This window comes from Acomys russatus, chromosome 20, assembly GCF_903995435.1.
Source record: "Acomys russatus chromosome 20, mAcoRus1.1, whole genome shotgun sequence".
Classification (NCBI taxonomy): domain Eukaryota; kingdom Metazoa; phylum Chordata; class Mammalia; order Rodentia; family Muridae; genus Acomys; species Acomys russatus.
In genome coordinates this window covers 13847882-13898348 of record NC_067156.1, presented here as the reverse complement: position 1 = coordinate 13898348, position 50467 = coordinate 13847882, and the positions used below count along the sequence as shown (strand labels likewise).

General features: G+C 47.0%; 1 protein-coding gene across 1 annotated transcript; it reads right to left on the bottom strand.

The window, feature by feature from the left end:
* Positions 1 to 2166: 2166 nt before the first annotated feature.
* Mocos (molybdenum cofactor sulfurase) lies at positions 2167 to 50003 on the bottom strand. Its single transcript, XM_051163140.1, has 15 exons — positions 49768 to 50003; positions 45215 to 45304; positions 39543 to 39609; positions 37205 to 37846; positions 34881 to 34957; positions 31668 to 31867; positions 29411 to 29527; positions 26023 to 26448; positions 22626 to 22788; positions 19626 to 19704; positions 16318 to 16442; positions 12590 to 12695; positions 9207 to 9345; positions 3469 to 3573; positions 2167 to 2277 (listed from the first exon to the last, which is right to left on the bottom strand). Exons 1-15 carry the CDS (start codon positions 49907 to 49909, stop codon positions 2167 to 2169), a joined length of 2589 nt encoding a protein of 862 aa, XP_051019097.1. The 5' UTR covers positions 49910 to 50003.
* Positions 50004 to 50467: the final 464 nt, after the last annotated feature.

Here is a 50467-nt window from a genome sequence, read left to right as displayed (position 1 = left end):
GCTCTTCCTCTTCCTTTTCTTCTTCTCTTCTTTCTTCTTCTTCTTCTTCTTCTTCTTCTTCTTCTTCTTCTTCTCTTCTCTCTCTCTCTCTCTCTCTCTCTCTCTCTCTCTCTCTCTCTCTCTCTCTCTCTCTCTCGCAGATATAGGCCAGATGAAACCATATTAAAAGCAGATAAATGTAGGTTTAATTAGGTGCTACGCCAAGGTGGGTTCACTGGTCCCAAAGAACAGGGTCGGGGAGTCGCACCAGGGCTAGGGCAGGGGAGTTTTATAGACTGGAGGCGACATGTCAGCCATAAGCTGGGTTTGTGCCCAAGTATGGTCAAGAGCTGAGCACTTAGGCAGGGATTTGGGTGGCTGGCAGCACCAGGGGAGGAGGACTCAAGGGCTCCCCAGGATGCAGAACTGGGCTCTTAGGCCTTTCCTTTGTTTGGAGGTTTCCCGGTGTGGGCAGGGTTGGGGGAAGAAGGGCAGATGGGGTCTCCCATCTTGTATAGGGGCAAGCAGGTGTCCCAGCCAAACGCTCACAATCACTTTCAGTAAGATCACATGATGTCATCCACCTGAGGTGCTTAGAATGTCACCCGCAACCATGGCCCAGCAGTTGACCACAACAGTGAAGAGCGAGGCCAGGGCCTCTGGTTGATCTGCTAAGCACGGCTCCTCCCTTCTTCCCTGCGTCCTCAGTCAGTTCACCTCGCTGATTACCAAGGCCTGCTCCACAGGGGGGTTGAGAGAAAGGCCTGCTCCACAGGGGGGTTGAGAGAACTAAAGTTCGATGTGTGAGACGTGTAGCAGATTGCTTGCTCATGTTATTCATTCACAAACATGAGCAAGTGTGACAACATGGAGAAGAAGGTGCACACCTGGAAGTGCAAAGGCATACTCTCCAGCCAGGCAGCCTGTGAAACGTATATACTCACTCCACTTTATAAAAGTTAAACACCGTAGTGCACCTGAAGTAAACCCAACATAGCCATGACATATAATCTTTTTGGAAATTGTCAGACTAAATTTGATACTTTTTCAAGAATTTGAGAATTTATATTTATTCATGAGAGGAGGCTCATAATTCTCAGAAGTAGCTACATCAACATGACATATTAGACTGTTGAAAAAATACTAGGGACAAAAAGATATTAAATATCAAAAAAGACTCAGTTCATTAAAAAGACACAGGAGACAGGTGTGGTGCATACCTATAATTCTAACACTTGGGAGCCAGAGGCAGTAAGATATCCATGAGTTCAAGACCAGCCTGCTCTACATAGTGAGTTCTAGGCCAGCCAGGGGTACACAGTGAAACACTTTAAAAACAAAAGTTGAAAAACAAAGACATAGAAATCCTAAGTGTGAGCATGCACACACACACACACACACACACACACACACACAAACAAACAAACAAACAAAACAAAGCAAAACAAATAAAAAACCTCACACCTTCAAAATATGCAAGTCAAGCTGGATCTGGTGGCACATTTCAGCATGTGGGAGGTGAAAGCAGGAAGATCAAGCCAGCCCGAGTGACAGGAGACACAGCCTCAACCATTGCCGCTGAAAATACATAGACTGAAAATTAGACAGTGTACTCTAGCTATTGCCGGCCAGCTGGCCTCTTGCAATGTCGCAATGTACTCAGTAACTAAACAACAAACAAAAAAACAAACAAAATCCCTGGGCCATGAAGAGATGCCTCAGCAGGTAAAGGTAATTGTCACCAAGCCTGACACTTGAGTTTGATCTCTGGGACCCTTATGGTAGAGAGAACCAACTCTCACACAAGTTTAAAAAAAAATTAATCTCCTGAGTCTCATGAAAATTTTAATTTGACTACAAATGATCATTCTTTGGATGTGTGAGAGAATTTTTTTAGGTGTGGGCTCCGCAGCACTCTTCTGAGTGGGGGTCAGTGCAGGTGACCAGAGAGGTCAGATGGCACAGGATAATAGTGGGATTGAGTAGTGAGGTCATAGGGCATTGGGTAAGAGTGGGCTTGACTCCAAAGGCAAAAGGCAGCATTCATTCTAGACTAAGTTCTACTTAATCAAGTTGCAGTTCTCAATAAGGGCAGACAGTGTTGTAAAGAGAAACTTTAATACTTGAGGGGGGCGGTTGGGGGGATGTTCAGAGATAACACCCTGGTGTTCCTGGGAGCCAAGTGAATCAGTGCACTCCACAGTCTTTCAACACAGGCAGCACCTCGGATCCCACTGACAGGAAACGTGGAGAAGATAAATCCAAGGATGAGTGCATCAGGTACACGCCAAAGTTCACCTGTGATGGAGGTGACAGTTACAATACAAATTAAAGTCATTTGTAACGTGCCTTTAACCCCAGCATTCAGAAAACAGAGGCATGTGCTTATGTGTGTGTACAGGTGCACACACGTGCAGACAGAGGCCAGAGGACACCGTGGCTGCACTTTCTCAGATGCCACCCACCCTGTTTATTGAGACAGGGTCTCTCAAAAGTCTGTTGCTCACCAGGTAGGGCAGGCTGGCTGGAGAGCCCCAGAGATCTGCCTGTCTCTACCTTCGCAGCTCTGGGATTACAGGCGTCTGTCCTAGAGTCCAGTTATTTCTTTTTGTGTATGAGAGAAAGAGCTCTGACGATGAAACCCAGGTTCTTGAGCTTGCAAGGCATTCACTTTATAGACTGAGCTGTCTCCCCAGCCTAGTTATTTATTGTTTATATGAGTCAGGGCTTCACTGTAATACAGGGTGGCCCCAAACTCTCCGTGTAACCACGGATGCCCTTGAGCTCTTTGGGGGGATCTAGGTATTGTGGTCCTCATACCCTGCTTCAAGAATGCTTTGATGCAGCCTGAGTGGAACTCTTCACAAAGTTCCAACAGAAAATGCAAAGCTAAAAATAAATACTTCTAATGAGTCAATATATTAAATGTTCATCTTTTATAATGGAGAACATATAACAGCAACGCTGAGTCATTTTAACCCCCAGGAAGATGAACCACCAGGGTTAGTATCATGAGCCTTACTGAGCCTTCTTGGCAGATTCTTTATCCACACAGAGCTAGCGTAGATCTCTATAGTAGATCATTATAGTAGATCTCTATAATGAATAAAATAGTGGCCAGGATAATCAAATTCTGTCTTTTTTTTTTTTTTTTTTTTCTTCAGGTGGTAGAGGATGGAAACTAGACCCCGGTGCATGCTAGGTGAATGAGCACTCTACTATTTAGCCACATGCCCAGCCCCGTTACTTTTATATTTATTCTATCTGCCATAAGACCTGAGAGCCTTCAACAACTGACATTGGATGAGACATTGGATGCCAAGGAAAATAATAAGGGACCACACGCAAGTTTGGGACACTGATGAGCGCTTTGGCTTTGGAAAGTGTAATAACAACCCCTCCATTGCTGAAAACTGCTTTGCACCCCCATCAGCCTAGGTCTGCGCCGAGATTTTAACATGGGGTGCCACATTTTGCACACATACCCACCTTCCTCCCCCGCCTCTCGGAAAGCTTCTGGAAAACATCCTGGTTCCGCTGCCCAGTTTGCTGGTCGATACAAATCATCTGGCACCTGTGACAAGGCCCCAGAACCTGGCATGGAGAGGGGGCATGTGATGAGTCCGTCAAGCTTTACATGGTGGAACCACATACATATGGCCAACCCCTAACAGTGAAAGTGGCCCCGGAGGATGGCCCATGTGGGTTTGCTGGCTCACAGGCTACTACGTGATGGCTGTGGAAAAGGGGAAAGGAGGGGAAGACAACCTGGATGGTTCCTACAGGTGGGAGGAGTCTCAGAACTGCAAAGACAAACAGAAAACATCACTGAGCCACACCCAGGGTACCATGAACTAGAAGTACAAACATAGAATCATGAGCAGGGATTTGTCCTCACATTGCTAAGAGTATGGAAGGCTTGTATCTGAGACATTGCGTGGTACTGAAGATAGCACATCTGTGTGATGCGTACCACAAGGATTCAAATTAATCTACAAGGAGCTGGGGGTGGTGGTGGGAGGTTCAGAGAGCTGGGTGCTTGCCTAGCATGTGAGAAGCCCTGGGCTCCACCCTAACACCGCATAAAACAGGCATGATGACACACACCAGTAATCCTAGCACTCAGAAGGTGGAGACAGAAGGATGAGAAATTCAAGTTCCTCTTCAGATACACAGCAAGTCTCAGGCTGGCCTGAGCTACATAAGACTGTTTTAAAAACAACAACAACACAAAAGTCTTTAAATAAAATATAAGATAATAAAATATGGAGAAATACTTGTGTTTTATAAGTGAAACAAAAATCAAGTTATGTGTATATTTTATGTGTCTACAGATAACACATATTTACAGATAAGCATACCCCACATAACAATATGTAAAACAAGCCCAGTGTGTAATCTTGTAATCCCAGCAGGAGAAGCAAAAGCATTCGGATCTCTGTGAGTTTGAGGCCAGCCTGGTGTACAAAGTGAGTCCAGGACAGCCAAGACTACATAGGGAAACCCTGTCTTGAAAAAACAACAACAAAACAAAAATAAAAAATACAAAACATAAGAGCCCATTCAGCTGCTTGGCACAGGTCATATGGTATGAGAGAACTTCAGAAGTCATTGGCCATGTGCCTGTGTCACTTTTATAACAAAAAGGAAAAAATATAAATACTAATAGAAAGTTTACATCTCTACACAGAAGATGCAAAAGTGTTGCCCAGGCTGGCTTTGAAACAGAACCCGAGACATTCCCTCAGCCTCCCAGGCAGCTGGGATACCGTGTTAGCTACTGGGTCTCCTCATGGCCACTCGTGTCTCTGCTTGTTTGTGGGTACATATTGTTCACCAAAATTAGAAACTAGAAGCACTGACTGATGTAGCTGAGCTTGTGCTATAGTGTGCACGCTAGCTGGTGAGCACACATCTAGTGGGAAATAACATCCGTGTGGTTCTGAGCTCCAGGGTCGCAGGCCCTGTGAGCAGCAGAGAGTGCTAGAACAACCAGCAGATGCTCACTGAAAGACCCAGCTAAGATGAATTTCCTCATCCAGCCACTCAGCTGGGTTCGTCCAGGAGTCCAGACACTATTTGAAGGATGCCAAGCCCAGGCACGCACGCCTTCATGTTCACATGGAAGAACTCATTAGGGATGAGGACCCTGAGACTAGGAGCCAGCTCAGCCTCTTAGCTTCTCCTGGGAAATGGCATCTCCCAGGGCACTGGCAGAAGGGATGCCAGAGACCAACAGCAGCCTCTAGACCCAGGCCCAGGACAGCGTCTCTTCAAAGACAACACTTTAGGCCAAAATCTGATCATTTTACTGAAAAGATCCTCAGAAAACAGTTCCTCGAATGTCAGGAGGGACATTTTCCAGATATTCGTTTATAAACACACATGTTTACACATTTCCTCTTAAAGCCCCCCCCCCTCTCTTTTTTAATTTGTATTTTTTAAGACAGGGTTTCACTGTGTAGCTCTGGCTGTCTTGGGGCTCGCTTTGTAGACCAGGCTGGCCTCGAACTCACAGAGATCTTCCTGCCTCTGCCTCCTGAGTGCTGGGATTAAAGGCATGTCCAGCTTTAAGCCTTTCCTAGTTTTTTTTTTTTTAACTAGTACCTTTATAACGTCATTTACTGTCATAAATTCTCATTGAAAATAAGTCAAATACAGACATGTGCAGAATTAAAAGGGAAACTCAGCAGTCATGGTCTCTAGTCATGGCAAATAGGCAATGGCTTGACAGGGTGTAGGCTCTCCTAGGAGACTCACCTCTGCACACGTCTATGAGAGCGTTTATAGATTGAGCTAGTAGGTGTGGGATGGCCTACCCTAAATGTGGTCACCAGCACATCTGTGGGTTGGAGTCCCAGAGTGATTTAAAAGTAGAAACACTGCTGCATGCCAGCATTGATCGCTCTCCACTTCCTGACAGTGGACTCAGTGTGGCCAGCTGCCCCACTCCTGCTGTCATGTCTCCCTTACCCTGATGGCCTGTGCCCTTAAATAAATAACGCCTCCTCACTTAACTACAGAAATCCAAAAAGGAGCCAATGCAACCTCCCCATTCTCAGAGATGAAGGCTGCTACAGGGCTGAGGGCTACACCCAGCCATACTTCTATGCCTTTTGGGGAAGGACACTGACATCTGAGAGGCCACCTGGGTCTCCTTCCATCAGCCTGGCATACAGTAGGTCTCCTTCTATCAGCCTGGCATACAGTGGGTCTCCTTCCATCAACCTGGCACACAATGGGTCTCCTTCCATCACCCTGGCACAAAGTGAGTGTCCTTCTATCATCCTGGCACACAGTAGGTCTCCTTCCATCACTCCAGCACACAGTGGGTCTCCTTTCCATGTCAGTACATGGAGAGCTCCCTCTTCCTCACACCTTGCAACTTTCAGGATGAAAGCTTGGCCTTTCTGGGTGAATGTTCTTAGGTCTTTAAAGCAGTGAAACAGTTCCTGGTGGCTTACTTCCTGTTGTCCTATGAATGTAAAATCCCCTCCCCCACAGGCTCACATGTACTTGGTTCCCACCTAGGGTACTATTCTGGCAAGCTGTGGGCCCTGTGGGACGTGGAGCCTCTCTAAGGAAGTGGCTCAGTCGGGGTGGGCCTGTAGCTGGTCCTAGCTCTTTGTAAAGTTTCTTGATTGGCCCAGATGTCAACAAGCAGCCACCACATCTGAGAACCATTCCCACCACTGTGCCTTCCCCCCATGATGGACACCTTGAACTTCAGTAATTCCTTCCTCCCTCAAGCTGCTTCTTGTTCAGTGGTATTCAGTCGTAACAACAACAAAATAGCCAAGGTGTTGATAATTTTTAGTGAAGGTCTTAGTTCATACCACCCTCCTACTTAGATTTATGTTTTTAGATGGGAGTTACACCTGGTCCTCTGCAAGAGCAGTCAGTGCTCTGAACCACTGAGCCATCTCTTGGGGCCCTTCTTGGAATTTTTAAGATCAGTCTCTGCAAGTGAAGACATAACTAACGGAGCTAACAGATATAAAAGTAGTGAAGATTTAGTGAGCGCCATTAAAAACTGCTTTCTCAAACAGATGCTCCAGTCTCACAGCCCCCAGTGCCAGCAACAGATTTCTTTAAGTGCTTATTTTTGTTTTTTGTTTTTTGTTTTTTTCAAGACAAGGTTTCTCTGTGTAGCTCTAGCTGTCCTGGAAGGCACTCTGTAAACTAGGCTGGCCTTGAACTCACAGAAGATCCACCTGCCTCTACCTCCCAAGTGCTGGGATTAAAGGTGTGCACCACCACCACCCTGCTAAGTGCTTATTTTTGAAAGACGCAGAATTAGCTGGATCTTGCCTATTTACTGTTTACCCAGGACTGTGTTGTATAGATGGGATGTGATTCATTTAACCAATCTCTTCCCTCCTTATTAGGCATAGTTAGAATGTTCCCACACTTCTCACAATACAGTAACACTTCAATAAGTAATCTAACCATATATCTTTGCACACTTGCCTCAGTATTGCTGGTAATAGCAGTGGTTTTTACTCACACTAGGCAAGTGCTCTGTCACTGAGCTACATGCCCAGCCCATGTGTGAGCATTTCTATGCTAGAGTTTTCTTCAAAAAAAAAAAAAAATTACTGGGCCAAGGAGCATGCATAGTTTAATTTTAATTTGTTTCCACACACTAGGAACGTTGCCTAAAGAAAGCAAAGCATGCCGAAGTGTCACACAGAGAGGTTCTTTGTGCCTTTTCTATTTATGGTCTCAGGCCCCCTGGGGAGGGACAGGTGACATGGGTGTTGCTGTTGTCAGATGTGTTGCTGATAGCAATCCTGGCATACTTTAGTTTTCCCTTCCTCTTTCCTCCTTCTTCCCTCTGTTCCTCCCTCCATCTCTCCAAATATCTCACAGGGCATATTGAGTGCCTACCTTGGTGCCCGGCGGGTTGTGTCAAGGCAGGTGGTTTTTAAACAGCAGATTTGGTAGTGGAGAATAAGAGTGGAGGAGGAGGTCAGCATACAGGAAGATGACAGGGGAGACGCCGCCAGAACCAGGCTTACAGGAGAGAAAAGAAAATGACTTTCAAGACAGTAGCTGCCCTAGTAAGAACTTACAGAGTTCAAAGAGAAGAAAGATCATCAGGTCCTTTTGTGGTATCCCCCCAGCCCAGATCTGAGATCCACTGATAGCAATTTAGATCGTTGGTACTGCTTTTCTGGGTGCTAGACTAGTGTTCCACTGAAGAGCAGAACCTGGACACAAGGAAGTCATGTGATGGCCAGGTTATACCCCTGCAATTACTAAAATCAGCACGTACACACTGAACAGCCGAACACATTGCAGTGAGCCATCCTCTACAGCTGGCAGCTTGTCCTTATCTTTCCTGTCTCCCTCCTCCAACAATTACTTACTGGACACGACTTAGCCAGGATGCTCTGGGTCCCAGAGGCATGATGGAGGGAAAAAAAAAAAGGAGACATGGTCCAGACCCTGTGGGCTCTGAGGGGATAATGCAGGCAGCATGCCAACTGAAGTCATATTATTGGGCAGCTTCTAACAAAGTGACCTCTAAGCCAAGTTCCAATAGCAACATAAGAAGGGACAACAGAGCAAAGGGCTGCGGCAGGAGACTGGCTTGTCCCTGGGTGAAGGAAGGCCAGACTTAGAAGCAGGGAAACCAGCAAGCCCAAAGGCAGACCGCATGAGTTTGCTAATCACGTGAGGAATAACGATTTAGCCTGGGGCTTCTCTGCTACTTCCCACATATCTGAGGCTACTGCAAAGGCTTGGGGACGATGAAGAAGAGATGACAGTGGCTCTGCCTCTAACTATAATCTCTTCCCTAGCTGACATTAAGAGCAGAAGGGGAGGGAGTAGGGGTGAGGAGGGAGAGGAAAGAGGGGAGGAGGGAAGAGAGAAAGAGGAAGGAGAGAGGAGGGGGGAAGAATAGAGGAGGAAGGAGAAGGAAGGAGGTGGGAGAGAAAGTGAGCGCAGATATGGAAGGAGAATGACAGAAAGGAGGGAAAGGGATAAAAGAGGGAAGTAGGGGTGGCAACGGGTCTCCCCCTACAAGCTCTACAGTACTGGAAGGCCCAGCATCATTAAGGAGGATGCGTTCCCATACACATAAGCATCCCCAGAAAACAGACTTAAGCCCAAACATGATCCATAGCAGTTGGGAAGTGGAGAGAGGGTACCAGTTCTGGAGCTGAGATCAAACAGTCACTGGCAGCCTATGAGGAATACTGCCACCTCCTAAAACTTACCTGGAAATGCAGGGAACCTATTGAGATCTCATCCCATTTCTCTTCTTCAAAAGCCCTAGCTCCCTTCGTAATGATATTGGCACGGAAACGGGAGATGAGATCTTTCACGGAGAACGACTCCTCTTTGCCATGTTTATCACTGTAGATAGAACAAAAGGGTAAGTGGAGAGAGGTGGAAGGTGCCCGCACTGTTGCAAGAATTCTACACACTTGGCCCTCTGTGCCTGGCTATGCCAATGCTCCTCTGGCCTGAGACCTGGATGATCAGAGCACACTTTTCTCCTGAGTGTAACAGCAACACATACCCATCTGCAAGATACAGCCGCAGCCCCTCCCTAGGATATAGCCCCATCTCCTGGGAGAAGCACGCAGGAGGCAAAAGGTAGATAAGTCTTGGATGAAGAAATTGCATGAACAGAGTAAAGGAAGGAGCATTCAAAAAACACCAGTTCTATAACATGGGACAGGACATGGACAGGAAAGGAGTCGTCAGCAGGCTAAACTATAAAGACCTGCTTAGCACAAAGACTGCACTCACTCATGCAGGCCAGAACATGGGGGGGGTGGGCAGGGCATAGAGATGAAGATTCTTTAGTTGTTTAATGAAATAGGATCTTCCTATGTTACCCAGGTTGGCCTCAAATAAGCCACCCCCCTGCCTCAGCATTCCAAATGGTGTGATTGTAGCCACGCAACTACCAGGCCCAATTTATATCATTCCTGCCTGAAAGCTTTGTTTATTGCCAGGAGCTTCTACAAAATAATTGTCTGTGTTCCCATATGCCCCAGTCCATTCAGAAGAATACACTGAAACCAACTCGTAAAGCTTCCCCAAGACAGGAGGCACACTGTTAGGTCAAAGAATGAGCGACACTATCGACGGTGGAAGAAATCTAAATGAGGGTGACTTCAACTGGGTTGGCTCAATGAGATAGAAGTAAAGTGTGGTACCTGCTTGATCTGGGGTCCCTTGGATGCACACACCTGCACATGTGCCTGTAAACGCACTTAGACGCACTCACTGTGCCGTGGGCTTAGGGCTGTTTGTACTCTGCTTACTTCAACCCATTTCTAGAATGTCTACGTTGGTATATTCTTGGAAGTGGCAGAAGATGTTCCCTGAGCATGGCGGAATGTGCTCTGGGGACAGAGCTGAAAACCTAGAAGAGTTGCCAAGGGTTGCAAATGGCAGGAGTCACGTATGAGCCAGGGACAGAGAGGCCCCAGGCCAGCTTCACAGCAAGCTATGCACACCTTCAGCAACCTGTGGGGACTCCAGCTTCTAGTCCTTTGATTCTGGACTTACTCTCAAAATTGTTACAAGTTTCTTCACATTTTGTGAAAAGGAAGGTTTCCTGTCTGAAAACTATTGTGTTAATGGGGGAGCCTGTCAATATGCATAAAGAACCCTGAGAAACACCAAGCCTTGTTCAGAGTCTCTTACCCATGACATATCGGGGGCCAGCCAGCCTAATCCTAAACCAGCTGGTAGGAAGTGTATCTCCTGCTGGTAGGAAGCTGGCTTACAGCAAGCCTGTCTTCTCTAATCTTGCACATTAAGGACCCAGGAAGTTCAAAGCCATTCTATCTTGTTCTGGGTGTCTGAGAGAAGGCTCCCTTGGTGTTGGGGAAATTCAGCACACCAGGATCTCCAAAGCTATGGCACAATTCTGCATTTGAGGAAGACAAACTGATCTGTGGTTAGGGGACCCTACAGTGTGTCCTCTCCAGAGACTAGAAACTCCCAACAGCCAGTCTCAAGTAAAAGTCAAGCAGAGTCTCCTGTGGCCTCCTTTCAGCTGTGTTTGTAGGTGTTCACGGTGTGACCACAGATGCACAAGACTACATGGCACATGAACACAACAGGACCCCTAGAAGCATGTGTCTACCTCCCTGGCCTGAGAACTAAGAAGGAGGAACCTGCGGCCATCATGGCTGGACAGCACACCTGGATGATGTGTCCTCGGGTTTTTTTGTTGTTGTTTGTTTGTTTGTTTTGTTTTGTTTTTTTGTTTTTGGGGTTTTTTTGTTGTTGTTGTTATTGTTGGTTGGTTGGTTGGTGTTTTTTTTTTTTTTTTAATTAATTCCCTGGTTAGCAGATTTGAGTTTCCTCTAAGGAAAAATGAGGAACTGGTATAGACAGAACTTCCTAGAGTTGAGATGGTCTCTTAAGAGCATCTGTACCCTCATGAGCGCATTAGGTGGGTGTGCGGGGCCAGGGGCACTCTCCCCGTGTCTGAAGGTCTATCTTATAGACAAAACCTGCCTGTAATCACACACAAAATCCTTTTATAACCACAACTTGTGAAGTAGGGCAGGGAATCCTAAGAGACAGGATGCAGTAGGAGGGTAGGCAATGAAATTAGGTCAAGCTGGCAACAAATTAAAACAAGGTGTAGAAATAGAATAATTAAAACCCAGAGCTGGCAGTTCTCCATGTGTTATGACAGTGTCAAGAGAGACCATGGCGGATACTTTAGTCTCGACCTGAAATACCTTCAAAGGCCCATGGTGGAGGCTGGATCTCCATCATGGTTCTGTTAGAAATGGTGGCAGCTTTGAGAGGTGGCACCACTGGGAGGTGTTTAGGTCACTGGAGACATGTCCTCAAAGAGAACTGTAGGTGTCCCCATCTCCTCACCATTCTCTCACCATGTACCATGTACTCTACAACAGGCCCAAAGCAACAGGATGCCAAAGCAACTGGCATCCCGGAAGGCACGCATTCTCTTTCCAAGTTGATTGCCCCGAGCATTTGCTGCAGCAACAGCAGGCAGGTTGGCACAGTCAGTAAATGAGAGCACTCAGAATTATTGACAGGAACTGAGGAAATGGCTCACATGGAAAAATGCTGTGAACATATGAGGACCTGAGTCAGTTCCCGGAACTCACATAAAAAGCCTTGCTTGGTGGAACCCACTTATAATCCGAGTGCTGGAGAGGTGGAGCCAGGGGGAATCCCCGGGGCTTGAGAGTCCACAGGCCTAATCTGTGAGCTCTAGGTTCAGTGAGAGACGCTGTCTCAAAAAAAAAAAAAAAACAAAGTGGAGAGTGAGTAAGAAAGAAACCTAGGATTGCTATCCAGCTGCCACGCCTACTTGTATACATGTGAAGCTTCATGCGTATATATGAGCATGTGTTCACACGTACATACATACGCTCAGTTTAGGAAGGAAGGAAGGAAGGAAGAAAGGAAGGAAGGGAAGAAGGAAGACAAACAAGAATTGGCCCAAGGGTTCGCTGACTTCACTAGGCCTCATTTCTCACTTGCCCTGAATGGTCTGGCCTTACCACCTTCTAGATCTTTCCCTTCTAGGTGGGTATCAAGCCCCCCAGGGTAAAATAGTTATACGTGTCCCCTGGCCCCAGGGAAAGGGTCTGACCTGGTATTTAGCTGTTGCTGAAGCTCCAGAACACTTGCTGTGTTCACCAGCAGATACTGCGCCTCATTCACCAGGGACAGGGCAACACCAGGTCCTGGAGACTGACCTGGAAAGGAATCGGGGAAGAAGGGTCGCTTCCCAGGAAATGCTGGTGATTCTCACTCTCAAGCCCTGAGGTTTCTAAAGGCAACGCCTATCACACGGGTAAAATGTGAGCGCTGGGAAAGTAGGGATGTTCTAAGCATGGCCTGGACCTCTCCAAAGACAGAATGAAAAAGAAAAACAAGGCCCTAGCATATTCTGTATTGAAAAATCCAGAGAAGAGGATAATAAAAGATTGACATGAACTCATTCTGACAGAGAATTTTGTTTCTGCAGCAGGCTATTTTTGCACAGTCAGGGTCCCAATCCTCCTGCCTCTACTGCCCCAGGTTATGGGCGTGTGTCACCACACTCAGCCTCAGAGGCAGTTCTTGGAAGAAACACTGCAGGGCTAAAGCAAGCCCTGCTTGCCTGCCCTGGGCAAGACAGAGAGGCTTGCAGTGTATGCAGGCTTACAAACAGCTTCCATCAGGTATTTTCATGTATACATACATACATACATACATACATACATACATACATACGTGTGTGTGTGTTTAAGTGTGTGTGAATTCATATGGGTATTTGTCTGCATATCCATAGAGGCCAGAAGAATTAGATCACCTGAGACTAGTGACAGTTGTAAGCCACCATGTGGGAGCTGGGAATCGAACCTGGGTCCTCAGGAAGAGCAGCCAGTGCTTCTCACCACTGAGTCATCTCTGCAGCCCCACAGAAACCTTTTATATCTAACCAGAGACAGACAGACAGACAGACTTTGGCAATAAACACAGGAGGATACTTCAGCAGCCAGTGGATTTACAGATGGTACTTATGCAAAAATCAACAGAAGATTCAAAGCTATTGAAAAAGTAGGAGTGGGGAGGAACTATTGAAAGAAATGGTGAGGGTTTTTTTTTTTCTTCTATTTTTATTCAAGCTGGTGATAAAAGAGCTGACTGGGTCAGGGCCTATGAAGCGGCTTCAAACAGAGACAGCGGTCTGCAGAGTATATGGTGCCACTCCATCTGTCCTCTTTGGTCTGCCTAAGAAAGGAGGTGCCATCTCATCCTCTACAAAGGGACTGCTCCCTGTCACAGAGGAAAGGCCACACATCTCCCAAGGCACACTGCCCCTGGGGGCTGACCACCTCCAGCGTAACAAACAAAAGTCCCATTCAAAGCCTGGAGCCAGGACTGGGGAAAGAAAAAGTCTCCATAGCCCGGGCAAAAGCTCCTCCCACAGGTTAGGTGCAGCCCAGCCCTCTGCTGGCTAGGGAACTGCAGGACCTAATTAAGCTGTCCCAGCGACAGACATGAAAGGCATGTCATGTTAGATCCTTGTGATCCCAGTCACCGACCCCAGAAGAAAGGCCTGAGTGACAGAGTGCTAACCACCATCCCCCTTTCTCCATCTCTTCTCCATTCATGCCAGTTCCCAGAAGTGCATGGTGCTGAGCACCACCAGGTCTGTCTGTAAGTGACAGACACTCTCCAATGTGGCAACCAATGAGAGAAAGCCCAGCAAGAGTTACACATTCAATAATTATTTTTCAAGATATACTATAAATTTATGTTGCTTTGATTGGCTACACACTGTTAAAATTATAAAAAAAAAAAAAAAACTTAGGAGAAATTTCCTAACCCAGATGGTCTAAGCAAACTTCAGAGTCTTTTTATAAGCTTCAATGTGTATATATAAAATATATATATTTAATAGAGATGTGATAGGGTAGCCCAGAAGAGAGATCTATGTATAAAGTAACTCTAAGACAAAATTCCACTGAATAAGAAATGAAATACAAGCTTGAAAGGAAAAAGAAAGCTCCAGGTCACTGTCTTCCAGGCTCCGGCCGCCGGTCAGTATGGCCCATGGAAATCAAAGAGGACTTGCCAGAAAAACATGAAAAAGACCCAGGAAATTAGCAAAGGAGAAATAAAAGAGGATAGCTTGATTACCTCTCAGAGAAAGCAGAGAGACTCAGAGATCACACAGCAGAAGCAGAAGGCAGCCAATGAGAAGAAATCTATGCAGACAAGAGAAAATGAAAACAGGCTTTTTGGAAAGCCTGGGTGCTATGGCCAATGTGTCATAGGCTCTAAGATCAAAATTTCTCAGAGTGACTATCTTTACATGTGTTATAACTTACCACTATAAAACTATCTATTCGAAACTCTTCAAACTTTTCAGCCTTACTTAATGTGATGCTTTAAGATCAACTTCAAGCCGGGCGTGGTGGCACACACCTTTAATCCCAGCACTTGGGAGGCAGAGGCAGGCGGATCGGTGTGAGTTCGAGGCCAGCCTAGTCTACAAAGTGAGTCCAGGGTGGCCAAGGCTACACAGAGAAACCCTGTCTCGAAAAACAAAAAAAAAAAAAAAAAAAAGATCAACTTCAATAAAGTGCTGACCATGCATGAAGAAGAAGAGGAGGAAGAGAAGGAAGAGGAGGAGGAGGAGGAGGAAGAAGAAGAAGAAGAAGAAGAAAGAAAGAAAGAAAGGAAAAGAAAAAGGAAAGAGTTAAAATGCTGGGTATGGTGGCACACCTGTAATCCCAGCACCTGGGGAACAGAGAGACAGAGGCAGGCAAATCTCTTAGTTCAAGGCTAGCCTGATCTACAGAGCTAGTTCTAGGACAGCCAGGGCCACACAGAGAAGCCCTGCCTTAAAAAAATAAAAAGACATATATACATGGGCTGGGGAGATGGCTCAGTAGATACAGTGCTTGCCGCGCAAGCATGAAAGCAGAAGTTCAGAATGACAGGACCCATGCAATACTCAATGCGGTGGTGTGCAATTGCAATTCCTGCACACATAAGATGAAATAGGAGCCAGAACCAGGAGAATCCCTAGGATCTCGAGGTCCGTCTAGTCTAGTATATGTAGCAGTGAGCCAGAGACTCTGCAGTAGCAAGGCACACATGCATGCATGCACGCGCGCGCACACACACACACACACCTTACATCGTACACACTATACATACACACACCATACATACACATACCATATACACACAAACCACACACATACACACCATGCACACACATGCTATACACACACATACACAAACAATACACACATTAAAAAGACACATATATGTATATATATGAGCTACATATACAGTCAGATATAAGCTCACATGTATTTTAATTAGAATGCATGAGATTTCAATTGCTATGGCTCTAGGATGATTATCACAGCACTGAAATAGCTATGCCATGTTGGAAAGACTCCTGCACATGTTTTTAACTCAAAATAACACTAAGTAAAATGTGCTACAGGGCTGGAAGGACGGCTCAGCAGTTAAGAGCACTACTTGTTCATCCAGAGAAGCCAGGTTCAGTTCCCAGCACTCAAACAGGAGCTAGCAAGTGCCTATACTTTCAGTTCCAGAGGATCTGATTCACGTCCGGCCTCCAAGGGCGCCCCATGCACAGGGTTCACAGACATGCATGCAAGCAAAAACACCCATGCACCCCAAGCCTCAAGAGAGGTCATGAAATTCGCAGCTTAGGACCCTGCAGTGTGTCCTGCAGCCATGAGCTGAAGTCAGCAGCCAGTTTGCCCTGGGAATCCACTTCCAGGGCTGGGTGTGACACAGGTAACCAGGGCTCCGGCCCTTTAATACTCCACCCCAGTGCAATACCTTTTCCAGCGACCTTCCTTGCATTTCGCTGGAAGTGCGGGCTTTGCTTGATTAAATGACATGGACGGCCGAAAAACTTTGACAGCCATCTTGAAACATTTTCTCCACAATCATAAGTGTTTACCCTGGCCAAAAAAAAAAAAAAGTGAATTTTTATGTAGCAATTCTTTGAACAAATACTCAAATAGTAAATAGCCAAATTAAAATAAGATAACACAAAATAAAACATTGCAAAGTCCCTACTATCAGGCAGCCTTGAGGCACAGCTTAGAAAGCTATAAGGATCTCTCCCAAGTCCAAGAAGATCTGAGATGTGGGGCCCATGGGAGGCTTTCAGATCTGATCCAAAGCTTTATAAACACTCCTGAAAGATCCTTGTGTTAATTCCTGACACTGGGAGCACAAAGCGCAGAGTTTAAGACTTCCAGGGTGATATTTTGCTATAATAAGGCCTTAAGCTCAGACTCATGTCCTGACTTTCACAATGGGTGTGACAGAATGTTTTCTCTCATAGTCAGATCATATGGGCCAATGTGTTTCACTCACAAAAATTAATGCTGTGTCTATGCGGTATTGAAGTGTAAGTAAATCTATTGACCTGGTGTTTTAAAACTGTAGAATCTCGGGCTGGAAAAATAGCTAAGTGCACTTGCTGCTCTTTGCGGAGGACCCAAGTTCAGTTCCCAGAGGTCCCATAGCAGCTCACAACTCTCTGTAGCTCCAGCTTGGGGGTGGGGGTGGGGATGTCTGACCCGTCTTCTGACTTCCAAGGGCACCAGGAACACACAATGTGCACATACATACATGGCGGCAAAACGCTCATACACATAAAATAAGATAAAACTCTAGACTACTCCAGAATCTTTTGGAATGTATATGGTAAAGATTTAAGGTCAAATCTTACCTTGGGGGTCACAATATCTTAGGGTTACAAAGCAGATATTGTTGAAAACCTACATTTTCCTGGGGAAAATAGCTGCCTCCCTTACTGGAAGGACCTGGGACCAAGAAACCAGTTTGTGGTGCTCACCCCTGTGTTTTCAGAGACCACACCAAGAGCACAGCCATCCCAGTGACCCACGGCTCTGAGCAGAAGTGCCTCTGACCTCCAGATGGCTGGAAAGCATTACTAACCAGGACGCTGTGTCCGTCCCAGATGCAGCCAAGTGAAACGGATGACCTCGTAAATAACTGCACATATTCTAGCCAAGCAAGACCTCTCAAGGGGTTAAGACCTTTGCTGCTAAGTTTGATGACCTGAGTCCCAGAACCTACATGGTGGAGGAAGAAGACCAGTTCCTATTAGTTCTCCTCTGACCTCCAAGCACATGCCATGGCACATACGCCCACACAAACGCATACAAACAAATAGATAATGAAATTACTGCACATATCCCTATGTGAACATATTTCTGTCAGAAGATTTGCTTAGAGCAAATCTGGGGAAATGTGTCCCCAAAATTCATTGTCCTGGTGGAAAATGTACTGGAACGAATGTTTAAATTATTGAAATTGTAAAAACTGATACAAATACTATGACCAAGAAGATGTAGCTGGGTTCAACACTTCAGCCTTCAAGATGAAAGGTACTCAGTTGGGCATCAACATCACATTAGCATTTTGCTCTTCTTTCCTAGTGGGGGAAAGTCCCAGAGAGACCCTGCCTGTCATGTAGGGGCTCTGTGGTTGAATCTGATTGACAATATTGATTAACAACGCTAGGACATCAGTGAGATACCCCTTTGGGCATGCCTGTGAGAGTATTTTCATGAGGATGCTTCCATAGAAAATCAACTGAGGGAAGGAAGGGGAAGGAGGACATACCCTGACCCATGGGCAGGTATCCCAGACTGTCTAAGGGGAAGAAAACTACCCCAACAGCTACATTCCCCTTCCTCTGGCTCCTGTCTGTCAAGATATGATCACGGACCATTGAACTCTGGTGTCACAGGCAGCAGCCTTTCTTGACACTCTTGCTTCCCAACCGTGGGGAAGTGAACCTTCAAACATGAGCCCAAATAAATCTCTGTCCCCAACCTGGCTGAGTAGCTCTTCCTAAGTGTTTGGGCACAGCACTGGAAAACGTAACTGGCCCAGTCACCTGGGCTCAGTACTGGTGTAGCTTTAGCAAGTCTCGCCATGACTTGGGTGACAGACGCCACAGCAGTTGCAGAGGGAAACACATCTGCTGTTCATGCAGTGCCACCATCTCCTGAACATGTCTGCACTTCTTCCTACCAGAATGTTTGCATTAATAGACAATTTGTGGTCTAGAAGTTACGGGCTGGGGATGTACTCGTGTTTGCATACGGGGATGCACATGTGTGTGCAGGTACATGATAACGTGTGTATGTGTAAAGGCCAGAGGTCAAACTTGGGTATCACTCCTCAGGAGCTGTCCACCTTTATTCCTTTAAAAATGTCAATCAGTTAACTGCATGTCTCTTTTTAAGACTTATTTATTCTTATTTTATAAATATGAGCATTTTGCCTGAATGCATGTATGTGAGCCACCTGCATCCCTGGTGTCTGCCAAACTCAAAAGAGGATGTCAGATCCCCTGGAACTGGAGTTGTAGACAGTTGTAAACCATCAGGTCCTCTGGAAGAGCAGCACGTTTCTTAACCACTGAGCCATCCTCCAACCTCATGCTTTTCATAATGGAGTCTCTCCTGAAGCTCGTCAATTTGTTCAGGCTGGCTGGCCAGCAAACCCTGGGCATCACCTGTCTCCTCCTCCCCTATGCTGAGATTTTCAGCTTTTCTCTAATGCTTGAATAGCAAGCACTTCATTGACCTAGCTGTCTCCCAAGCTCCTGTTTATTATATATAAATCTATAGTGAACTATTTATAGTTATATATTTTATTGAGGGAGAAGGTTGGATGGTATTAACACGGACAGATTTTATTATTTTTATTATTATTATTATTATTATTATTATTATTATTATTATTATTATTATTAGAAATTTTGCTATTCCATGTTTTTAGAAATAGGTCATATTTAGGTCACAAGAGATACGAATGCTAAAGCTTTCCTGCTGAGAGTGAGGCTGCTGAGGGCAGGGAATCACCCTTGGGAGTCATAAATAGGGAAGAACACAACAGGCAGAGAGAACAGCAAATACAGACTTGAAAATGGAGCATGCTTGTTAGGCGCGAAGGATCCGAAGAAGCCCTAGTCTTAGGGGAGGAGCGTGCGGGCGGACAGAGTAGAAGGTGTAAGGAGAGCCACTGTATAGGGCAAAGCTCTCTGCTCCCTCTGGGCTGCTGTGTCGATGGACCTGTTACCTGCTTCTGAGCCTCACCTGTCCGCACACACTCTGCTTTGGCAAATCTGAGTTCGTTCACTGTCTTCCTCAAGAGGCACCTCGATAGGCTCCATTCCTAGTGAACAGAAGGCAGAAGCCAATTGAGCACCACACAAAGGGTCGTGCACGTGAGTGTTCATTGTTATGAGACATTGGTTTTAATGGCATCGGGATTTGGCCAGCTCTCAGAAGCTGATAGGACAGATTTTCTTCCTCCCTGTCAGCACCACAGTGCCTCAGGGTGCTCCGTGGTGAGACGCCTATACCAGGCTATCACACCTGGTGGACCGTCTACACTGGGCCATCATACCTGCAGTCCCCAGGACCCTTTACAAATTGCTTTGATAGATCCCTCCACTCTAGGAGTCTCTGCCTTCTGAAGTTACTGTTCTCTGAGCTATCTTGGATGGGAGAAATAGAGAGGCAGGATGATACTGTAAAGATACTGGCAGAGACTGTGTACTTCTAGAATCAGATTAGCCATGCATTAGCAATCATTGTTGCTTTAAAGAAAAAAAGGTGCAGGGCTGGAGAGATGGCTCAGCAGTTAAGAGCACTGGCTGCTCTTCCAGAGGTCCTAAGTTCAATTCCCAGCAACCATGTGGTGGCTCAAAGCCATCTGCAATGGAATCTGATTTCTTCCTCTGATGTGCATGAAAACAGAGCACTCGTATACATGAAATAAATAAATAACTCTTTTCTAAAAGTTGCATTTATGGGGTTGGAAAAGGATTCTGATGTTCTTCGGTTGTTATATATGCCAACACATACAGGACTAACATAGGCATGTTAAATAACTGCATATTAGTATCCTACATACATGAACTTGAACAAAAAAGTGTACAAAAGAGGCCATATATAATTCAACATCGCTAATAAAAAGATATGAAAATATTCAACATACTATATAGTGAAAACTAGCAAAGCAGTAAGACATATTGCCACACAGAATTTCCGCCCCCTCAGGGGAGCAAGGATAATTCTGGACAGTATAGTCCACTAGCATATCACATTAACAGATGATGAGACCCTAGCACGTCTGTGTCAAGGGCCCTCAAAGGCCACTTATCCAAAGAAGAGCTGAGATAGAGGGGAAAGGACAACAGAACAGCAAAAGCACCGTGACCTTGAGAAGAGGCAGAAGGTGAGCGGTTTCCAACAGGGCTTACAGCTGTTTACGCTGTGAAAACACCTGGGTGGGAGCGGGAAGGCTCAGCTACAGGAAGCTCTTCTGTGGCAGAACAGACCTCTGAGGCCAGCTACAGCCCTCAGAGCTTTTCAGTCCGTTGGTAGCTGCAGATCTCATCAGGCTACTGGGTCATTATGTCTAATAGAAGCTAAGATGTATCTGGAGAGACACTCAAGTCACTGGGAAGCATGAGGCTCCAACAAGGCTCTAAATGTGTCATTCTTCTATTCAAAAATACTAAATGAATACATGAAAATAAAAAATTTAAATCATCCCAAATCAAAAGTAACTCAGATTCTCTTCAGTGAACAAATGGACAAATGCACCTTATGACATTCACACTCAGGCACACTTCTCAGTAACATGCACTTATGGGTCATGTTACATGCAGGACTTAGGTGGATCTCAAAACTATCACACCGAGCAAAAGAAGATGTCTCTAATGCCCTCATCCTACCCAATGCCCTTGAGTCCACGATCTCTTTGGTAATCAGGTATTTAGTCTATGACTGTGGTACCACAATGTACTTCCTCCTGGATGATGGGCTGTTTTGTACTTGAGCTGTGGGGGTGGTTACCCCAAACTTGTAGATGTATTAAAATTCTTGCAGTAGAAGAAAAGATCAATATCAGTATTCACTTTGGGACGATAGAAATATTGACCTGGTGGTTTAAGGAAAACTCCACCTTGGGACTAGGAAAAAAAAAAAAAAAAAAAAAAAACACACAGGCAAGAAACAAAGTCGTTAGGACACGGATGTAGGGCATCATGAAAGTTCAGCCACAGTTGGGTGGAAAGTCAGGATATTCTACAAGTGGGGAGGGGTAAGACCCAGGAGAATTACACACACACACACACATACACGACTATGGCTATAATTACCATTGGTTGGCTTGGTGGATAAAAAAAAAAAAAAAAAAAGCGCCTAAAACACAAGTCTGATGACCTGAGTTTGGTCCCAAGAACACACAGGAAAAGGCTTCTGTGCTCTCAACACACTTACAGTGAGATGGGATTCAGAGACAGGAAAAGCTCAAGGTCCAGTTAGCCTGGAGTACACAGCACAGCAGCAGAAACAAGGGAGACCCTGTCTCAAAAAAGCGGAGAGAGAAAGCTAACTCCCTAAAAGTGGTTCTACAATGCCCACACACACCCCGCAGCACATGAGCACTCCTACTCTCACACACATACAATAATTTTTAAAAGGGAAAGGAAAGTAGAGGAAAGGGAGAGAATCTTGAGAAATTAAGCCAAATGTTAAAATTTGTTAAAAAACTGGCTGGCATGGTTGTGTATTATGTTAATTTTACCTCTATGCTGGCAAACACTGTAGCCATGAGCCACTTGTAGATGTTTAGATGAGTTAAACTGTGATATGTTTTGAAACTCACTTCTCCTGTCTGCCGGCCACATTCTGAGGCTTCCGTGGCCACATACGCCCAGCAGCTGCCAGCTGTACAGGGCAGATGCTGAACACTCCCATCACCATAGAAAGTGCCCTGGACAGAGCTCTCCCATACATGCATGGCTCACAATAAAAGACCAAGAGGACAGAAGCAACACCTAAAATGCAAAGCATGATGGGTAAAAAGAAGGAATGCAAGCTCTGAGGTCCCAGGCTTTGTTGTCTCTCCTGAACATCGTTGCATTTCCATGAAGATAATGGAAACTAACACTTGATAGAAGAGAGGCCATGGGGTTGTTTGTTTTGGTTTTTTTAGCCTGAGAATGAAAGCTGCTCCCCCCCACCCCACCACACCCTACACCCCCTCCCCCCCCACTCTGTGGAAATGTGGAAACTTCACACCTTTGGCTTTGATGACCATGATCCCCTGCTGCAGGTCGATGAAGGGTCGGATCAGGCAGAGCCGCTGCTCCTGCTTCTGACTCAGGCAAATGCCATTGTGGTTCACAACCATCCAGCTTCGGTCATAGAGCAGCCCTTGGCTCCCTATAGGCCACTCGGTCACCTACGCAAAGTAGAGGATTTTAGGCCAGGGCTCCTCAACGTTACTCATATTGTGCCGTCAAAGACCTACCTATCATACAAACGCAGATGGCCTTCACGAGTTCAGTGCGTACTCTCGGAGGATGAGAGGAGCAAGGCACACAACAGAGAGAGCTTTGCACAGGAGATGTGGGGGTGGGAGACCTTCCCTCCAGTCTCCACATCCAGTGGCCACCCTTCTCCGCTGATCAGGCAAGGCACGCACAGGCAAACCATTCAGAGTGCAGGAGTCTTCAGCAGCACTACCGTCTCACCCCAAGCCTAGCCTCCCTCCCCACAGGTGCCCACAGATCCCGCTTTCTGTACAGCCTTTCACCGCAGTGGACCCTGGTCCAGGTGGATCCTCACACCACAGACATGTGGCTATACTAAAATGGTCACTGAATTGGCCCACGTCAACTGTGTAAGTTTTCTAGGTGTCCTGATTTCAACTGCTGTGACAAACACCCTGACCTTTGCCTTGGGGCAGAAAGGGCTTCTCCGGCTTACAATTCTATGTCCCAGCCCATCATTTTGGGGAAGTCACAGAAGCAGTCATAGAGCTTGGAGAGATTGCATTGCATACAGTCAGAGCAGAGAGAAAGAAATGCGCCTCTGCGACCTGCTTGTTTACTGTTTATCCTCAGCTAGCTTCCTTTAACTCTTACACAGTTCCGGGCCCAGGCCATGAAATGGTTCTGCCCATATTCAGAGTGGATCTCCTCACCCCAATTAACAATCAAGAAAGCAGGACTCCACAGAGATGTTCTCGGGCCAACCCGGTCTACATGATTCCTCACTGACATTTCCTCCCCCTGGGTGACCCCAGTTCACAGCAAGCTGGTGATAAAAAGTAATAGCAAATCTCTACTGATCACAGCTGTACAGGATGTAAATACAAAGCATCTCTATATGCCCGGATCCTACATCCCAACACCAGTCACAGCCAAAATGCTTGGGATCCCTTAAAGAAAGGACTGAAGGCAGGACAGCCACCAGGAGTCTCCGCGAGGAACCTGTATTGATGGTGTAGCAGGAGCCAGAGGCCTTGAACCACACCAGTGACTCACTGCATTGATCATCTGCAAGAAAAGCCATTTGGGCAAAACAGTATGCTTGTGGCACACTGTGACACACTAAAGATTTCACTGAGATGTTTGTTGGTTGGTTGGTTTTCCTTTGGGGGGCTTATAAGGGCAGATATCGAGGGATGGGGAGATGAGTGGGATTGGGGTGCATGATGGGAAATTCACAAAGAATCAACAAAAAGGATTTTTGGGGGGCTTTGGGGGGCTTGGTTGGTTGGTTGGTTGCTTGATTTTGGTTGGTTGGTTTGGGGTTTTTGTTTTGTTTTGTTTTGTTTTGTTCTTTTGGTTTTTCAAGACGGTGTTTCAATGTGTAACCTTGGCTGTCCTGGAACTCACAGAGATCTGCCTGCCTCAGCCTTCTGAGTGCTGGGATTAAAGGTGTGTACCACTATTGCCCAGATCGATAAAACGTTTTTTTTTTTTAAAAGTACAGATTGAAGAGAAAATCAACTCTCATTGAGCCTCAGAGTCCTGCTGTGTCCCTCCTGTGGTTGACCTATGAATGCAACGCAGCTGTGAAAACAGAAGGGAGGGCGGAGTCCTGCCTGCTCAGGTGGTGTGAGCTGGCGTGCTCACTGTATTACTCACCTTGTTGTCGTGACCAAATACCTGACATTATAGAAGTAATGACAGTAAGGAAGCAGCGCAGAGGAGGAACTGTTTATTTTGGCTCACGATGTGAGGGTGATATGACCCATCACAGTGGTGTGAACAGCTTGAGCCTGTGATGGCAGAAGCTTGAGGCTGCTCACTCGCACCTCCACAGACCAGGAGGCAGTGAAGGCACGGAAGCAGTGTTGAGCTGTAAATCTCAAAGCCTACTTCCCCCAGCTTGAATATACCTCCCAAGGATCCTACAACAGCGCTACCCTCTGGGGATGAAGTGTTCACACACGTGAGCCTGTGAGAGACATTTACACCCAGGCTCCTGTGGAACTACCCAGAGAGCAGGCCAATTAACCACAGTGATCTGTATTTGCCTTCAGAAGAGCCAGTCACTGTGCCATCCCATGGACTCAGGAGTCTGGTATCTTGGGAGCCTCAGGTTATCCACAAACAAGGAAGACCGTCTTTTAGGTAACTAAGGCTGGCTGCCAGCCAAGGCAAGCCTCCTGTCCCCCAACGCCAGGATCACCCAATCAGCATGCTTGTAGGTGTGTGACATCGTAATTCAGAATCTGCAAGAAATTACTTCCAGGATCCCTGAAAAGGATCCAGGTCTGTGGATGCTGAAATACTTCTTACTAAGCCGCAGTGTTTGCACATAGCCTAGGTACATGCCCCTGTAAAATGCTTCATCTGTAAGTTACCTACATTACCTAGCACAATGTAAGTGCTAGACAATGTGTTTAAGCTCAGTCCCCTCGGCTTCCAGGTGATGCACTAAGGATAACGTTCCTACCCCATTCATGTAGCCATTTTAAGGGTCAAATGAAGCAAGCCATGTCAAATGCTTCAGCAAAAGCGCATGTGAATCCATCCAGCTCCAGTTATGGCCAATAGACCAAGGCTGGAGAGATGGCTCAGTGGGTGAGTGAAGTATTTGCTATGCAAGCAAACTGAGTTAGGTCCCAGGACCTGTGTAAATAATAATAATAACAATAACAATAACAATAATAATAATAATAATAATAATAATAATAATAATAAATTTAGTGGCATGTGCTTGTAATCCCAGCACTGAGGAAGTAAAGACAGGAAAATGGCTGAGGTCAACTGACCAGCCATTAAGCCTACTAAGAGAGATCCAGGCCAGTGGGAGGCTCAGTCTCAAAACTCAAGGTGAAGGCACCCAAGGAATGACAGCTAACATCATCCTCTAGTCTCCACATGCACGCTTACTCATGTACACACACGTCCATACACACACACACAGAAACAGGGTTCCCTGGAGGTGTAAGCGCCGTATTTAAAAGCTCACCCTGACCAAGAGAGGCAGAAGGGAGCTGGTTCTCCAACTGATAGCTCGCTGATGTTTGTGTTTTGCCTTCTTTTCTCACTCGCTACATGGTTCTTTCACTTTTGTGTAAAAAATATAACATGCTATACACTGCCTCAATTAAGGAGGTAGGAGGAGCAACAGTGCTCAGAGAAAAGGAACAAAGTGGCCGCTGGTGTGAAGCCCTTACCTCCAGCGCAGCACAGGATTTGATGGGGTAGAGGTAAATGTTGGTGACAATGTGGGGCCCAAGGTCTCCATTGGGGATACAGGCAGCTTTCTCTCGAGGGGTCTGCGGGATGCTGCTGGCTTTGCTCAGAGATGGGCACAAGTCCACCGGATTTGCATCAGGGCAGGAGTCATTGCAGACTGCAGGTTCTGCGCAGGAACCTTCTTGAGATGAGTGGCAGTCATTCTCTGAGGTTAAGGCTCCAGTGTCGCTGGTGCTGGCTTGAGGAACAGGCTGGACACCAGGTGAGTGAAGGCAGAAAACTCGGATGAACCTGAGAAAGGCCTGGGCGTCTTCCAGTGTGGACATGTATCCAAAGGAGATCCTCACAGAGCCTGTGGGCCGGCCGTCTATGATGTCGACGTCATCTCCACAGACATGACCGGCCTAGAATTAGGCAGGTAAGTCAACCAGGGGAACTTGTGGTTCGTGGATAAATTGGGAAGATATTGCAAACACGAATTTTATTTATTTTAAAAATAAACTCAGGAAGACAGAATTGTTGGGTATCTGAGAAATTGTTGCTACTCTGCAGGCCAAGGAACACGCTGCCTGGTTTCACTTATTGTGAATCACAGCTGTGAATTGGACCTGATGCCAATCTCAGGGGCCTTTAAAGAGATTGAAAGCAATGCTTTGTGGGCAACATTTTCCCAGAGGGCTCAACATACAGACCAAAGTTTCAGAAACACCAGGAGCTCTATTTTCTATTCCAGTCTTCCCAGGCACAACACCCACTGGCCACCCAGGACACCAAGTATCCCTGACAGCAGCCCTTGGAGAGAAAAAAGGCTGTAAGTACCAGCCCATGGCCTCTTGAAGACCCGGGTCACCTCAAGTAGCCCCTGCCACCATGGAAAGGAGGATTCACCCCATCTCCAAGCCCAGCATCCTACTGTTTGTCATGAGCAGTATACACACTTGATGCTTAGGACACCTCCCTACTCTAGGCCAGTCGCCCACAGAGATGGGTTGCAGCCTTCCATCGCCATCCAAAACCACGGCCAGAGCTTCAAGCTGCTGAGTTCTGTGCATCTTGCTTCCTTCTCTCTTTCTCTCATTTTTTCCATCTCTCCTTTCTTCCTCCCTCTCCCCATCCACCATCTCTTCCTTTCTCTCTCAGATGGAGATAATATTTTTCTCATTTTGATTATTTCTTTGATTTTTTTTATATTTTATATTATTCATAAAATTATTTATATTGCAAATACTGTAAATTTTCTATTTATGTCATATAAATATATTAAATTTATGTTTGTATTATTTCATTTTTATATTTTGCACAATATATATAATCATGCCCCTCCCCCAATTCCTCTGAAATTCATTCCTCCCTTCCTCACCCAACCAACATAATGTCCCCTTTTTTTTTCAAATCAATTTTTCTATATATAATTTATTTATCTTTATTATATATGCATTGGTGTTTTTGCCTGCATGTATGTCTGTGTAAAGGTGTCAGATCATGGAGTTACAGACAGTTGTGAGCTGCCATGTGGGTACTGGGATTTGAACCCAGGTCCTACGGAAGAGCAGCCAGTGCTTTGCTTTTTTTTTTTTTTTTAAGATTTATTTATTTATTATATATACAATGTTCTGCCTGCATATGTGCCTACCCACCAGAAGAGGACACCAGATCTCATTATAGATGGTTATGAACCACTATGTGGTTGCTGGGAATTGAACTCAGGACCTTTGGAAGAGCAGCAAGTGCTCTCAACCTGCTGAGTCATCTCTCCAGCCCTAGTAACCAGTACTTTTAAGAGCTGAGCCACCTCTCCAGCCTCTGTGTCCTCTCTTTTATAAACCTTTAACAAGTACAGTTTGTGCTGCCCATATGCTCTTAGACATGTGACCTTCCACCAGAGCACGTTCCTCCAGGGGTCACATCCGCTAGTAGGCTCATTCTTGTTTTTAAAATAAAATCTAGTTTGGAGGCTGGAGAGATGGCTAGTGATTGTAGATGCTTGCTGCACAATCCTGGTGACCTGAGTTTGAACCCTGTAACTTATGCAAAGGTGGAAAGAAAGAACCAACTCTAAAATGCTGTTCTCTAACCTCCACATGTGCAACCTGCCACATGTATATCATGCATACACATGCAATAATAATAATAATAATAATAATAATAATAATAATAATAATAATAATAATAAATAGCTAACTGGGATCTAGCATATGCATATTCAGTGGCAAGAAAAAGAAACTCAAATTAGCAACTATGCACTGGGCTCTTTGTCACTTGCTATGTTTTGAAACTGGAATGCCCCCATAAGCTCATGTTTGACAGACCCCCTGCCCCTCTTCATCCTCCCTCACCCCTTCCCCCGTCCCCCATCCCTCACCCCTGCTGGCACTGATATTTTGGGAGGTTGTGGAAACTCTGAGGTGGGACACAGCAGCAGGAAGCAGGTCACTGCAGCAGGTGTTTGGAGTTCTTTCTGTTACATACACATGTTCTGCTGCCTTATCAGTTCTGAGGTGAGCATCTCCCTCTCCTGCCACAGTCCCGCTGTCATGACGTTCTGCACAAGCAGTGGCCATGGACTGACCCCTGAAACCCTGAGAAAAACAAGTAGCTCCTTCCAGGTGAATCATTTACATTGGATTTGTTTGTTTGTTTGTTTGTTTGTTTGTTTTGGTCACAATAATGAGAAACTATTCTTGTGAAGTGGTTCAAAACTGGCCATATGCTCCCAGAGTGGAAAAAAACTCCACCCCAGGAGAAACAGGGAACGTAGGAAGCCAGGGAGTCAAAACCCCAGAGCCACCCACTCCCAGCCGAGAGGGAGGTAAAGGAAGTTGGGAGGCTGTATGCAAGGAGGAGGGAATTGGGCGAGGATGTGTAGCGAAATGTCACCAACCAACAGCCCTCTTCAGTTATAGTTTTACCTCAGGCCAGCAAGAGAATTCACTGGGTAAAGGCACTTGGCACCAAGCCTCAAAATCTAGATTTGATCTCCAGGGCCCACATGCTAGGAGGAAAGAATCAACTCCAGCAAATTGTCCTCTGACTTCTACACACATGCGGTAGCACACATGTACATGCACACATGTACACACACACACACACACACACACACACATCACCTCCACCACCACCACCACATCACACAAATAATGTAATTCTAAAAAATTACTCCCAAAATGAAAGTGAATCAAAACACACTGCCACAGAGCTAATGACTTCAAGTAAGTTCTCCTTTTCAGCCCCTTTTCTTTTCGCTCCATCCACAGAGTGCGCCCAACAAGATGAGGCTGAGGAAGCAGCCTCCATCAGTCGCCATGACCAGCCAGCACACAGCCTTGCCAGCTGCAGTCTGTGTGGGCTACAGGGTCTTGTACTGACCTGAAAGTGTTTCTTAACCATCTCTTCACTTAGCCCCAGGTGCCTCTGGCAGGCCCCCAAGTTACAGAAGCAGCCAGTCCTCAGGTGGATGTTGTGTAGGCTAGCCATTTTGTCTACCTAGGGATAAAGATGACATGGAATCAAGAGTCAGAAGTGTCTACTTTAACTGTGATGCCCAGAACAGAATTCTTTCCCTAACAAAAAAGATGGTGGGTGATATAAGTCTGGACGCTTGCTCTAAAACTCACAGCTGTTATATTGCAGGTATAAAATGCCCCCAGGGGCCATACGGGCTTGAACATTTGGTCCCTAGCTCTTAGTGCTGTTTTGGGAAGGTGTAGGCTCCCTGGTAGATGGGGCCTCACTGGAGGAAGTGGGCCACTAACATGTAGGCCCCCAAGTTATAATCCAGCCCTTCCTCCCTCTGGTGAGGACACCAGGCTCCCGTTGCAAATCCCAGCCACCAAGGAGCAATCATCCGCCATTCCATCATCTCAGGGGAGGGGGGGGGGACTCTACCCCTTAGTCTGTGAGTGAGAATAACTTCCATCCCTGACGTGACGTTAGCCAGGTACTTTGTCACCTTGAGGAGAAAAGTGACTGATATTAGGATCCATGGGTTTATTCAACATTTTACAAAGTGTCCTAGAAATTGGAATTTATTCAGTTGAATTAAAGAAGTGCACTTGAGAAAATATAAAAGTAAGAGCCCGTGGGCTTCCAGTGAGCCTCAGAATCACAGAGAGTGGGGCTGGAGCCGTTGTCAGCTCCTTCTCGTTGGCTGCCACAAGCTCTAACCACAGGGAGTCCCAGAGAGATGTTCTGGGCAGCACCAGCTTGGCTCACAGCCTGCGTCACAAGCATCTTATGGCATCTAGGTCCATTTTTCTAATTTCTCCAACTTTAGGATCCATCGGGATTGCGGCTCAGTCCAGGTGTTATGACTCTCTGCTGCCCCCTGGAGGCTATGGGATGTGAAATTCTCCAGCCTCAGCTGCCTGAGTAGCATCATGCCACAGAGTGTAGCTGTGGAAACAGACTTTGTTTGAAGTGTAACAACGAAGAACGTGTTCTGGGGGCATTCAGGGGAAATAAGCTGAATCTTCCAATTCTGGCCCTTCCAAACCTGCAAACCGCGATTTCCATCTTTCCCCATTGGAGGGGGGGGAAAAAACAACCATCCATGCAAAGGGGGTGTATCACAGAAACTGCTTTTGACCAGCCCACAATTCCTTTGAGGTCATTGCATGCCTAAACTAAGGCAGAAACAAGGGTTTCTTTGAAGCTGGGTGAATTATTGATGCTACCTATTTTAAAAAATAAAAACAAAAAACAATTTTTAAAGGAGGCTCTGGACTCCACCTAATGCCAACAAATGATGCAGTGGGATGTGATCAGAGTCTGACATATCGCGTGGCCATGTGACGTGACCTCAGCTGTGGTATTCTACTTTTCTGTCTGGTTTAGCTGTCTTCCCACTCGGGAAAGCTCCCTGCTCCTTTCTCCTTTCCTAAGTAAAGAATGCTAAAGACATACAGAGCCAAGCCTGAGCAGAACTGTGTGCCAATGAGAGACGTAGAGCCCCTGAGCTGAGTACGGGGGATGTGTCTTCTGTTTGTTGTTTGTTTGTTTGTTTGTTTGTTTGTTTTTCGAGACAGGATTTCTCTGTGTAGCCTTGACTATCCTGGACTCACTTTGTAGAACAGGCTAGCCTCAAACTCACTGAGATTCACCTGCCTCTCTTTCCCCAAGAGCTGGGATTAAATGCGTGTGCCACCATACCCAGCTTGGTAGATGTATCTAATGCCCACACTCAGGACTTGGAGGCAAAGAGATCAAGAGTTCAAGGCCATCCGTGGCTATATAGTGAGTTCTACACCAGCTCTGGCTACCTGAGACTATGTATAAATAAACAAACAAGCAACCTAATGCCTCTGAGTGAGGCTCTCCCACAGAGCCTGGGCTTTCTTACAGCTCCTCCTGGGGACTTTTTAAAAAAATAAATTTCAAGAGTCAGAAAGGTTTCCAAATTTAGACAAGAACATTTCTGGTATAAAGGGGCCAGTAAGAAGAATATAGGAAAAGCTAGACCTCATGACCGAACCAGGTGTAGTGGCTAACTCCTGCAACCCAGCACGCGGGAGGGAGAGATAGGACTATAAATGCAAGATCAGCCTGGGCTAGAGTGAGACTCACACACACACACACACACACACACACACACACACACACACACACACAAAGAGTCAAACCCCACCTGGGAGTAGCCAATGATGTTCCCACCATCATCCAGCACGTTAAAATTGATGATTGGGCCCTGGACATCAGGGCCGCTGAACCCAGAATCGGTATAAATCCGCACCACGGGGGCTCCATTGGGGTAGCAGAGGGAAGACAGGGCAGAGTACGTGTACTGCGCCAGAGCGAAGGTGTGCTGCTGTATGCTCTCCATGCCACCTAGGGACAAGAACACAGGGAAACATACATGGCCTCAGACGCGGACGCCACATACACGTCGCTCGCTCCTGTCTAACACACGCTTACTGCAACTGGTCGTCCGAGACTTCCAGTTAATGACTTTAAACGTAGCTGTCCTTATGACAAAGTCGATGTACTTGTGGTGTTTTGTGTTTGCCCACAGACCATGCGTGTACTACCAGAAGAGGGAGTCTGATTCCCTGGGACTCGAGTTATAAGCAGTGGTGAGCTGCCGTGTGGGTGCTTGGGATTGAACCCAGGTCCTCCAGAAGAGCAACCAGTGCTCTTAACCACTGAGCCATCTCTCCAACTCCAAAGTTGGCGCTGAGTAAGTTTGTCTTTGTTTTTTCTACAGAATATTTCCAGAGGAATTCTGTTACATTAAGTATATAATTATATTCATTATATATCCATATGTGTGTAGATACATTCATATGCATATATATTTGTATACGTATAGTTAATTAAAAGATTCAGTTATTTAGGCCCTTTGTTAGCCAGTGGCAAAAATATATGTATATAATTTTTAAGTCATCTTTGCCCTTAATGGTTAAACTAATTTTTTGTTCTTAGTGGTTAAATTGTTTTAACATAATACACAGCAATTAAGGCTATCTGCTGCCAGAAGAGTGAAAACATACTCAGCAAAGGGAATAAAGTGTTTGTATTATCATGCCTTTTACATCTTAAGAAGTGTCTCGCCAGGCGTGGTGGCACACGCCTTTAATCTCAGCACTCGGGAGGTGGAGGCAGGAGATTCATTGCAAGTTCGAGGCCAGCCTGGTCTACAAAGAGAGTCCAGGACAGCCAAGGCTAACACAGAGAGACCCTGTCTCGAAAAACCAAAAAAAAAAAAAAAAAAAAAAAAAAAAGAAGAAGAAGAAGAAGTGTCTGGAATGAGCAAATTCATACAGACAGAAAGTAGATTCAGAGTGACCTCAGGAATGGGGGGAAGGGAATGAGGAGGTGCTGTTTAATAAACAGAGCTTCAGTTTGAGGTGACTTTAAAAACTGGCTGTGACCAGGGAGATAAGTGTACAGATGTGCGAGGAAGAGCAGGAAGACCCGATGGGTGGGAGCACTTGCTGAGCAGGCATAAGCTTGCTGGTCTGAATCTGACGCCTGGAACCATGTAAAAAGTCTGGTGCAATTACAATCTGTCACCCCAGCAGTACTGCAGTGTGGCGGGAGGTGGTGCCTGGAGAGTCTGCAGGAGGTTGCAGGCTAGCTAGCCTGGAGGACACAGCATGGCTGCAGAAACAGCATGACAGACCCTGCCTCAGACCAAGGAGAATGGGAGAACATAGTCCTGCAGCTGGCCCTCTTGCATACACACGCACATACACACAGTCTCTCACACACACACACTCATATGCACACACACACTCATATGCACACACACATACACACACTCACACACACTCACATGCACACACTCACACATGCGCACACGCACTCTCACACACACGCACACACTCACATGCATGCACACTCACACACTCTCACATACTCATGCACACACACTCACTCTCACGCACACACGCACACACTCCCATGCACACACACTCATTCTCATTCACATACTCACATGCACACACTCACATGCACACGCATGTGAATGTAGGCCTGACTGAGAGGTGGCTGAACAGTTAAGGGCACTTGCCGCTGTTGCAAAGGACCCAGGTTGGGTTTCTAGCACCCACGGTAGCTCACAACCATCTGTTACTCCAGCTTCTGGAGACTCCCATCCCCTTTTCCAGCTCCTGTGGGCACCAAGCATGCAGCTGGTGCACACACACACATATTTGCTGCCAAGCACTCATATACATAAAAAATAAATAAATACTTTTGTGTGAAAATAAAAACTTCACATTCTGTACGTTTTACTTCAATTTTGCCTTTAAAAGAAAAGAAAACAATTTAATAGGAAAATCATGGCTTGCCATATTGTGACCTGATATTGCCAACCCTAGCCCTGTGAGGTCCCAACTCTACAGTTAAGGTTATCTTCCTTCTCCCTCACTCCTGTTACTCACTCACCTCCCTTCATTTTCATCAGGGCAGTGCGCCCCTTCCCAGGAGCCCAGTGCTGGCCTTGAGGCTGAGGCCCTGAAGGGTTCCATTCATGTGACAAGAATGAAAGAGGAAGAATTATCTGGCCACTAAGTCACAGACGTGGTACACACACACACACACACACACACACACACACACACACACACATACACACACACACACATATGCGAGCATGCACATGTACAAATGCATGTACATGCACATCCATGTCATAGTTCTAGAAACTCTGGAAAGAATTCCCAAGAACGAAGCACCCCAGGTGATGCCTGTCTCACCAGGCACACTCTACTCTAGTCACATGCCTTCGTGCCCATCCCCACAGGGAAGGAGTGACATCTTCCCCTAGAGCCCTTGTGGGGGTGAGGGGCGGGCAACAGCATACATCATACAAAAGCTGGTGGAAGAAAAAGTAACCGGGAGCTTGAGGTCAGGCATTAGCAAGACCTGGGTTGAAATCATAGCTCTCCCAGGTGCCAGTTTGCCAGAGTGGGAAGGCATTCAGTCTTCCTGAGGCATTCACTCCACTGTGGGCCAATATGGTTTGTCAGCAGCTTCCCTGTGTGGCCAGAGAGCGAATCCAGGCAGGTGAGAGCCGGTAAGACCTCAGGAACTGTATGTAACACGCCTGCCCAGGGTTGCGGGGCCATGCCTCCACAATGCACAGTTATTAATCTTTGTCTCTGGAACAAGCCCCGTTAAGTTGCAGTTGTGCCTGGAAAGCAAAAATCAACCCTCCCAAGGCCCTGCCAAGAGCCCTCAAAGTAGTTCTGAAGACATTTAGACTCAGACTTCGCTGTATGCAGATAGCACGTGTGCCCTCACCTCCACAGGCCTTGCCTGCTGCACCAGCACCTGGGGTCTCCCAAGCACACAGGCAACAGAAGCTAAGTCCACGCAGGTAACTGTGTCCACTGACCTGTGAGGCGCTCCAGAGCATCAAATCCATGTTTTAACGCTATTACATCAAGGAATGAGATGGTGCCATCTTCGAACCTGTAGGGAACACGGTGTCATGCCTTGGCCAACACAATCCATATGCGTTCTGGGCTAGGTGAGGACATTTGGACCTAGGCTGATGGTCTGTTAATAGCTCCTTTTTAGGGCCTTATAAAAACCAGGTGTCCCCACCACAGGAAGAATTTTGCATGCCAAGACCCACCTGGCTGCCCCTGGCCCTGACCAGCTCTGCAGCCTTTCAAACTACTTCAGAATTCTTAGGGTAGGCTGCAGTAGTGACAGAGGGCACTAAAAGACAGTCACTCACTTGAAACACGAATGAGAACGCTTTGCAAGTCTCAAGAGGAATTTAAACAAAATTGGCCACAAACTCCTGAAATACTGTACTCTGACCACAAGAGGGCACCACTGGCAAGTCATCAAGTTAAGGCGATCCCACTGAGCCTCATTGAGAAAACTGTCTTGTTCCAAAATGTATGGAAACATGGGTTTGTGTTAAATATGAAACGCTCATTAATATCAAAGATATGACTGTCAAAATGCTTAATATGTTTACACTGCATAACCATTTACTTCATGAGCATTTATATCAGCTCATGGCTGATGGTTCCCTGTGTCTCAGGCACTGTTCAGGTGCTAAGCACACAGCAGTGAACTGATAGGCAGCCTCCTTTCCTACAGCATGGCCTATAAAACAGGGAACAAGGCTCAGCAAACACGTGCAGAGAAACAAGAGAGAAACAAGCAGCCATCACAGCAAGGCAGGAGGGTGCAACCGCAGAGACGGTGTGGCCAGGCCAAGCCCTCTCTAATGAAGGCTTGAGTGGCGGCTAAGTCAGACAGGGAGAGGAGTCCAGCTGACAGTTTCTGAGGGAAGTGGCATTCTAGAAAGGAAGGGAGTCTGCGAGGTGCGAGGGGTAATGTACAAAGAGAGATGCCATGCAACAGATCTGCTATGAAGAGATTTATTTGAGGGAAGGGAAGGGGGAGAAGTTAGAGCCTAAATGCACCATGAGGGTAGAAAGAGACAGAGAGACAGTGGGAGAGCAACTGAGAGACAGAGAGAGAGAGAGACAGGAGACAAGAGGAGAAGTCCCAGACACAGGGAGTGGGAAAGAAAATTGGGGGGGGGGGGCGGTCGGGGGAGAGAGACCGTGTAGTGACAGTCAGTCCTTTATATCTGGTGCTGGTGTGGAGCTGATGTGCGTCTGACACACACCTGGTGTTGGCAGGTGATGACCTCAGAGGTTGCTAAGCAACCTAGAGGCAGGCTAGCAGGGGCTGCCTATATTCTAACACACAGTGCTTCACAGAAACCCAGCACATTACCTGGAGCGGCAGGACAGTGGCAGGAGAGCATCAGAGAATCAGATGTGACATGGGGCAGAAATGCTGGATGGCTTTAACATGACTTTAGCAAAACCCAAGTGACCAGGATGGGGACAGGAGGATGGAAAGTTCAAGGTCATCTTCAGCTGCAGAATAACTGGGGCAGGGGGAGGGGGTCGTGAGTCTGAGCTACCTTCCCCTCGGGCCTTCTCAGCCTCCAAGTGGGTAACTAGTTCCCTACCCTATCCTCACAGTGTCCCCTGGGTCAGTGGCCACTTTGACATCACACACATTCAGCAGTCTGGGCCCCGCCTTCCCCCATTGGGAAAGCCCTTGGTAAGAGTCACACAGCCACCCTGCAGCTGGAGGAAAAGGCCTGAGACCTGCAAGGCCAGTGGCAGCCTGCTCTTGGTGGTTTTGGTAACCACTCTCAGCCCGGATCATAGAGGTTGCCGCCAGCACTCCTCCCCCAGGTTTTGGCTTTGGGTTTAGGTAATTTGTGCCAAGGCACTAAGCAGAGTTCACTCTACCTGCTGCTGGGAAATTGACTTTGCCCAGAACTGTTTGCACGCGTGTTTCAAAGTAGCATCTTTTTTAAGATCATTGCCTGATTACTGTCATCTCTCACCAGCACTGTGACGCCAAAGCCTGGCATCCACCACTCTTAACTTTCCTGCAGGCTTTTTACTCCTTTCTCTTGCAAGTCTTACCTGCCGATCTGCTCCACCACCCCAGAGAAGCTACCACAAGGTACAGAGAGTTCCCAGAGCCACCCATAGCACACTCCGGCTGATCCCTGCCTCCTGGATCTGAACCCTGCCCTAGACTGGCCTACTGGTGACATTAAACTCCCCCTGACCTGGGTTCCAAACCTGGTTCCACTTGCAGCCTTATAGGTCACACATGCCACCCCTGCCTTAGTGAAGGACACAGGACACCCAATGGCACGGTTACCTTTCTGCCACCGATGCCGTCGGGATGTAAAAGTCTTCTCCTGCAAGGTAGACGGCTGCAGTCCCTCCTCCAAAGTAGCCTTTCCTAAGCAGGGGAGCCACGTGCTTGTTGACAAGCAGAGCACCCAGGCCTGTGGGAAACCCAAAAATCTTATAGAAGGAGATGGGGACAAAGTCAGCCCGGTGAGTTGACAGGTCCAAGGGTGAGGTGCTGACATAGGAGGCTGCATCGAGCAGCACAAACCACTTCCCAGGCACACTCACGGGGCTCCTCAGCCCAGACTTGACCTCGTCTACCCACGACAGCGGGTATCTGGTGCCTGAAAAGTTACTCTGAGCTGGGTAACAGAAGAGGTGTGGAAGCTGACAGTCGCTGTCACAGGCTCCAGCAGCCTTTGCCTCCGCTGACCACATGGCCTTTGGCTTGACTGGGGTAGATGTGACACCCATGGCTGCAGTCACCTTCCTTATTCCCACCACAGAGGTGTGGTTGTCGGTGAGGTAACAGAAGTGACTCCCACTGTTCTCTGGGGCCCGCGCCACCCACGGAAATGCCTCTGCCACTAGCTTGAGAGCTGCTGTGCTCCCAGCCGTGAAGATCACAATGTAGTCCTCCAGGGTAGTATGGAAATGAGCCAATATCCTGGAAAGAAGCACAGTGTCACAGCGGGGTCTCTGCTCCAGCCTCAATGTTTCCATGTTGTCTTAGGTCTACTCAGTAGGGCATCTCTACCTTCCAGGGACGCTCGGCCACTGCTGTGTAGTTAAGGCAGGGCAGGGGAAGCCATGCATTGCAGGCTGGCCTTGAACGTTCTATTTAGCTAAGGACAACCTTGAATTCTCGAAAACATCAAATTTAAACTTCTTGCCTCTGGAGTTCCATCTCCGCACATCTGGGCACAACATAGGAATGAAGCTGAGGCCTGCCTAGAATGCAAGAAGCCTGGGTTCAGACCCCAGTATTTCATAAACCAAGGGGGCTACCGGATCCTGTAAACCCAGAATGCAAGAAAGAAAGAAAGAGAAAAGAAAAGAAAAAGGAAAAAAAAAAATCTCCAGCATACATAGTAAGCTCCAGAGTGACCTAGAATGGCCTTAGGTACAGGACCAGGCCTTCTTAATAAGTAAATTATAATTTTAAAAAATCTATAAAGGGGCTGGAAAGATGACTCAGCATTTGAAAACACTTCTTGTTCTGCCAAGGGCCTGGGTTGGATTCCCAGTACCCACCTGGTAGCTCACAGCCATCTGTAGCTCCAGTTCCAAAGGTTCTGAACCCTCTTCTGACCTCTGTGTGCATGAGGAATGAACATGATGCCCATATATACATGCGTTCAAAACACTCACACATCAAATAAAGACATCTTTAAAGTGTTTTAAATCTGTAACAACCTGCATATTATTTGAAAACACTTTTATCTTCATATTGTCCCTACTCTTATCACAATGATTTTTCCAAAAATATTTATTCATTCATTTATTATTTTCTTATGTGCGCTGCTAAGAATATACATGTGTGTCACGTGTGTGCAGGTGCCCAAGGAAGACAGAAGGCATCAAATCCTCTGGAACTCATTATAGACAGCTATAAGCCACCTTGCTGGGGACCAAACCTGGGGCCTCTGCAAGAGTCATAAGTACTCTTAGCCTCTGAGCCATCTTTCCAGCCCCTACAACAATGAATTTTAAGTCAGCAGCCTGTTTTACATTGTTTTTACTACTGGTGCCCTGATCCAAGACTGATACCACTTTCAAATTTGAAATCGTTTGGATTTAAGTAACCTATAGCGTATGAAGATCACTTATCAGAAAGCAGTTATTATACACGGAGACCGATTAAAGGGCTCTCTGACGTGTAAAGACAAGTGAAAATAATGGGGTAGTTGAGTATAGTGGTGTACACCTGCAGTCCCAGCGCTTGGAAAGTGAAGGCAGGAGGATCAGGATTCGTGGCCTGCGTTACCACACAGAGAGTTAGAGGCAAGCTGCAGGCTGCTCTGTGTCAAAATGGCAAGGGGATTGTGAATACATGAAAACACCTAATACAACAATCTATAAATAGGGAGGCCAGAAAATGGTGCTTCTTTCAGAAGATATAACTGGGAACCTGGGCCACTCCCACCACGCCAGCCCTGACTCAGAGCCACCTGTGTTTCTTGAGCCATGCTGTACTGACTCTTGTCCTGCCTTCTGGCCTGCTGGTTACTGTCATATGCGCATTGCTTTTTGGCTGAATTCAGCCTGAAGCCCCCTCAGAAGCTCTGTGGGAGGCAGACCTCTCTACTAGGAAGTCTGTCGACCTAGGTAACCAGCTTAGGCAGGCCTCCCTTACGGCTTACCTGTAGCGGACCTGCTCCACAGTGTCGTGGGTGAGTCTGCTGGTGATGTTCTGGCTGTGAGGATTACCTGAAAGGTTACAGAGACAAAGCCTTAGAGTTACAATATGGTCTCTCCCTGTGCCCCTTCAAAGCCTTCTCCCTCCATTTCTCAAGGCCCTAAAACATAAAATCCCCATGCGCTCCTGCAGTTCCACTCCTGGTACCTACTCAAAAGGAATAAATGCTTATATCCATACAGAATTCACAAATGTTCTAGTCATGAAGCCAAATTCTGGAAACAACAGAAACGGCTAGTGACTGTGGACAGACAGGAAAATACATCAATCCCAGACAGTGGACAACTATTTAGCAATGAAAAAGAACAAACTATGGCTATGGTATGAATGAACATCAAAAACATGCTAGGCTTTTTTATAATGCAGAAGGTACTATGTGGGCTGCTGGGAGGAAAAATTGCCTACCTGCTGCAATAGTGGCATGACTTCTATGAAGGCAACCAACTGCTTTCTGGTTGAGCCTATGGAAAGTAGTGCACATTTGGAAATGTAAACCCAGTCAAAAGCCTATGGCTAGGGATATCATAGGCCCTAGTAGGGAAGCCAGTATTCTGATAAACAGATACAATGTGTCTGTCATCCTGCCTTGTAAAAATGAATATCCATGCCCATAGATTAGTGATGCTCTCAGCTTTGGTCAGAAAAACTTCTTTTGCAGTGGGTGGCAATTACTTGTCAGAGTGCTGAGAACAAGTGACTGTTGAATGCTCAGCCACCAATGAGACATCAATACCAACCCCCTCCAAGGCTCAGGAAACATCATGCAAATGGCAGCAGAAGGAATCTAAGAGCCAGAGAGTGTTGTAGGATGCTGTCTTCTAGTCATGAATGACATGTCCATTGCTCCCTAAAACTTACGACATCTTTAATTACCAATATAATACCTGCACAAGATTGGGTCTATCGGCATCCTATGATGGAGAAGGACAGGGGCTCATACAGACCTAGCCATCCCTAGAGACCTATATACGGTTGATAGTTGACGGGGGAAGGAGAGACATTTTCTCCAGTGAAGTAGCAACTGGTAAGTTGCCCATGGTCCTGTCAATCATTCTCCCATAAGCAACCCTAGTTAAACTCATCGGCTCACACTCAAACCCCAAAAGCCATGAAAGTTGACGGGAACCAGTTAAGAGAAAGAAAGGAGTCTGGAGAAGTGGGAAGGGGACATGAGAAGATCATGGGGTGAATATGATCAGGACACATTGTTTATCTTTTGATGGAAATGCCATAATGATACCCATCATTATGTATAGTTAATATACACTAGTAAAAGTCTTTAAAACATACAGACACAGAGAGACTGGAGAGATGGCTCAGTGGTTAAGATCACTGACTGCTCTTCCAGAGGTCATGAATTCAATTCCCAGCAACCACGTGGTGGCTCACAACCATATATAATGTGATCTTCTGGCATGCAGGTGTACATGCAGGCAGAGCACTATATACATAATAATAAATAAATAATGCCATATCTGGGCACAGTGCTACACACCTGTAATCCCAGCACTCTGGGAGAGAGAGGCAGGCGGATCTCTGTGAGTTCAAGGCCAGCCTAGTCCATAAAACAAGTCCAGGACAGCCAAGGCTACACATAGAAACTCTGCCTCCAAAAACAAACAAATAAACAAAAACACTAAGCAAAAGACTCTAGTCATATAGTCACAAGAAGCTGCATGCTGTATGATTTCAATATATGAAGAAGCTGGGAGGGAGGGAGGGAGGGAGGGAGGGAGAGACAGAGAGAGAGAGAGAGAGAGATTTAATGGGCTTAACTATGAGTGGTTGGGAGTTTCATTGAGAAATGAAGCCGTCTAACTGACTTGTGATAGCTGAATCACTCACTGAGAACACTTAAAAATCACTGAAGGGGTAGAGATGGCTCAGTGGTTAGAGCAGAGGCTGTTCTTCCAGAAGACCTGGATTCAATTCCTAGCATCCAAATAGCAGGTCATGACCATCTGTGACTCCAGTTCTGGGGCACCTAACATCCCCTTCTAGCCTCTGAGCACACTGCACAAAACTGGTATCTAGACATACATGCAAGCGAAACACCCATACACTTAAAGTAATAAAACAAAGTAATTTTTTAAAAAAATCACTGAATTCCACAAATGAATTAGATGGCTGTTATAATGTATAAATTATAACTTAATAGATCTGTTAAATAAGAAAAACACTCTGCTTATTTGTAAGACAAAATGGGACCTAGGAAGAGGATTCAGGGGCAGAACATCGGCACAGAGGCAGCCAGGCCAGCCCCAAGACTTCCTCTGCAAACTCCCCTGAGGTGGCCAGGGAATCTGTCCATTAATTCCTCTGGTTACTAGACAGAGCCACACCCCCAACTGAATTAGTCCTCAGTAATTGCCACCACCTCTGCTGGCTCTGTCCTTCCTCCTGCACCTACTTGCAACACTAAAGACTCACCAAACACACCTTTCCTTTCAATGACTTTGAGAAAACTTTTCCTTTTCTTTGTGTTCCCCTGTGTGTCCCCACGTGCCATGATCTCCCTCAAAACTCATTTAAATATGAGCCCGGTAGTGACTTCAACATTAAATGTGTTTAAAACTTGGTCCCTAGCTGGAGGAAGTGAGTCAATGGGAGAAGGCCTTAAGGTTTCACACCCCCAGCTCTTCCTTTTCTCTCTGCTTCCTGACTGCACCAGGGATGTGGCCTGCCGCCTCTGCTACCATGCCCCGCCCCCTCCCCCACGACGAACCATCAGCAAAACCAAACCTTTCCTCTTTTAAGTTGCTTTTTGTTCAGTGGTCAAACCTTTTTTTTTTTTTTTTTTTTTAAAGTAACTGATTCCAACACTGATATCTGGAAAGGCTGGTCTGCAGGGCCAGACACCGACATTCCCAGAGGACAAGTCACGCGCACTGATGCAGGTTTGACCTATTGTCTTTATAGTCTTCTTCCTTAACATCAAAGGGTCACAGTGGATGCCTGGGCGCTGCATCTGCCACACATTCCTTTCAAGTCAGCCAGCAACCTGTGGGACTTGGCACACACTCTTGGCACCCTTCCTCAGATCATTTTTTTTTTAACCCTGTGTCTTTAGAAACACCTAGATCTTGAGACTGCCATCTCTGGGGATAACTGTTTTCCCATAGTTATGCCACTGGCCAAAGCTACAGAAGGAGAATTTCAGGTCTCTCTGCAAATCATAGATGAAAGTCAAGATAAAATCCCTCACTGGCGCCTTCTCTGAGGACCTCCTCAGATTGAAAGATCTCCCGACTGCTCAGCGTGAAGACTCACCCCCTGTGCGCATCTGTGGCATAAAATACACTATCCTGAACGGAGGCATCTTGGAGTGGGGAGACTTGAACTTAGGCCCTAGATCCAACTTACCTAGAAATAGAAATACAGCTCCCAGTGGCCCTAGTTCCCCAGCTCCAGAACGTTCTAAGTGTGTAACATTAGTTTAGTTACTTGCCCTTTCTCTGGTTCCATTTGCTCACCTGTGAATCAAGATGTCATGAGACTTTTCCGGGGAGGACATAGAACGATCAAAGACAGCATCAAGGCCAAAGAAAACACTCCATCAGAGAGCAGCTTGGTGGACTATCAAGTTTCCTGGACTCACCCACAAGAGTGTGGGTCACTCAAAGGTAGCTATACCGTAAGAACTGCCCACGGAATAGTCCAACCACAGAATAGTCCCAACCCAGTCAATTGCTTTTCTCCTGTATAAACCTTGGGGATGATAGGTGGCCCTTGGGGAGTTGAGTCCCACAAGCCCCTTCATCAGCCTCCCACCAGGGACTATCAATAGGCCCTCTCCTGTGAGAGACCCATTCGGGTGACCACAGGTGCCCTCACTCAAGATGGAGGCCAAGTCCAACCTGGAGGGAACAGTTACACTACATAAGCTCAATAACACAGTCTATGGCTCTTAGAGTGGCATAAGATGAGTGGCGATGATACACCCCACGCATTCGGGAGGCACTTAAAACATGCTCAGTGCTCAGTGAGTGGTGTATGGGTCAACTGGTCGCCATTTACATTGCTCATCTCATCGCTGCTCCTGCTTTCTCACTCCCTCTTCTGAGTTATCCGCTGAGCACACTATGCTGCTGCCGAATGCTCTGGATGACTACCTGTCCTTCCTAGGATAGTGACCACTGCCAAATCACCCAGTGTGCCCTGGCTGGGCCCTGTCTGTCTCCTATCTATTCTCCTGCCCTCTAGGGTCCTGGATCCCAGCTCTTGCTGTCACAACTGCCTGCATGGTGTCTCCTCCTGCTGTCCCAGTTCTGGCTCATCGTCCAGCATCTGCTCCCCTCCCAACTCCTCTATTGTGCACACTGCCAAACCTACTGTCTTCCTGCAAATGCGGGTACCCACGACGCCAGCCACCTCTGCACACAGGTGCTAAGCACATTTAGCTGGAGCTCGTTTGATTAAGGCCTTGGTCTTCCAGGTCTAGACCGAAGTCTCCCCCAAGAAAGGAGCTTGTAGAAGCAGTCTTTTATTCTCCTGATGTTAATTGTTGTCTCTGAGGCTTATTGCCTCGGTCTGCTAACCTAGGCCTAGTTCTGGAAGCTTTGAGCCTCCATACAATCTAATTAGGCCTAGAATGTTTTCAGCCTCTGAGACTTACTGCTGAATAAGTTCACCCTTCCTAGCTCTTTCTGAACTCCGCCTGGCTGGCTTAACTCAGCTGTTCTGGCTCAAACTCTTCTCCGAGTTGACTGATTCCATCTGGCTTCTCTTTCAGCTCTGACTGAATTGCCGTGCTTGGCCTCAAGCTAACTCTAGCAATCTGCTCTAATCTTCTGGCTCCTTCTCATTTCCTGGCTCGTTCTGTCTCCACCTGTGTCGAGCTTGTTCTCCAACTTCTCTCTGTAAAACTCTCCTGGTTAAAACAAACAAACAAACAAAAAACCTGCCTCTGAGTTCCACGAACTGAACTGCCACAAACTCCACTCCACTGCACTGCCTCTCAGCTCACTCGCAAGCAAACTGCCTGAACAGCACTGACTAGAACTAGAGATCTGCATGCCTCTGTCTCCTGAGTGCTGGGATCAAAGGCGTGAACCACCACGCCTGGAACTAAGCTTTTCTTTACCTGACACTTGCTCTGTACCAGGCTGACCTTGAACTCAAGACTAAAGGCGTGTCTGTATTCCAGCTGGATCACAGAGACCTAGAAGGTTTGGATGTGACATCTTGTCGGAGCAGCCATGTTCTGAGTTAAAATTCCTCTACAGGAGCTATATTTTCTTCTAATGTTCTAATGTAGTATTATTACTACAATCCACACACCACAGTGACTCAGTAGAGTGAATGAATGATGTTCCTCGTGACCCCTGCCCTCTGCACTGGACAGTGCCTTCCCCCCACCAAACCCAGCACTTTCAAACCCATTTTCTCTTTCTGACTCCAATCCATTCTGGAAGAGTGGTCTGTGTGTCCCCGAGCTGGAACTTTCTACCTCAGACCCATGTGTGTGATATGTAATGACCCAGGATGCTTGTCTGTCCCTCCATCTGGTGTGGGTCCCATTCTGCTCCATTCGTTCTCCATGTTCTCCATGGATCCAGCAGGATTAAACACACATTAATGGATTAATCAGAAATCAGTGTGCGTGGCGTTCCTTACCATAGACGTTTTCCATGAGATCCTTAGTGAAGTTTGTGAGCTGGCTTTGGGGGAACAAGGTGGCTCCTGCATGGTCAAGGTAGACACTTCCTGGGGGAGGAAAATCACAAATAAAGCTGCAGGGTATTCTCCACCTGTCTCCCAGCCACTTCGTGTAAAGCTGACTAGTGTGAACACACCGGTACCCATTCTTTTGTTTCTGTTTGTGTGTTTGTTTTTGAGACATGATTTCCCCTGTCCCATGCTAGCCTCAAATTCTCATGTAGTCAAGGATACCTTTGTGGTTTTGATCATTCAGCCTCCACCTCCCCACAGCTGGGATCCCAGGTGTGCAGCGCCATGCCCACCTGTCTCAACATCTTTCAACACAGCTGATATCCCTGAACCTCTTGACCTATGTTCCTTAATATAAGCACAGAGCCTGGGCGCCTACTTGATAAGTGGCTTTCTTACCAGCCTGGAAAGACACCTGACACAGGAAGTGCCCATCAGGCCTTTGGGACAAATGATGAAACAGCAGTGTTGCACTCACTCACACCCTGTTCTGGAAGCTGTATGTTTCCGGGAAAGGTGAGCCCTGATCTTTCTTTCCCACAATGCTCCACTGTCCTCGAGCCTAGACTCACTAGTAGAGCTTCAGAGAAGATAAAGGGTAGAAGCAACCCTTGCAGCCTTGCCCTGAGGACAAAAGGCTAACTGGAGATACGATGGCTTGCGGATCAGAGTGGCAGAGATCAAAAGAGTACTACCGCCTTCCTGTAGAGGGCAAGGATGTGGACAGCAAGCCAATGAATGGCACCTGGCTGCAAGAGGGTGAATTAGGGCAACTTTGTGGAGTAACACTTGGGCAACACCAGTCACCCCTTAAGTAAAGTCATGTTGCCCCACCAATTCCTTCTGCATGTATATCTCAGAAATACCTAGGGTTTTGCATAAATGACTTCCATGGGAAGATGTTCAATACAGTATCATAAAATCACGAGACTGAACTAGGATGCCCCCATAGCATGTACTTCAAGAGTCCTGACAGGAGACAGGAGCTGACATGGCATGGGGCCAGGGCTCAACCGGTAAAGTACTTGCCATGTAAATGTGAGAATCTGGCTTTGATCTCCTGACTCCAAGCTTGCGATGCCACCACTGGGCAGGCAAAAGCAGGTGGATCCTTGGCGCTCTCTGGTCAGCCATCCTGCTCTCATCACAAGTGCCAGGGTGATGAGAGACCCCTGTCTCCATGGTGCCTAAAGAACCACAGGTTGACTTATGCTCTTAACAGGTGCTCACACATACTTGTGAACCTGCATGTATGCACAAGTGTGTGTGTGTGTGTGTGTGTGTGTGTGTGTGTGTGTGTGCATGCGCACGCACAAAGAACTCACGCAAAGCAAATTCTGGGATACTATTTCAAATTTATAAAAAATGAATACATCTATTTCTTTTTAAATCATTTAGCAGTTTGTGCTTTACAGGGTAGATTTTTGTTTACTTTACAATAATTGCATTGAGATATAACTCATAAACCATAAAAATCTATCCTCTATAAGTGTACAACATAGTGTGGTTGTGATATGCTTACATTACCTAATTCTGGAACATTTTCATTCACACATACACACACCAAAAAAAAAAAAAATCACCATTATTAGTTACATCTCCACACTCTTAAGTACATATGGTGTCTGAAAGTGGGGAATGTTACAGTTGCTCTTCATAGGAAAAAGGGAGCCACACAGATACAAACACAGACAACTGCTGGAAAAGCAACTGATGATAGCCACTGGCTGTGATAACTGCATCTGGAGCCCAGGGCGGGGTCTTTGGCCATGTTTCTATCTCATTTGTCATCTTTTGACTCTGATATCATTAAAATGTGGTCAGCACAAATTGAACTCAGTGGGTTATAAAAGAGAGAGAGTTCGGAGGTTGTGGGAAGTTGAGTCTGGGAGAATCTGGGGGAGAAGTGGCAAGTGAATATAGTCAAAATATATTATATGAAATTCTCAGAGAATTTAAAAACATCATCCTTTTAGTAATAATCCTTTTACTGAGGATTGTGGAATAAAACTGAAAGAAAGACACTGGTCATCCAAGTCGGTGCACTAAGATGTTCCTATGAGAGCTGGAGAGATGGCGCATCTGCCAAGAACACTGGCTCAGCTGGGCAGGGTAGTGCACAGCTGTAATCCCAGCACTCTGGGAGGCAGAGGAAAGCCGCTCTCTGTGAATATTCTCTCCATTATTTCAGAGGTAGGAAAAGGTGCCTGTTTAGTCCACAGAAGTCCACTTCATGAATGGAAAGGTTTCCCGGTGGGTAGAGTGCTCACCGACCACACTGGAAGCCAGAATCGCATCCTTTAGACGGGCATACAAAAGCTGGGCATGGTGGCGCACACCTCCAGTGCCTCTGCTGCGGAGGTGAAGCCAGGGGTTTAGTACCCAGTCAGTCTAGACAAGCTCCACGCCAGGGAGAGGCGCTGTCTCAAGAAGTAAGGTAGAGTGATGGAGGAAGACACTGTCGTCATCTTCTTGCCTTCATACACACGACCTACACAAATGTGCACTCGCAAAGTGTACTTCAAGCCAGGCATGGTGGAGATGGAGGCAGATGACCTCTGTGAGTTCAAGACTAATCTAGTCTACACGGAAAGCCCCAGGCAAGCCAGGACTGTACAGTGAATCCCTCTTTCTGAGTGAGGGAGGAAGGTGAAGGTCTACTTCAGCCACAATACAACCAGGGAATTTGCTAAATAAATACAGGACCCATCTGGGTGCAGTGGCTCTCACCTATAACCCCACCACTTCAGAAGCTGAGACCGGAGGATCATCACAAGACTGAAGCCAGAGTGCGCTACATAGTGGGCTTCAAGGCTGAGTGCAAAGTGAGACCATCTCAAAAAATAAAATAAAAAAGAACCTACATAGCATCACTGTGGGTGTTAAAAGGCTTTAAAGGCCAGCCTGGAGGACTGGCTGCTACAAGCTAATGTCATGTTTGGGTGCTGTTCTCTGAGAGAAAGGAGTGGAGCCTGGAGGGGCCTGAACAGACCTTTACTTTTAAGGTAGTGTTGAGGGTGTGAGAGGTCAAGGTTGGAGAGAATCCGAGAAGATTAGGGACCAGTGGCACTGAAATAATTATTTGCTAGGCTCTGGGATTTACTTTAGAAAGAGAGGGGGCCTGTTGCCCTCCGTGCCTGTAAATATTCATATCAGACTATCTCTGTTTGGTAGGAAATTTCCCTAGCAAAGGCAGGAGAGAGAGGGGGAGAGGGAGGGAGGGAAGGTGGGAGGGAGCAAAGAAGTTGAAGGGCTATTTCCAGCCAGTGACAAGGCACAGGGAAGAATGGGGTAGGGAGTTGGTAGGAAGGCTCTCTCTACAGAGTAGGAACGGAGACACAGGGAGGAGGCCACAGCTCCCCACGCCCCCAATGGAAAAAACAGCTACTATTCCGAATGAGGAAAGGACACACAGCAGGGCAGACACCTGAGGGATCAAAGTCCCTGGACCCTGACTTTCCTGCTCCACAGTGGGCTCTGAAGTTGATGGAGCTGGCCCCTTCCCAGGCAAGGTCCGTGACTAAAGGCGGGTGGGTACTCAACCCGCAGCAGTGGGCTGGGCTCTGCTACACCTGCAGTTAATCTGAGCTTAATTTCTAACTCAATCAACAGGTTCTACTTTGTGATCCGCTCCAGCTCACGGGCTCACAGGCTCCGCCTGTTCTTAAAGCTCAAATTGCGTACTTCTCTAATTCTTCCCGTTTCCTAGCACGCTAGAGCTCAGATCGAGCATTGTTCTAGTGCAGAAGGAGAAAAATGAGGCTTGATGCCAGCGAGTTTAGGGCACGCCTGGCACTGGGCGTTGCAGCGGCAGAGGAAAGAGGATCAAAGGTGCAAGGCAAGCCTCCTACATAGCGAGTTCAAAGCCAATCTAAACTGCGCAACTACACGGAACCCTGTTTAAAATGCCAATAGTAATAGTAGTAATAAAAATAATGTTTCGGAAAAAAAAAAAAACTACTGTACTGAAAGGACAGCCCTATGGAGAGAGGGGCGTGGCCTCGCAAGACCTGTCAGCTGATTGATCCCGGTCTCTGGACTCCCCGGCTGGCCCCAAAGTCGCTTTTCCAAACAATGCAGTGGCCTCCCTCGCTTCCCTGGTCCCATGTGGGGCACCCAAAAAGTGCCTCTGCTCAATAAATTGTGTGACTTTAGCTACGGTGGAATCTTTGGGGGCGGGTATTCTCCTGGAAATAGTAAGAGGACAAAGGGAACCCAAGCTCCATTTGCAGTGTGTGGTGAGAGACGCCAGGCTGGTCTCGCAGCACGGATCAATCTATGCAACAACCATAGCAAGAAGTCCTGCCACTATGGATGGGACAGCCTGGGAGCCGGCGGCATCCAGCCGGTGCTCTCAATCCCTTCCAGACTTTCGATTTCCGGAAAGTCCATCTCTTCTTGACCTTTTAGCTAAGATCAAGTGCCAAGTGCGCCCTAAATGAGACAACTAACCTCCCTTGTAAGTTCCAGTACCGGATGTCCCCGAGCGTGTCCCTCACCTGCCAGGCGACCGAACTCCTGGTCCCTCAGCTCGCTCATGCTGCCCTTCCCGTAGCCTTGGGCCAGGCGCTGTGCGCTGGCTTCTGGATGACGCTGTAAGGCCGGGGGCTCGAGTCCCCTCTCTGCCGCCCCGCTGGCCATGTCTGCGGGATCCAGGCCACCCAGCCCGGGAAGTGCAGCGAGGCCGGCAACTTCGCCGGGGCCGGACCGTGGGTGACTTGGGTCTCCACCCAGGGGCGGTGCCTCGAGGGCCGGCCTCCTCGCGGACCGCTGACTCACCGAGCGCTTTTACTTCGGTGCGGCCTTTGCCCACCTGGGACAGGACCCGGCCTCTCACTTCGGGGTCCCTGACACGCCTAGAGCTGCTTGGGCGACATCCAAGACACCTGGGTGCGAGTCTTGAGATATCCAGGTGCCCTTAAGGCAAGCGGAAGGAAAAAGGAGTGCGAGTCTTTCTCACTGGGCGTAAGTGACTCTGGGTCCAACTGACCCAGACAGAACCCGGGACCCTTGTCCCGTGCGCTCTAGACACGAAAGTGTGCAAGGCACTTGGACTACTGTGGACGCCTGCGCGCAGCGTTTCAGAGGAAATCATTGGGCTGCCTGATACACTCCCAGCGATTGTGCAACATCGGAGTCCGGACGCTCTAGGATGACCCAGCCAAGGGCTGCTCGTGGGCTGGGCCCTCCCTCTGCATC

Coding starts and splice junctions, on each gene's coding strand:
- Mocos (XM_051163140.1), bottom strand. CDS start 49,909: ATGGCCAGCGGGGCGGCAGAGAGGGGACTCGAGCCCCCGGCCTTACAG. Junction 34,958..37,204: donor ACGGCATCGGTGGCAGAAAG/GTAACCGTGCCA, acceptor TGTTCCCTACAG/GTTCGAAGATGGCACCATCT. Junction 19,705..22,625: donor CATGGTCATCAAAGCCAAAG/GTGTGAAGTTTC, acceptor TCTGTTCACTAG/GAATGGAGCCTATCGAGGTG.